The sequence below is a fragment of the Sphaeramia orbicularis genome, chromosome 3, assembly GCF_902148855.1.
Source record: "Sphaeramia orbicularis chromosome 3, fSphaOr1.1, whole genome shotgun sequence".
NCBI classification, from domain to species: Eukaryota; Metazoa; Chordata; class Actinopteri; order Kurtiformes; family Apogonidae; genus Sphaeramia; species Sphaeramia orbicularis.
This window is the reverse complement of record NC_043959.1, coordinates 18,958,290-19,014,442: the sequence shown is the minus strand read 5'-3', so window position 1 is coordinate 19,014,442 and position 56,153 is coordinate 18,958,290. Positions and strand designations below refer to the sequence as shown.

Genomic DNA, 56,153 nt, shown 5'->3' with positions numbered 1-56,153 from the left:
CATCTCCTTCCTGTACAGAAAAAATGTGCTCCTCCAAATGTGTTGATTTCTATTTATCATGTTGATTACAATCAATAAATCCTCATAAATACTTGTCCCAAAGCTGAATAAACAAGCTAAAACCCTTCTTGGATTCAGTGGAGACTGTGTCAACACAAAACTGACAAAAGCCCTGTTTTTTTAAGTTAAAAGGAAAGTTGGTATTACATGTTCTTTTTTGTTTTTACCCCCCAAATTTTAAGTACTGCAATTTCTACTCCTTATATTTCAGGAACAGTCTGGCTCAGTTCAGTACAGTCAGGGATGGTTTTAGGTGTCATATCATCTGCTGGTGTAGGTCCACCTGGGTTCCATCAAATACCAGGAGATTTTCAACCATTTCCTCCTTCTAAGAGATGCAACAGGGATGACCACAGCCTGGGGGAGATTGTCGAGAAGAGGAGATTCAAAAATTTGAAAGAGCTTCACAATGGGCCTGATTTACTAAGATTGCAAATAACAGGCGCAAATTTGCTTGCTCACGCTAAAAATGCATGTGCTATTGATCTGCGGGTCGTGGGTGATCAACTAAGATTGCCTGTGCAAATGACAGCATGTCAAAGTCTTGGATACCGCCCTATTTAATTGAGGATTTTGCATGTGTTACTGGTTGTTGTCATGGAGACAGTATGCTGGAAAAACTGTTCTGGGATAGCCAGCACTAACGGCAACAGTGCGCTGGAATGATCCAGATGCAAGGAAATGTAACGTTGAAGGAGTTTAGTCATAGAAGGTACTGATGACTTGTCCTTGCGACTGGACCCAAATCATCCCCGAGTTCATCTAGAAGTTCTAAAGTGGTGTTGCTGGGTAGGACATACGTCTATGTTATTTTTTCTTCTGTCATTCCATAAATGTTGACGTGATCAGAACAGATTGGTTCTCTGTGTTGCCTTTGGTTGGGCCTATGTCGCCTCCTCACCACAACAACTGCAGCTAGCTTCCTGTGAAGCAGTGCCAGTTAAAAACTGCCTTTCAGACATGCTAAATGTAGACGCAAAATCAGCCACCACAATCAGTTTCAGGTTTGGTAAATCACATTTTGCGTGCCAAATAAATATCTGCATCTACTAGGGCTGCTCGATTATAGGAGAAAAAAAATCACAATTATTTTAGCAATAATTGAAATCACGATTATTAAAAACGATTATTTTTTAACCTTAAAGTTGTTTATTTTTTTCTTGCAAAGCAATGTAAAATATACTCTTTAAACATAAATAAAGCTTTTAACCACTAAAACAAAGTATGTTCACTTTTGTATGAAACAAAAAAATCTTTGAATGCAAATAAGTATACTGTAAATTCAAGTATGTTTCCTTTTGTAAATAAATAGTGCACTGGAATTAAACTGCTATAGACTTGCCATAGAACTGTAGCAATAATAAAAAAAAAACCTCACGTAAAGTGCAAATTATAAATTTAAGTATGTTCAATGTAGTATGAAACATAGTAAATTCAGTAGCGTGCCGTAAGGTTTCAGTTAAGGCCTTATGTATACATCAGCCATCTAGAAGACGCACGTTAGGGTTATACGGGTTAGGGTTAGGTTAATACGGGAGTTGCAGCGTAAAGAGATTCGGAGACTGAAGATTGCATTGCGGACGAAGTTGTTTTTATGCGTTTTAGTTTTTCATAAGATTATGATAAAGGTCGCGGTGGTTAAACTTTAGATGGTTACAAAGGTTTGTTGTGTTAGCGGTCGGTGCGGACACAACTACGAAACACTTTTTGCACGTGATGTGTTTTTGCTCTTCGTCTTCTTCATCAAACCCAAAGTGATTCCATACAATTGAACTGGACTTGCCTTTTTTGTTTACCAAGCACTTCTGCTGTGATTCTCCTGCCATTTTTCCAGACCACTAGGTCCAACTTTCCTCTTGGGGTGGACCTGCCGGCTAGCAGGCAGCAGTAGCTTAGAGGGGGGCGGGGCAGAGCAGCTCATGGTAGCTTGCGTGCGCGTGAATTAAAACGACTCAAAATTAATAATCGTTTTTTCTCGATTACATAATTTTTGTAATCGTTGCGTGTAATAATCGAAATCGTAATTGAATTTCAATTAATTGCACAGCCCTAGCATCTACTCCTCCCTGTAATTTTGCACGTTCTGGCAAAAAGGCCCATTCATCAAGGCAAACACACTAAATGGGTTGCGTGAGTTATTTTGCCCATTTGAGAGACGCAACCCTTGGTGCATCCTATTAGCAGATAAGCTTCAACATGTTTTTGCATGCGCAGTCAAGTTTGCGCACTTTTTTATCAGGCCCAAAGAGTGGACTGACACCAGAGGCAGAACATCCAGAACCACCAGGAACATACAAGTCCAGGACATGGACTACAGGAGTCATATTCCTAGAGTCCAGACACTGCTAAACAAAGTACATTTTACATTTCACTTGTAGTCTGGGTGAAGAGTTTAGAGGCTCAGAATCCAGGTTTCTTCAAGTCCAGTGTTAAGTCTCCACAGTCAGGGATGATTTGGGGTGTCATGTCATCTACTGGTGTTGGTCCGCTGGGGTTTTTAAATCCAAGGTCAACACAGCACTCAACCTGGAGATTTTAGAGACGTCATGCTTCTTTCTGCTCAAAGTTCTATGGAGATGACCTTTTCCAGCAGGACTTTACACCTGTCCACAGTGTCAAAACCACTCAGAACTGGTACATTTCAGAAAAAAAGAAACTGAACTTCTACTTTTACTCAAGTAGAAATACTGATGCTTGTGCAGAAACAGATCTACAGCAGGAAAATGCATCATAACAGCAAACACTGACTACACTGCAGCACATGGAATATGGAAGATGGAATATTTTCTCAGCTATTTTTACTAAAATAAAAGTTATGAAAACTCAAGAGTTGTAGGTCAGGTCTTCACTTCAAAGACCAAAAACACAAATGGTTCTCACAAACGATTGTCACAGAAGAGAAAACATACTAATGCAGAGTTTCTCGAGGGGGAGGTCTTCTGAAGCGATGCCAAACTCGGACAAAGACGACCCAGTGTGGATGTTTACAGCATTGGCAAGTCTAAGTGTGTGTCGGGGGATCATAAGACAACGATAGCAATGTATTCAACAGTGTAAATACCGAGTTTGAGACAGAAAAAGAGTTTAAAGCAATCCAAACAGTGTTAAAGACATCCTGAGGTCCTGTTGGACAGCTGAGACACAGTTTTCCTGTTGATGTGTGTCTCATACTAACTCAAACCAATTAAGTCAAACACTGAATAAAGGGAGTTCAACACATACCACACTGAGAGGCAAATCTTAGCCTGAGTTAAACACAAAATAACAGCAGCCAACAAAATGACATCACTCCTGTCAGTTTGGGTTGTTTGTAAGTGTGGTTTGTAGAGTGTATATATATATATATATATATATATATATATACACATATGGCAGCTGAACTTGTATTTATTCTTAGATACAGCAATTACCATTATGTACATCCCTCTGGCTGAGACTGGGTGGTCCAACGCACCATCATATTGACAAAGCAAAGAGAAAGATCACATATGAGTATGAAAACGTTGGGCCTGGTGGGTCTAATCTGTGTACCGCTGATGCATTAAAACAGCTTTCTGTAGAGTTCAGCTCATCATCACAAAACAAAGCAGATACTGGATCTAATGTTTGACAGAGGTGACATTTGACAGACATGACACTGGACAGAGGTGTTATTATTCACAAGATGTGCCGCTGTTGACGGATGATGTGACATTGTTTAATAGATGATGTGATGTTGTTTGACAGCATGATGAGATGCTGTTTGACAGATGATGTGAGGTTTAATAGATGATGTGACACTATTTAATAGATGATGTGATGCTGTTTAATAGATGATGTGACGTTGTTTAATAGATGATGTGACGTGTTTGACAGATGTGATGCTGTTTGACAAATAATGTGACATGTAATAGATGATGTGACGTTTAATATATGATGTGATGCTGTTGGCAAATGATGTGAGCTGTTTGACAGATGATGTGACATTGTTTATAGATGATGTGATGTTCAATATATGATGTGACACTGTTTAATAGATGATGTGACGTTGTTTAATAGATAATGTGAAGCTGACAGATGATGTGACGATGTTTGACAAATGATGTGACACTTTTTGACAGAAGATGTGATGTTTAAAAGATGATGTGACATTGTTTGACAGATGATATGACGCTGTTTGACAAATGATGTGACACTATTTGACAGATGATGTGACGCTGTTTGACAGATGATGTGACACTGTTTGACAGATGATGTGATGTTTGTTTGAGAGATGATGTGACACTGTTGACAGATGATGTGACGCTGTGTGACAGGTGTGAAGTTTTTCCATGGATGTGAGTCTCACCATGCTGCTGTTGAGGTTCTTCTCCACTTTACAGAAGGTGTGTGGAGGTGTCTCTCCTTTGCTCGGGATGATGATGCAGATGTCGGTCACGGCCAGAGCAGCGTGCGGTTGGCTCTCTGGCGCCCGGCGGTATGTGACGTAGATCCTCTGGGACGAGTTGCCGCTGATGTTGGCAGGACGTCCTGAGGGCGTGGTCTGTATGAGGTGACAGCCCTGCTTCAGACGCTCCTTCCACTCATACAGAACTCTGAAAGACAGGCAAAAAAACTGCAGTTAGTGACAAAATTTGTACATTTGCTATGGTTTAATTCAAGCACTAAAAACTTTCACATAATTTAGACTCATTACACATAAAGTGAAATATTTCAAAGCCGTTTTGATGGTTGTAGCACATGAAAACTCAAATTCAAATCTCAAAATATAAGAATATTTCAGAAGATGAGACATATGTTCATTTATGAACTCAGGACTTGGTCAGAGTTCCTTTTGTTCAAATTACTGTATAAATGGACATGAAGGTGATCAGTCTGTGGACCTGCTGAGGTGTTATGGAAGCCCAGGTTAATTTGATAATGGCCTTCAGCTCATGTGGATTAGTGGGTCTAGTGTCTCTCATCCTCTTGACAAGACCACATACATTCTCTATTGGGTTCATGTGAGTAGAGTTGGATGGACCATCAACTCATCTGTACGCTGGTGGTTGTTGATGCTCTGATTTCAGCCTCAGTCCACACTTTGTGAAGCTCCACCAAGTTCTTGAATCATCTGTTCTTGGAAATCTCCTCCAGGCTGTGGCCATCATTGTTATTTGTCCACCTTTTCCTTCCAGTCGAGTACAAATCTGTTTCGATCCAGACTCTGAACATCCAGCCCATTCAGCTGTGATCTTGTGAGGCTTATCCTCATTAAAAGTTAGTTGTCTTCACCATGACTGTGGGAGTGTAAACTCAAGCACATAGAGATTCCTGGTATTTAAGATGCAGAAATAGTTATTTACTTAAACTTGAAATGAAACATTTTTAATCCCCTGCAAAGGTTGAAGAAATTTTCTAAAATATGTGTAAACAGACAAATACAACAATAAAACATACAACATAACCAGTTGTGTTGGATGTTGATCTACTGTACTGTAGCTCTACATCTATAAAGCAGTATGGTTTAATATTTACTCCAATAAGGTCATCTCAGTGTTACTTATAAATGTTAAATTTTTCCATTTTTTGTTTAAAGTGTTGTCTCTGTGTCTTTGGATTGTTCACATCAGGCCAAATCCTGATGAAAACCTTAGTCAAATAAGGACTTTTATCTTCTTTCATTACAACATCTGCAGTGTTTCCAACATAAATCATCATGCAGGCATTTAGAATGTCATAACCCAAAATGAATTAAATAGTTACATGATCACGTTAGCACTGCAGTGTTATTTTTGTACAGTTCCAAAATATGTAGTTCGTCAGTCTTCATAGTCCCACATAGAGTGAATTAACCCACTTTTTAGGTATAAAGAAGCAGGTTAAATGAAATAATCTGATATTTTTACATGTACTTTTTCTGTTTTTTTTTTTTAGTTGTGGGCTGTAATTATCGAAACTGAAACATAAAACCTTTTATTTTATATGTAATGAGTGTAGATTATGTTTATTTTTGACTTCCACATGTACACACACTTCCCATTAGTGTGTGTAAAGTGCAGTTGTGTGATTTGTGGCGCTGAAGCTGCTGATCCGGTGTGAGCAGAGTGTCGGTGTCAGTGCCTGATAAGCAGAGCGGTGTGCAGAGTCAGACACCACTATCGGCCTCTCAGCCCTGTCACCGCTGCCTCTGCCAGCCGGAGGTGTGAAAGCCCTGAACAAACACCGCCGAGGTCCGTTGGCTCAAAAGACTCGACCGAGGAGTCAAACAGATCTGCACAACGTTTCACCTTTCTGCTGCAAATCCACAGTGAGCAACAGCTGCGAGACAGGGCGACTGCTGACTGAACCACTACACTAAACCTTTTAGAAAAGACATCAGAAGGATCCACCGAAACCAATACTCAGCCCTCTCACTGGAAAGAGCAGCAGTGACAACAAGCAAGGCAGAGATTTATTATGTAGAGAGCAGAGTGTTAATGACGACAGCATTACATCGACTGTTCATTACTGTACTGAGTCAAATCAGTAACATATAGCTGAATGGACGAGTACTAATGCTGTTTGTGATTTTTAGACACAGCAATGGTAATAATAGTCCAACAGGAATAAGGCAATACCAGACTGATCTTCACATATCATCACCTTGAAGATACAACTGACAAATTTGCTAAAAACTAAATATTATTAACTAGGGATGCAATTATCAATTAATCCATTAATCATTAGTTGGTTGACCTCATCGATTGATTAACGATTAATTGATACGTGGCGATTTTCCTGAGAACCTGAATTTCTTCGATAGGGTCTATAAGAATAAAAGCTAAATATTGTTTATATACTTCATGAAAAAAAGCATGTCATTTTCCTTAATGACTGATTTATTGAACCATTGGATACAGTACAGACAATGACATTTATGGAGTAAAACTACAGAAATTCAACAGAGAAATTCAATAAAATACATGGATCTGAAGAGGGGCAGTTTAGAAGAAATGGGCATTTCTGACTTTGCATCACTACCTGACACGATGCAGCGAGATTTCAGCGGTGATAACGTAACCCTAACCCAGTGGTTCCCAACCTTTTTGGCTCGTGACCCCATTTTAATATCACACATTTCTGGTGACCCCAGGCATTCAAAACGGAGACATTTTTTTTGCTAAAATAAATTTGTTTTGATCATGTAATAGTTTGCTCTACTATGTTGCAAATAAACATTAATTTTAGATGACATTTAGTCTGTATAACATATATTATTATGGACGGAGGCAGAAAAGCCAGGTGTAGATTACTGCACAAAGTGAGAATTTGATTTTCCTTGGTCAGGATATGAACAGTCAGTTCAGCTTGGATTTACAAGGCTGAAAATTAATACTGAACAAACAAGACCTCAAACTATGAATTATGAGAGAGCTGCAGCATCTGAAACCGACCACAATGAACATTTGACAGATAAACAGAACCACAGTGCTTCAGTTTCAGACTCACAGTTTGTCATGTCTTTTATGGATTTGGATCATCTCTCTCACTCACCATATATTTTTTATTAGTAGGTTTCTATTTTTTTTTTTATCAATTACTAGAAATTTCAGGTGACCCCAAGGTTGAAAAACACTGCCCTAACCCATGATCCAGTTCGATGACCAGTTATCCCAGCCGTGGCGTCACAGCGCGGACAAACCGGCAGCCTTCAGACAGGTGTGGACAGAGTGACTCCCCCCGTTAATCAACTTCAGCGACGAAGCCGAGTTTGGGCAGTGACGCCCCTTACTGTCGACACCACAAATCCCGTTGTGGAAAAGGGCAATTAATCGACAGTTAATAATTTAATCGAGCAAATTCTTATCGACAATTAATTGATAGCCGATTGTTTACATCCCTATTGTTAACTTTATTAGAGACTGGATAAGTGGAAAAGTCTGGACAATCTCATTAAACACCTAATTCAGAGTCGTTAATCAATAAATATCCTTACATCATAGGCTATTCTGCAGTTCTCATTTAACAGCAGAAAACAACCAAACATGTGTTCTGAAGTCACAATGACCTTTGGCTGAAAACACAATCCTTCATCCTTGAGCCACCTAAGTGAACATTAGTAGATGAAATGTCAAGAAACTCCCTCCGGGCGTTAAGGAAATATTTTCTTCCTGAGAATGGATGGATGCAAGGTTAAAGAAGCTTGATCTTTCACCTCTGGTTACCATCAGTTCATCTTTGCACCTACAAGGATATTTGTGTCAAGTTTAATGAAATTCTGTCAAACTGTTCATGGGGAGCTGCAAAAATTAGACCAAGAACAACTCCAGCAACCAGGTGATTATTTTAGGTGTGGTTTTGTTGTTTGGTTGTAATTTTCCCTCAGAGTCAACAGTTCCTCCTGAGAAGCCCGAGATAAATTACATAGAAATAACTTAATCTCCTACAAACATGTTAAAAACCTGTAATTTACAGAAGGAGCTACATGCTTCACAAATTGTACAGAAATAGGCTTAAAACCAGATTGAAAACTGCACAAGTTATACACAGACGATAACCCAGCCAAGTTTAGATAGAGAAGCTAAAATTGAGAGGAACACATTTAAAGGAAAGTTCGGGTGATAAAGATAGGCTGAAAAACATTTCTACATCCACATCTCAGCTTTGAGGAAAACACATGAAAGTTATTACTACAAGAAAACAATCACTGTTATCATTTCATTTTTTCCACAAAGTTCTCAAAATAATAGAAACTGTCAAACAGAACTGAACAGCTCACATACAGGAGGGAAAACTGAACTGTCAAGAAAAATAATGACTTAGGTACTCATTGAGCTGCTGGAGATCGTAAACATTCAACCATAATTCCTGATTTTATCACTGTCACTGTTTCTGTTTAGTACGTGGATGATCAACTCAAAGCCAACGTGCGGTAAATTTAATTTATTGCAGTCAATGGTGCAGAACTCATTATCAGAGTGAAAAGACAACTTTGGTTTGATTCGTTAGTGTCTGTCAGCAGCTGTGTCTCTAGGGAAATAAAAGGTCCAATCACCTTATTACAGTTACTCAGACACTTCTTCATCTTCTATTTAAAGGCAGACAGTTTCCAGCTGTAACATCCAAAAGTTTGGACTGTGTCATTAAAATGAACTACGACTCAGTTAAATCAGGACTTCTTTCACCTTGGTTTTACTACTGGAACTGTTGGGTAGAACAACCCATAGAGCAGGGATTAAAGCAAAAATTTTTCATCTGACTGAAAATTTTCTTCTGGTCAATATCATTGGCCACTATTAAAAATGATGCACTACAATACTACTATAGCGTACACGTTTATATAGTCAAATTTGGCAATACTGTAAAACACACTGAATGGGAGAGTGTACAGGTGTAGAAGATTAGTAACATGGATAGAAAAAATGTCATGAGTGGTATTGGTGGAGGGTCTGGGGGTCCTCCCCCAGAAAATTTTTAAAGCTTCAGGTCAATTTTGGTGCTCTCTGGTTAGTTTTAAAGGGTATGAAAACCTTTGAAGCAAGTGAGAATACTTAGAAGAAAACCTTACTGCAAAAAATGAGTGAAAAACTTTTTATTTAACAATTTAGGAACTCCTAAAACATAACTCCAACTCCAACAGCACATGAATTTTGGGGAAAATGTCTGTGTAAATGTAACCCTAACCAACTAATCTTTTATTTTTTCTGCTTTTTGGCACTGAAACCAAAAGTTCCAAGCTTGGTCATTCCGGATCTATTTTTACATCTATTTTTCACGCATCTCTCAATAGTTACCACTTCAGCACCTTCCTCTACAAACGTGTCCATGATGTCGTATATGCTAGCCAAAATAATCTGTACGTCGTCAGACCTGCGTCCACAACCCCCTCCCACCAATATAGAGACGATTTCTCACTCGTGCGACTATTTCTGGGATCGGGCCAGATGTGCCTCTAATCGTGTGTCGTGCTTCGTGCAGTGTACATGGGGTAAAGAGAAGCGATTAGCACCCCACGACCACCTCACGACCAGCAATCGTGTGTTCGCAAGGAAAACGGAGCTGTTTGAAATCCTGCTCGCTCCTCGTGAGTGTATCGTACTGTCAAAGCAGTGCCACGAGCCGATGTGCCTCAAATTCTCACACTGTGCATGCGCGAACACAGATGCGTACAGTAGCGTACAAGCTAACAGTAGCTGGCTGTTGTCCTAGTGCAGTTTAGCTTTTGCAGCTTACCTCTAGTTCCTGCTGTAGGATGACAGCCCATACTGTCCACGTCTGGCCAACCAATACCTGCACCAAACACATCGTTGTCTTTTCTTCTTTTTTGATTCCCCGCAGATAATGGCACATATTACCAAAGCAGCTCGTTGGTTTTTGTTTAGCACTACCATTTCGTGGCTCATGCCAATACACAATCGTCTATATGCACTTTTACGGATTCCTTGGTATTTTAACGTTGTATTTCCGGATACAACACTCGAACGTGTGGTGTGTCCTGTGGTGTATGGTCCTACAGTGTGAGCAGTCAGGTCGCATACGAGCGTCGGTCCGTGCAGTGTGAGAACAGGAATCGTGAGCCTGACTGTACGACTGATTCGCACAGTTTGAGATGGAGCTTAAGGCTGCGGCGCGCACAGCCGCACGCACGGGAAGGGCACATACACACAAACACACACACTAGTCATATACCGGCAAGGGGAGATAAGCTATGAACCCAAACATGAAGGTACATGTAGATCAGTTCTGTCTTCTTCCCTTTTCGCTGTGGTTCTTTCATAATGAAAGCTACTTGTTAGCACTAAACTAAAGTTAGCGTCTGGAGGCTGAACTTCGGTAAAGCTGAACTTGTCCATGTGTTTCTGAGGCACAGAATGAGCAGCGTTTCCTTCCAAAGATAAATAGTCATCAATCTCTCCTCCCGACATAAAAATAAAGAAGTCATCTTATTATCATCACTGTTAAACCTATCAGCCCCCTGTGCGTGGCGTGCCTGTGTTAAACACCTGCAGACCCAGGACAGCAGACCCAGGACAGCATCGCGGTGCTGACTGGACTCCGCGAAACACGTGGGGAAGTTACTTCAATATGACTTTTTTCCCCCTTCAATTTTTCCATTTGACGGAAATCCGTCGTGGTGACGGAGAACTTTAATCCCTGCCATAGAGGACCAGATTAGTTTTAAAGCCGTTCTATATACAGGGTTCATACACAATTTTCAAGGTCAAATTCAAGCACTTTTTAAGCACTTTTAAGGGTCATTTTCAAATTTTTCCAGCACATCACCTCATTGGTAAAATCCATATCTACAGGAATACATATACTCATGGTTATTTTTTTCACTTTTTATCACAGTGATGTCCATTGTATTATGCTATAAACATCCAAAATTATGTTTCATAATAGCAAATAGTTTAGAAATTACAAGAACACAAAGTTTTATCCAAATAATGAAACCACTTGGCGTTTTTCAGACACACTTGCACTGAGCAAAAGGAGTTGACCTGAGAATACCCGCTAGTTCTCTTTTTTGACATCAAGTTTTATTTTTACACCCACCAAGGAACAGCGAAGGTTATGTTTTCATCAGGGTTTATTTGTTTGTTTGTCTGTCTGTTAACAAGATAACTCAAAAAGTTATGGACAGATTTGGATGAAATTTTCAGGAAATGTTGATACTGGTACAAGGAATGATTAAATTTTGGTGGTGATCGGGGGGGGGGGGCTGATCAGCCTTTGTGGAGGGCTGCGCTTTCCAAGTGCTTTTCTACTTCAAACTGTATCACCTCTCTGTAAGTAGCTTTGGTCTGAGTTCATATTAAAAATCAATAAATAGATAAATCACATCACAGTTTTATAGTTTCAAGCACTTAAACTAAAATTCAAGCACTTTTCAGACCTTGAAAACACAACATTGAAATTAAAGCATTTTCAAGGATTTCAAGCACCCGTATGAACCCTGTATATAGTATCCATTTTCCAAACTCTGACCACTAGGGGTCAGTCTGGCACCAGAACACACTTAGAACCAAAACCACCAACGAATCAACCCAATGTATCCACAGACTGGATCAGCCACTGAATAAAGTATATCTCATCGTTTAAACACATCTGTATTATGGTATCAGCAAGTTTTGTTCTTCAAACTAAAACACAGATTCTTATTTTAACAGTTGCTCAAAATAACACTGTCTCTTATCATCTTCACGTGCTGCATCAGCTGATAGTTTACATTATAGCTCTGTTAGCTTAGCTCTGTTTTTAGACTGAAAACAGCCACAGTAAAACCACTTATCACCTGTTTTCTGTTGGGTTTGTGTTGTCAGTAGCTGAAGTAAAGATCTGTTTGAATCCAACAAACAAGGTCAGAGCTCTCACAGTTTAGTCTGAACCATGGATCAACACACAGCAACTTAGCAATGATAATAACATCCCATAATAACTTCATACCTTCATAAGCCTCAGAATCAAACTCATCCGTGTAGCAGAAACACTGACATTTAACCATCAAACTCCATTCTTTACATTTACAGCTGAGTCCAGTGGAAACAACAACAGCATTTCAGCTTTTATCACTGACTCACTTTCACCCATGATATAAGTTGTTTCTTCATGGTTCTCACACCATTTTGTCACTTTCTGATGCTTTGAGCCCTGTGGCATTAGTTTTCATCACCATGGGAGACCGGCAGATTCACTCACCACTCCCTCTAGTGGTCACGTAAATCACTCGGTCCCTCACTGGAAATGAATTCACTTCATATCTGTACAATCCAATACACTGCCATCTTTACATTCTGATGAAAACTTTAGGTGATTTTTCACATATGCGATAATGGTAAACTTTATTTTGAACATATATAGATATATATAAAATCTAATAAAATATAAAGGCGAACAAAAGGTAAAAAGAAATTACAAATTTAAATGGAACACGACAGAATTTTGAAGGCAATACGTTAACCAAAAAAAACTGTCACACAATGTACAACTATTTCATTGTGGCTCTTTAACAACACTTTATGTCCGAAGCTGAGCTTACATTGTCCTACCCCAGTTTTATATGACTTGGCTAATTAGCTAATGTGTACAGTCCATAAAAAAGAATGGGTCAGTTAGCAAACTATTGAACAAATTATAACATACCATCAATAACTATTATTGTACTCCCGTCTCTGGATTAGAGCTGCACAATATATTGTTTGAGCATCGTCATCAGAAAGTACATGTGCATAATAGTCACATCACAGATTCTGCAATGGAGGTAAATGAACTCAACATGTTCTGATCTAATTCAACCTGGGTACCTGACACACACTGCGCAGTGATCTACCAATCACAATCGTTCTTAATCAGTTTGCCAAAGCAGACCACACCCCTGCACATGGAATGAGTCGCTGGAAACAACATTGAAAAATGAGCAATGAACAAGAGAAAATCACCAAAAACAAAGACTTGGTGCCAAAAAGAAAAGCAACGTCAGTTATCTGGAATTATTTCAGCTACAAGAAGGATGAAACTGAAACACGTGTTCTGTGTCGACAGTTTCTTGCACCTGTTGGCACAACGAGAGGAAACACAACTAATATGTTTGACCATTTACATCGGCACCACACAGCTATTATATCCTCCTAAGTATTTTTTCATATCGCAATATATTTCGCAATGTCACTTTTTTCCAATATCGTGCATCCCTACTCTGGATATATGTATATATGTAAGTATGAATCCTCAATAAAGACCTTTAATACTTCTGCAGATCAATCAAACAACATTGAAAACAGCTGGATCTAGACTCTGGTACTCACCCCAGGTCAGTCAGCGGTGGTTTGTCTCGACCCTCGTCTGTAGCAGAGGAAGATCTGCGGCGCCATGAGGCCGCCGTTGTTCAGGTCAGCTGACAGGCCGGTGGGCGTGGTCTCGATGCAGGTGAATCCGGGCGGTACCTCTTCACCCAGCGAGCGGATCACCACGGCAACATCCGTGATGGGAGCCTTGGGCCGGGCCGTCTTGTGGCAGACGTCGTCGAAGTGGATCTCCTGGTCCAACGGCTTGGACGGATCCGTCAGACCAGCCACCACAAAGTAGTCGGCTACACGAGGGCCTTTGTCCTCCATCATCTCCCATCCCCCCTGAACACCTACAAAGTCACAGAGGACAGAAGGGAGAGAGACACAGAGATGTGAAGAGAGAGAGAGAGAGAGAGAGAGAGAGAGAGAGAGAGGAGGGAGGCAGATTAATTTTCATGGTGGTAGCAGGTACAGATGGTTCCGGCGCCCTTGCTTTGGCAGTAAAATAAAAAATCTGACAGTCATAAATCTGTGTGAGGAAGGCCAGAAGAGGACAAATGAGAGGAGAGGCTTCAGTTAGGACTCCGACAGCTGTTTACGGTTCACACCCAGAGCCCGGTGGTCGACTGGAGGTTCAAGGACGAGCCGACACAACATGTGGCTCCTAAAAACGCTGAATACCACCAGTTATTCTAAAATCTAAGTCATTCCAGCAATGCCTGGCTGACTGCAGAAGGCCTGAGTCTGCATTTTAACAAGGCTGGGCACAGTTTTTCTTCACACTTGACTTTTTGTCTCAATTACAGGTCTGTCTCACGTAAAAACCAACTGGATATTAAGAAACACATTACGCAGGGCGATAAAAGCCAAACGGTATAATCCATAATCTATCTAAAGAGGGGCATGTCCCGACTGCAAACCACCACATTAGGGAGACATTACAGCCAACTGTAAAAGTAATAATGACGACAAAGCCTTTTCATTAAGAAGTCCCTGATTTGTTGTTATTACTTGGAAATCTTCTGGATCAGGATCATCTCCACTGAATAACAGACCACTAAGCAGTTAAAATGTAAATGAATATGCTGTTAATGTACCTGTTTGCATGTTATGTAAACTATTAATACCCCCATTACATTCTTAAAACGGTCAGAGTATAATATACATCTACAAACGTGTTGGTGTCCATGTGATTGTTAATGTTATGGTAGTTGTGTTTCTGGGGGCTTTTGGTTGTGCATCTTTACTGTAACCTGAACAAACGTCAGATGATTGTTGTGAACAGACAAGAGGCCAAAAGACACAAACAGCAATAAAAACCCAAACCGAGACCAGTACACTGAGTGTGGACCTGTACACATGTCCAAATAGTGAAAACTGAATATCCACGAGATACATGTCTGAATGAGAAAATGAAACTACTACTACTACTACTACAAACAGTGACAACGGCTGTGGATTAATTTAGCAACTGTCAAGTGCCTTGACATTAACATAGCAGTTGTTAACTTTAGTTAAACCTAACTTTAATTACTGGATTAATGAGTCTCAAATGGCTGGTGAAAGGTCCCTAAAGACATGTGGATCTGGTCCTAGATCTATTACTGTATATAGATTAAAAATCCTGGGACAGAATCATGTACACAAAGTTATATAATAACCATTTCACTTATAATGATCAGTCGACAGTGTTTTCATACCCAAGGCTGATGCTGCTACACTCTGAAGTTATTTTATCTGCAAGAAAATTTACATAAAATTACACCCACATTCTCATGAAGTAAACTGATGTTCCCTTAAGTATTGTTTCAATGGGTTGAAAAGTCAGAAAAAAGATGGTTTTGCAGTTTTAAACAAAGAACATTGCATATCTGCAGCCGGACAATCAGGCCATAAACGCAAGTAACAAAGACTGTCACAGTTAAAATTCTAATTCTGAGATACTGTGAATTTCTTATTAAAACATGTACGTAGGAACATAACAGTGTACTGAAATAGATCAACAAACCACCACTGCGACAGTTCAGAGTAAATGGACCAGATTATCCTGAATAAAACTGAGTCTCAGGCTGACAGACCCATGACAGATTTATTAGAATCCTCTCTTGATATTGATCAGCTTGGAGAGATCATTCACTCAGTGTGGTTTCTACTGTATTTATGTCTTTATGTCACTGCCAACCTGATTTAAGACTCAAAGGAGTTTCTTTTAGATGTTTTATTAACAACAAAATACTGTTGAAACAAAGGTTCCCAAGCCATTTTTTCTTATGTTCATTTTCTTGCCTTCATTCATTCACTCATTCATTTAAAACTGTTGGTCTGTGATAAAACCTTGGTGTAGTTTCTTGACGTGACTGACAAGAGTGACGCTACATGACGCAAACCAGATGTTTTCCATGTCGTCTATGTCACCTGCAACCAATAATAACTGTCATTCATTTTCCATTTACCCTGAGGACTCCCATTACAACAGGCCTACATTTCTTTGTTGTTTTTGCAAAAAGTGTCAGAAAATGTCTTTTTTGCCAATTCCTTTGGACTGTTTTTCAGGAAGAACTTAACTTTCAATACGCAGCCATTAATTATCATTATTATATGTAATAAATACTTAAAACAATGTGTTACAGCAAAAAGTAAAACAAAAAACTGACTTGAATTGTTTAACATATCTATTATGCAAAACAACAGTTAATGTTCAGAATGAAACTTTATGAGACTGTAGAAATAAACTTCCAACTATTTTACATCTGCTCAAACATTTTAGTTTGTGTGGATCATTTGTGTCCATGTTCTTCTTATTATTTTTACTCCTTTCTAGTCATGTTTACCCTGTGTGATAGTCTGTGTTCACTTTCTGTCTAGTTGTAGACAGAGCCCCTCATTTCACTGACAAAAACATCCATCATCTGATTCAAACACAGACACTGCATCTGTATATGCACTGGATAGATCTGCATAGATTTACATATATCTATACATAAATATACATATTTATATAATATTTACAGCTAAAATACAACTATCAATGAACTGCAGGGTGTTTGCTCTTTATCCAAATAAAATCTCCAGACTTTTTCAAAACTGCTGTTTTTACCCCCGAGACCTTGACTTTCTGTACTTGAATACTGGCGTTCCTACTTTTTGCGTTGAGATTGTACCTGTCGTGTGTAGTAGAAAAGTTCATTTTAATAAATGTATGAATGCAGAGTTTGCAATAAATTATGTTTTACTGACAGAAACATTTTCAAAACACATGAAAATCACAAAAGTGCATGGATATCACACAAACAAGTTTCACTAGAATCATTCTAGTACTGCCCAGATAGTGAAATCATATCAAGTGTTTTTATTTGCTTTCCTCATGTATTTCTTATCTTACAAGATTATATGCCTTTGAGCATACACTAAAATTCGACTATGAGAGGAACTTTTTTCCACTTTCACACTAAATTCCAGACTTGGACAAAGACCAAAGACCTGTACAATCACCCTGGAACTATACAAACTGGAAAATACACATAAAATGGTGAGGAAAAAAGGTGAAAAAACCCCCAGCAAAACGTAACAAAAACACGGCAAAACACACTAGTAGAACACTCCAAAACAGCATTATCACTATTATATACAATTAGTCACAAGAATTCACCTCTAAAACACAGCTAAAAGTAATAAAAATCTTCCAGCTTTCTCTCAGTGACTGTACTGTGCTGCTCTCAGCTCTGCCCACTTCCACTCCTCCCCCTCAGCCAATGCAGACCTCTGCCCGAACATGTAATATGGGTCTATCCGTACTAATCTGCATTACATTTTGGTGTCCCCGTTACACGGTAACATGTATTTTGTGCATGTTACAGCGTAATGGGGACACTAAAATGTAATGCAGATTGGTACGGATAGACCCATATAGCAATAAAAAGCTCCGAACTAGAGGATGACTGATATGGGTTTTTCTAAGGCTGATCACCGATTTTAAAAAATTTGGTCAGCCTATGGTCGATATCTACAGACGATATTTAAGGCCAATATTTAAGCCTTTTTTTCAAAGCACATTGACCATAAAATACAATTGAAACATTCAGATAGTTAAGATTTTTGTGCAGCAATATACATGAAATTATTAATACACATACACATAGTACTCTTAACATTTGTTGAACTTCAAGTGCTGCCCACACAGGTGCCTGATCAAATATCTTACAACATTTTTAATACTGATCAAATATCGGCTTTCAAAAAAAAAATTATGGCCGATGGCCAATATTAAAAAAAGTCAATATATACTGGCCGGCCGATATATGGTCTATCCCTACTCTGAACCCCGGCTGTTTGAAGCCATTTGAATTTTGCCAATATTGAGAACAGTTCAGGAGTTACGGTAAACTGAATGCCATAAAACATCATCAGAGACGCACATTTTCCTAAAAGGGTTAATTTTTCAGTGAACTGTTTAGTCTCTATGAAATGTAGAATAATACCTTTAAATACAAACAGCAGCTCAATATTTGATGCTTAGACTTTTCATTGCAGTTTAAACATAACAGAAATGTGGATAAATGTGATAAGGGACGGGTTTGAACGTCTTCTAAGTTCATCTCAGTTTTCGGACTCGTCTTTCACACCCATCTCTGCAGACAGCGGGTGTGGTGGTGGTGGTGGTGTTGGAATCTCAGTTTGCCTCGGTGACCAGATTCATCAGTCCACCTCCTGACACTCTCTGATACAAATGTGTCTCTGAGGGTTAAAGGAAACTCTGTCCTCGCCAACTCTGCGACTCCTCTGCTGCTCAGTCATGCACAACAGATACAACAGGACGGCTTTGAGACAGATGAAGTCAGGACCTGGAAGTGCTTGTACCTGCTGTGCAGGTACACAAACTGATGTAAAGACAACACACACCACTGTTCGGCCTTAACCAGATGGATGTATGTATGGAAACTGACGGATGGGTGGATGGACATGTGAACATTAAGAGTCAACTTCAGCAAAAAAACTGCCTCAGATTTTTGGCTCATTACATCCAGATTCTGTAATCCAAGAGTTTCTCCTCAATTTCCTCCTGAATAATTAAAGTGGACAAGGTCTGCCATTCCAAACATATGCAGTAATAGGGTGTGTGGATGGAGGTTTTAATTAGCAGGGTGTGTTAGCCAGGCTTAATGTGTTGGCTCAGAAGAAACAGGAAGAGCGCTGCCAACACTGAAAAAAATCCAGCTGCCATCACGGATGTAAATCACCACGGGCACCATTTATACTTTCCACTGATACTAATGATTATCATTATAAATGTTAAATCATCATTCTGCTTTTTGGTAAAAGCTGCAGTTATTTGCAGCTTGAAATTATTTAGTATTTGTTATTTAAAAGAAGCACAAAATAAAAATGATGTAGAGGATGCAACAAGATGAAAGTCATGTAAAAGAAAGAAGAAGACGAATAAAGAGGAAGATGTCATGAATAATTCAGACGATTGTCTTCACCAGCGGCTGGAGTGGATGAATCACATCACTACGATGCAAGAAAAAATGCCCAAGTGTTTGAGCGCTCATAAATATCTGAGTTTCACTTTCACAGACAACATCAGCTCAATAATCAGTCCTCTGATCCATCCTTGGACACTTTTCCTGAGAGTGGATCCCGTGTGTCCCAGTCCACCTCTGAATGCGTCCAGAGAGACGGGATCTGAAGGAGCCTGCAATGCATCCTGGGAGTGTTCACACCTGGGTTTACAGCTGAACATATGTGATGGGATTTACTGAAATGAACATGGTCTGTATTGTGTTCAGGTAATAAGACTCATGGTGAGGACTTTTATATAAACAGCCATTTCATTATTCTGTTGTCTTTGTCCTCGTCCATATGTACAAGAGTGTTATCGATTTATTGTTGAAATCATGTTGTCTCTGCGACGAGAGGTGGCAATATGCAGTTTTTCAGCTTGTTAGAATAGAATAGAATAGAATAGAATAGAATAGAATAGAATAGAATTTACTTTATTACAGAGCAAGTTACAGAACAATGAAAATCAGTTGAGCAGCTCTATTTCGTTTTAGCACCAAACACTTAAGGTGCAAAAAGACTGTATAAAAATATCACTATATAAAAACTGTATAAAAATATCACTATATAAAGATTGTACAAAAATATTACTATACTCCGGGGGCTGTGGCGCCTTCTCTCACTGAGGTCCGCTCCTTTCTGGTGGGTGGGGGTCCCAGTTGGCCCTCTCCCACTGGTTGGGATGCGGCGCTGGTGCCTGGTTGCCGGGGTCGGCGGCTGCCTCCTGGTGCGGACGGCTCCCTGAGACAGCGCCTCCTCTTTTACTTTTACTTTTATATTTTTGTTCTGGTCTACCCGTGCTCAGCCAGTCTTCTTAAGTATGTGTGAGCTTGTGGGTTTGCATGTATATGTGTGTGTGTGCGTGTGTGTGTATGTGTGTGTGCGGGTGAGTGGGTGGGTGTGGGTGGGTGTGGGTGGGGGGGCGGTACTGATTTTTAAACTGATATCTAAAGCACTTTGTGCTACAGTTTTTAATGTATGAAAAGTGCTATATAAATAAAGATTATTATTATTATTATTATTATTATTATTATATAAAGACTGTATAAAAAGACTGTACAAAAATGTCACTATATAACGACTGTATAAAAAGACTGTATAAAAAAATCACTACATAAAGATTGCATAAAAACACTGTACAAAAATATCACTATATAAAGACTGTACAAAAATATCACACAAATTGTACCAAAAAATATTGACAATATGTAAAACTACATATAAATACTAAAATATACAAAAAGCCAACTCTATACTATAGATGGAAAAAGTATGTACAACATATAATTGATATATAAAGGTAATCTGTATTATAAAAGCCAAGTGGCCTCTGTGTGTGTATGTGTGTCTCGAGATTCACACTAGATCTGTACAGAGCTGACTGCTGCAGTTTGTCATACTTATGTATTTTTAGTCAAGGAACAGACTAGTGAAAACAGCAAGTTGATAGGGCCATTTTTTGGGAGATATTAGTAATTTTGGAATACAGTAGCCTTACAATCTTGTTGCTATACCCAGAATGCTTTGGCAGTGACTACTGGACAAATGCGGTACAGCATGGATGAATACACAACAGCATATAAACTACCACATCTAGAACCTGTGGATCCACACAGGTCAACGCACTAGAAAAGGATATATTCAAGGTAAAATTGAAAACAATGTGCGTTAGTCGTATAAGTATCGGGCCATTTCCAGTTGACCTATGACGTCACAGACCACAGCAATATTCAATGGCAAGCTAGCAAGTTAACAACCCAGATGCTGCTCAACTTCTGTGTCAGGATTTGGGTCAGAACACCTGGACCCATTCCAGTCCAACTGGTCTGTTTACATGCAGGAGTAGATGTAACTTCGTAAATGTAACATAAACCCACTCTATGTGAACTAGATCTGCATTTAATGACCAAACAGATTCCCAAGTTCCAAACTCATCAAAGACATGAGTAGAGTTTTAGGATTTTACAAGGCACCATTAACTAGAAGTTGATTTGTTTGACTGAATCTCACATTTTTCATCAAAATTCATGACATGAACAGACAAATTCAAGCTGTGTTGATGAGAAAAACACAACAACACAGTAACACCCAGCAAATCTGAGAAAATGCTAAATAGGACTAAGCCATATCTGTTCTCACTTTCAAGCTGCTTTTAGGTCTAAAGACGTCTGCTGTTTTGAATTTTATACACAACATTTACAGGCATTAAGGTGTTTATTTACACGACTGCAGCTAAAGCCTTCTATTTGCAGTGACACAGAGCCAGACCAAACAAAATGGGATTGTTTCTTCCTCTGGTTCCAGATATTGACAGATGGTGAGAAAATGCTGCTTCACTCTGTTCTGGCTCTTACACTCACATTACAAACACATCTCATCACTTCTTCACCAGTGTCATCTGGTGAGACCTGATAAGGACTGACGTGGATCCAGGTCGGTGTTTTTCAGTCGCTGGTTCATCATCATATCCTTGTATCAGCGTTAATAGAACTGGTTCAATAACTGGTTCAGCTGAGGCGCTCTGGGAAGGACACATCTGCACATGTGCACCTGAGTCCAGCATCGCAGATGGACTTCAGCTTCCTGTCCAACACACTGAGCAGACCCACAAACGTCCCCAGACTCACACATTACAACAAACAGGATGTGGGACGCTCACTTCCCTCCCACTAATGTTTACATGGGAGATTAAAGAGAGTAAAACTGCAAGAAATCATCTACTCATCAGTTAGAAATAGGGATGCAAATTATTGATTAATCCATTAATCATTAGTTGATTAACCTTATTGATCGATTAATGATTAATTGATAAGCAGTGATTTTCCTGAGAACCTGAATTTTTCTTTCAATAGGGTCTATAAGAATAAAAGCTAAATATTATTTATATATTTCATGAAAAAAGCATGTCATATTCCTTAATGACTGATTTATTGAACCATTGGATACAGTACAGACAATGACATTTATGGAGTAGAACTAAAGACATTCAACAGAGAAATTCAATAAAATAAATGGATCTTAAGAGGGGCAGTTTAGAAGAAATGGGCATTTCTGACTTTTTGAAGCCTAGTTTGGGCAGAGGCGCCCCTACTATCGACACCACAAATTCCACCGTGGCAAAGGGCAGATAACCGACAATTAATAATTTAATCGCGCAAATTTGTATCGACAGTTATTACATAGTCAATTAATTGTTTCCATCCCTAGTTGAAAATAACAGGCAACTGATTCTGATACCCAGTCCACACTAGAGTAGATATTTCACAAAATGGTCATGTTATCTGGTTATTCTGTGACAAAGGAAGCAGATAAAAGATCCAGATGTTGAATATACATTTGATATGTTTGCTGGAATTCTCAATAATTGGCCCAAAGAGGAGTCAGTGCAAATAAATGAGGAGTTATTCAGCTGAAGAAACTAAATAAATTAATCAGAGAGACAGAGAAAAATGTAGGTGTGGTCCAATCAGCAATTTAGTATATTCTGAAAAAGAGTCCACAACTGAGCTCAGCAACAACAAAAAGCCTGTGTAGAAGCCAATAACATAATGACTGATATCATAATAAATTTGCTATTTTTAAAATGTAATAGGCCAATAACGTGGTAAGTGGCCAGTAACGTAATAAAAGTCCTGAACTGATACTGTAATAACTTTTGGCCAATAATGTAATAACTTATCGGTCGTTACTACGTTATTGGCTTGAAAGAGCCAAGGACGACAACTAAAGTGGAAAAGAGGAGGAAGAAGAACCCCTGTCCAACATCCATCCAATTCAGAACACACCTGAGGAGGTCGACGAGTCACTGTCAAGGTCTACGATCAATAGACACCTTCATGAATGTAAATACATAAGATTAACAACAAGGTCCAAACCACTGGGAAAACTCAACAACAGGAAGGACACATTAGAATCTGACAGAAAACATCTAAAAGAGCCTGATCAGGTCTGGACAAAAGATGAACTGGTACCAGAATGATAGAGAAGGAAAGTTTGGTTTATTCGACAGGGAACACGTACAGAAAACTCCAAACACAGACTAGAGATGCTCTGGACCAGATTACAGCATTCTCGCAAATTTCCATCTGTAGTCTCTCTAGCAGACAAGAAGAAAATTAAAATGAAAGAAAAAGAAAAACAACACATTTAAAAGACATCACATACACTCAAGGGAAGAGACAATGCTGGCTTGTTTTTCTTAAAATCAATTTTTTTTTGTCTTGGTAGAGAAATCTCTAAAATTTGCAACACAAACAAATAAAATAAGGAAATACTTCAATGCGAGGAAGAACAGATCAGTTATTTTAAGTGAATTTGCCACTTCTTCAGTTTTACTGGTTTTAGTTTGTTTTCATGAACTATAAGACCCCTGACTGAGACAACAGCTTGTGGACATCTGTAAAATCCACCACCATAAAACAACATCAGATCCCCCAACGTTATTACATAGTTTACATAAAAGGAAATATGATATCATGCAATGAATAATGGAGGCAGGGGTAGAATTGCGGCGGGGTGTCGGCCAGTATCTGGTTACCAGCAGATGACTGGTGCTTTATGGTCCCGAAAGGATTTTGCATGAGAAAAAAGACTCATCGGAGAAAATCCAGGCGTGAGGAATGTTGAGTCTAGTAAATTCAATAAGTTCAGTTAATTCCTCACTGATCTGTAACAGAAATAAAAGAAAGGTGTCATCCTAATTCGTGCTGCGTCACCTCCCGTGGGACGACAGAGACACATGACCGAGGCCAAAGAATGACATTCATTCTGACCATGCTGTCAGCCGCTAAAAATACCACCTGACCCCCACCCCCAACACACATTACATAACAATTATGTACAGTATATGGACGGATCTGTATATGTGGGACAACGCTGAACTGTAATTACCATCAGACTGTGGCCGTTCTCTGCTGCCCTATATTCCACCAACACAAAGGAAACACTTCTGACAGAAGAAAATATGAAATTATAGTTTTCGGAGTCTCCCTTTGTAGTACACCAAATGTGGATGTGGTTGCCTTCCTTGGGATTTCTTCGATCTGACTGAAATACTTCTAAACAGAGATGGTTTGGATTTCCACAACCTGCAGGATTTCATTAACCCTTTTAAGATGATAGGTGTTTCCAGCGCAGACTGATCTCAATAAATAGCGCTGTATGTCACGCCAGTTCTTATGGCATTTGGCGCGCTATACCTACGCATTTTCGACCTTCCACATGTTATTCAACGCCATTTGATCGCGTGTCAATTTACACCAAGAACTCCAGTTCACATAACCCTAACCCAGTGGTTCCAACCTTTTTTTGGCTCATGACTCCATTTCAACATCACAAATTTGTGGCAACCCCAGACATTCAAAACAGAGACTTTTTTTTTTGGCTAAAATTAATTTGTTTTTGATCATGTAATAGTTTGCTATACTGTGTTGCAAATAAACATTAATTTTAGATGACATTTAGTCTATATAATGTATATTATTATGGACAGAGACAGAAAAGCCAGGTGTAGATTACTGCACAAAGTGAGAATTTTATTTTCCTTGGTCAGGATATGTACAGTCAGTCCAGCTTGGATTTACAAGACTGACAATTAATACTGAACAAACAAGAACTCAAACTATGAATTATGAAAGAGCTGCAGCATCTGAAACTGACCACAATGAACATTTGAAAGATAAACAGTACCACAGTGCTTCAATTTCAGACTCACAGTTTGTCTGTTATGGATTGTGATTGTCTCTGTCAACTCGCCATATATTTTTATTGGTAAGTTTTTTTCTTATTTTTATCAATTACTACAAATTTCAGGCGACCCCATTTGCATTCCAGGTGACCGCATGTAGGGTCCCGACCCCAAGGTTGAAAAACACTGATCTTGACAAACAAAAATGCTTGAGCACATGTGAAACAGTTGAAAGTTTATTTCGATAATCTCAGAAAATTTCATTATGCACATTTACAGTTGTTTTTCACAGTAAATAAGATAAAAAAAATTTAAGTCTATTTTTTGTTGAAGCATTTCTTCCATATAATAATGATAATTAATGGTCAGATATTGAAAGTTAAGTTCTTCCTGACGAAAGGTGCTAAAATTGGCAAAAAAGACATTTTCTGACACTTTTCTTGCACAAAAAACAAAGAAATCTAGGTGGCCTGTTCTAATAGGAGTCGTTTTATGTAGTGGAAGCTCGACTGCACCGTTACTGCTGATACTGATTATTATTAATTATATGAAGTACTTTGTCATGTCTCTACTTAAGACTTTCTATGTGAAACGAAGGATACAAAAGTGGAGATCTGCGTAAAGATTATGTACATTTAACTAATGTCACTGAGTTTTATTAACTGCCAATAAAATTTTATCTATCAAGGCTTGGACGAAAGCTCCATCTTTAATGGCTTAGACTTCCATTACTTTCATCCTCTTCACCCTCATCCTCTATAAAAAATATGGAGATTTCAGCTCATTTTATCTGGTTTCGGAGTCGACCAGGTGGATATAAATAAATCTGTTGATCGTGTACAGATGATGTCAGAGAACATACTCTAAAAACTAGTGGTTGTGTTGTATAAGTTGGTTAAATTCATTAAAAATGCTCATTATTGCTAGTTGTTTAACATTTTGTAGAGTTATTTTCTAATTTCTATCATTTCAAATAAAAAAAATGAATTTAAGAAAATGACCCTGTTTGTAAGTTATGACAAAACTTTGTTTCCAGGTCCATTTCTGTCCATTTGTCTATATTCAGTCTACTCTAGTACTGTGTCCCTGAGTCCATAAAATACATCCATTTGTCATTCTGACACTTTCCATGAAGACAAACAGCAGAGGAAATGGGTGAAGCTGATATGTAATGTTATGAGTCTTACACAATTTAGAAAATACCTTGTTTGGAGTTCACTCATTTTAGTGTATTAGCTAACAAACTGCATCTGTCACACCGGATCTTTGTGGATTTCCCTCATTACTTCACATCTTCACACTTAACAGAGAAAAGATTTATGAAAACACACAGCTGAGCATGTGAAGCAATGCACTGCTGTAAACCAACCAGAAAAGTGTCTTAAAAACAGTATTTAAGGCACTGAAGTTTTCAACAGAACATTTTATATGAGGCAGCCATGGCTCAGGAGGTAGAGCAGGTCATCCAATGACCAGAGGGTTGGTGGTTCAAATCCCGTTCTGTCCTAGTCATGTGCTGCTGTTGTTTATAAATATATATATATATATATATATATATATAGTGTATTGATAATTTCTTCCCTTCTACTTTAATTATACTTGCACAGAGCAACTGTATCACAATAATCTCCCCTCTTATAATAAAGTATTCAGATTACTGATTCTGATCCTGATGAATCACCATCTACTGCAGGTAAAACACTGACATTGGATACTGTTGTTGACTGTTTGGACCACAGCTCTGTGACACCAGCTTTAACAACTGGACTGGAATGATCCCCCTAACAGGGAACAACACAACCCAGAACCCCCTGGTGCAGATACACTGAGCTCTGCAGGACTGTGGGGCCCTTCCCTCTGCTCTTACAGCAGTGGAGACCCAGTAACGTGCTTCGAGTTTTATAAAACCCAGTTGGAATCAGCTGTTGTCACGCTGAGAGTTTCACTGTGATTCATGCTTGGGCAGATGATTAAACGCTACACCGCACTACGATGGACACTTTATTAAAACTTCATGGATCCAATACATGGTCCATAATAAACCCTCTTAGAACAGCCATTGCATCAGTGACTGTTTACAGAGGACTTCTACAACTGCGGTTCACATACACAGTAGAGCTATAAAAGTCCAAGGACCAACCAGGCGGTGAACTTCAGTTGGGATCATGTTGTGTGTTGATCTTTTGGACCCTGCAGAGTCCTGTAAACACTGAAACTGTGAAGGTTTTCCACCGAGTTTGTAATCATATTATAGACCAGGGGTGTCAAACGTGGCTTGTGGGCCAAAACCAGCCAGCCAAAGGGATGAATTTGGGATGAATCTGTGAAATGCGAAGATTACACTGAAAATATTAACAATCAAGGGTGTCACATACAGACCAATGTGATCCTAAATAAAATAAAAGCATAATAACCTATAAATAATGACTCCAAATTTTCTTCTTAGTTTAATGTGGAAAAAAATAACATTACACTATGAAAATATTTACATATACAAACTATCCTTTAACAATAAAATGTGAATAACCTGAACAAATATGAACAATCTGAAATGTCTAAAGAAAATTAAGTGCAATTTTTGCCAATATTCTGCCTGTTATTAAATGTTTTGTGTATTTGTAGATCCACTGTGATCTGTAAACTGTGTTAATAAGTTGGCATGTAAAATTGTAGAAACTGTTCTTATTTTAGCTCCAAATTTTAACAATATTATGCCTGATACTAAATGTCTGTGTAACATTGTGTGCAATGGGCATGCAAATGATAAGCTGAGGCTTAATGTTGTTAAAATTGCGTTTATTTTTATGAAAATTTCTTTTTTTTTTTTTCAGGTCTTTTTTGTGAAAGGTTTGTAAATGTAAATATTTTCATAATTTAACAGTTTTAATTGCACCAAAACAAAGAAAAAACTTGTAGTTGTCATCATCTGTAGGTTATTATTTTACTGGTCCGACCCACTGGAGATCAAACTGGGTTGAACCTGAACTAAAATGAGTTTGACAGCCCTGTTCTAGACCGACTCACCAGGCGGTGAGTGTTACATCTCCCTGATTGACGTGGTTACATGAAGTCTTTTTGATCTGATTGAACTGTGATTAGCAGAATACGAGGGTCCCGACAAGCATAGCTACCGATTCAACTGGTGCAAATATATGACTGATTACAGCAACGTGAGGATTAAAACCAGAAAACAAAGCTGTGTTGTGAAATTTACACAGTGCAACAATACATCTGATTTGCAAATTCAGTTGATTTGCTAAAACAGGTGTGAATGTGAAAGCTGCTGAGAAAGCACCAGAGTGTATTACTGCCCCTCTGTTGCACATTCAGGATCATCTGGCATAGATCAGAACTGGATTCCCTCCCATCTGAAGATGCAGAGCTGTGACTCACCCTGGGCCTGACGCACAACAATAAAAGCCTGCATCACAGCTAAAGCGATTTCATCCAAATGTGTTCATTTACTGGCTGCCCTACTTCTCCCAGAAGAATGACCTGGACGACAACCATTTCCCTGGTTTTGAGGAAAACACCCAGAAACACGACAAAACTGATTCCTCCCAATGTAAAAAAAAAAAAGGTCTGAAGTTTTTCTAAGCGGTCACTGGAGTTCTCCACAGAGACTCAGACAATACTTATGTTACAGAGTCAATCATGACGTAGCCTTTATTCAGACTGAAACGTGTCAGTGTTGTTTTGTTTGTAACGTGGCAAATGACATGTTGAGAAAGTAGAAATCAGGATATGATGAATGAGAAAGGATGGATGTGGTTAAATTATGCCCCGTCCACACTAATATGGATTTTTTTTATCTCTGATTGTTACTTTCGTCCATATTTTTGTCACAAAAACTGAGATTTGAAGCCTCTTTCTAAAGTGTATATTTCTTAAACTGTGGTTTGTTTGTATCCGTGTTCGGATTCAGTCCATTTTGTTCATGTCTATTATGTGTTTGTGTGATGAAGCTACACCTGAAACATCAAATCCAGGTGAATAAATCAGTGTATGACCTGTAGCAGATGGAGGGCAGCACCGATACCTTTGGGAAACGGACCAGATTGGACTGTCGTTACGGACAAATCCACATCATGTAAAGAACACACTTCCAAAACCACAACCAACACTTAAGGAAGTACAAGTTTATGACTGAACTACACCTTCATGACATATTAAAGCCTCTGAGTCTGATACGTCCAGTATTATCCACGGTGTCCACAGGAGGGACCACAACAACATTGGACAGGACCAGATGTCCAACACGTTTGGAGACAGTTTTGCATTGTCATAGGGATGGAATTTTGAATAAATATTTGCTTTGAAGAATATCCATGTTAGTGTGGATGAAGCATGAATCTAAAGGGATTACATGATGAACTGAAAGACAATAGTGTGACTGCGTTTTGTGATTGTAGTTTGAAACCATTTGCTTTGTTATTAGGAAACGTGAGGATAACAGTTCAAAATGTAAAGTCAAGCATATAGGGCTGCAACTAAGAATCATTTTAATAATCAATTAATCTGTAGATTATTTTAATAACTAATCGATTCATTGGATAAACATAAAAGGCTCAGTTCTCAAACATCCGTATTTAGCCCAAGGCAATATAGGCTGCAGACAAGTCACTAATGATTACATCTCCACACAATGACTTCGGATATAGTTAACAAGCACTAGCGCGCTATCTAGACTTGTTATGGCTAGAGCAGGGTTTTTCAACCTTGGGGTCGGGACCCCACGTGGGGTCACCTGGAATTCAAATTGGGTCACCTGAAATTTGTAGTAACTGATAAAAAAAAAACAAAAAAAAATTACTAATAAAAAATATATGGTGAGTTGAGAGAGACAATCCCAATCCATAACAGACAAACTGTGAGTCTGAAACTAAAGCACTGTGGTACTGTTTATCTTTCAAATGTTCATTGTGGTCAGTTTCAGATGCTGCAGCTCTATCATAATTCATAGTTGAAGTTATTGTTTGTTCAGTATTAATTGTCAGCCTTGTAAATCCAAGCTGGACTGACTGTACATATCCTGACCAAGGAAAATAAAAATGCTCCCTTTGTGCAGTAATCTACACCTGGCTTTACCGCCTCCGTCCATAATAATATACATTATATAGACTAAATGTAGTCCAAAAATAATGTTTATTTGCAACATAGTATAGCAAACTATTACATAATCAAATACAAATGAATTTTAGCGAAAAAAAAAAAGTCTCCCTTTTGAATGTCTGGGGTCGCCAGAAATTTGTGATGTTAAAATGGGGTCATGAGCCGAAAAAGGTTGGGAACTACTGGGCTAGAGACTAGCAAGCTATAGTCTTCAACCAGCTCCAGTTATCGGCTATCAGACTAGTGTTGCATGTATTAGTTTCCGGTCAGACGATAGGTAACGTTAGTCTGTTGGCTTGATAAACAGAGATGGATGAAAACATTATAATAATGACAATAGTGTTTAACTAGCTAGTGGTCTAAAGTAATCATGGCACATAGGCTATTTTAAGCTAGGTTTACATTATGTTCCCAGTGGCCACGGCAGCCCCGTTTGGCCGAAACATAATGTACCGTGGGATTTAGGCTTTTTTTTCTCCATATTCAAGTTTTGTTACATAAACAGCACACTACATTTCGGCCAAACGGGGCTGCCATGGCCACCGGGAACAGAATGGAAACCTAGCTTTAATAATTTGGCCTGGCATCCGAAGCCTCAGCCATGCTGCTCTGTTACACTACACAGTGTGCACATGCCTCAATACTAACATGCTCAAGACCCAATAAATCGACAGCTGAATTTGTTGCCAACTCTTTTAAGAATCGATTTGAATCAACTGAATCGATTCGTTGTTGCAGCACTACAAGCACATAATCTTAAACTCTGCTCAGTGTCACTGAATCTAAACTATGCCCAGACACAGGCTGGACCTTGACACCACAGAATTATAGAATTTCTCAGACTGACGCTGTGATTGGAACCTGATTAACTGTGAAGCTCAGGTCATATCTCACAGCCTCTACGTTGAACAAACATGGTGCAGTTGAAAGTAGATAAGAAGAAGAAACTCTGTGGAAAAGCACCGGAAACTTTAAACCGGACTGCATGAAGGGCCCGGTGCCAACGCTGTAGACAAAGCTTCCCACTAAAACCACAGCAGGCGCATGAGGAGGAGCCCGATGAGACGTCCTGACCCAACGGGCCTTCGGACCCTTCCTCCAGGGGTCGGTTTAAGAGAACGTGACAGCAGAATGACTTCCAGCTGTCTAGAGCTCAACAGGACCTGGGCCCGTGGTTCGAGGCCCCCGCAGCCCCCATGGCCCCTGTGGTCCCTGCATGGTCCCGTCACAGCTGTGTAGACACGCAGCCCAGACGCAGCCTCAGCAGGCCGGATCGACACGTGGAGGAGCAGAGAAGGAATGTGCTCCACAACATAAACACAGGCCAGTAGGAAGCTTTAGTGGCCAAGCATCTGCTTCGAGTTAGACCAGAGGGGTGGGCGTTTGTTTCAACACCATCAGGTCATGAAACACGAAGACAGAAAGACGACTGTGAGAAAAAGTTTGGCTTTTTATGCAAAACAGGATCTCCGCAAAATGACTCACTGAACTCTAACACACATGGATGCACATGAATGAGTTAGCACACACAAATACCTCAAATAATCACAAACACAGATGAGACAAGTGTCCACAGCAAATGTTCACAGAGTAGAATGAAAGAGGACGTCACCACAGAGCATCAGTCAAAGTTGAAACAGTGGAAGAAAGAGAAAGTATTTCTTTTAGCTTCATCCATTTGTTCCTGCACAGATGAAACCACTCAAACCATTGACCAAAATGATTAAATAACACTATGATGCAATAATTATCACAGACACAAATTAAGTTTCTCTTACAAAAACAGTCAATTTACACATCACTGTATCACCTTTTTATTTATTTTTCATTATCCAACAGCAGTGTTCATTTTTTTTTACTTTCCTTTCTTTTTTGAACTGGAAGACATGGATTTTCCTAAGACGTTAGCAATAAAGTGTTTTTCAAAAAAATCTTCAATTTTCATAACAACATTTCAAAAAGCTGTAGCTTGGAAGTGGTTAGAGATGAAGTCATACCATGAATGAGAAAAATATTGGGTATGACACAAAGTCTATGATGGGAGTAAATTTTGTCAACTAATTTGCATATTGTGACGTCACATGGCGGCGGCCATATTGGATTGTGTAACTTTTAGTGAAATTGAACTTTGAACATATTTACATAGACTTTTTCTTTGTGTTTTTGTTTTTTCGTCATTCTATCCTTAAAATAAATGAACTTAAACATTAGAATCAAATGCAGTAAGTTTTAGTATCTTTTTAGCAGAGCAGAAAAATCTGTCCTTATCTATTCAAACTATAACTAAATTTTACTTACTTCCTTAAAAAACCAGCTCAGGCCCACGCATTTAAACTGGATTTTCTTCTTCACTTTGAATAGAAACATGCCCTGAAATGGTGTTAGGATTGAAGGGGCACCTCCCACCATCTATTGGTGGGAGGTGCTAACAAGATTTGGAACTCTATCTGGAGTTATGGTCCGTTTCATTCAGTTACGTTGCTTCTTGCAATATTGCGACTTTGGCGCTTAAAAGGTTAATTTACAGATATATTAACCTTTGTCAATTAAGCTGCAGAAAGATGTTTATTCCTGAATAAATCACTTTGTTAGTATTAGTTCTGAGTGATCTCATATTCTCTGATGAATCACAGATCATGTCATTAAATAAATACTAGTGTGTTGACCTGTGGGGATCCACGGGTTCTAGATGTGGTAGTTTTTATGCTGTTGTGTATTCGTGCATACTGTTCCGCTTTTGTTCTGGGCATAGCAACATGACTGTAAGTCTATTGTATTCCAAAATTACTAATGTCTCCCAAAATAAAAAAAAAACAAATAAATTCAACAAAAACATGGCACTACACCCTAGTAGAACACTCCAGAACAGCACTATCACTATGATATAAAAACTAGCGCATTGACCCATGGGGAGCCACAGGTTCTAGATCAGGGGTCGGCAACCCTGGTCCTACAGAGCCACTATCCTGCATGTTTTAGATGTTTCCTTCTTCCAACACACCTGATGGTTATTACCGGGCTTCTGCAGAGCGTGATGATAGGCTTATCGTTTGAATCAGGTGTGTTGGAAGAGGGATACATCTAAAACAGTGGTTCTTAACCTTGTTGGCGGTACTGAACCCCATTAGTTTCATATGCGCATTCACCGAACCCTTCTTTATTAAAAAATACAATATGATTTAAATTCAAGACACAGGCATATGTTTTACTGGTGCACAAAATGAACCCTGCATTAACATCACTGTGCTCAAAGAACAAAACCAATACACTGTTTGAACTTACAACAAATTACATACCTTTTCACAAAGACATGACCTTTTTTAATACAACCACACTGAAATGGTTTTAATTTTTAACCTTATGTATTCCAATAATGAACTTATTGTATTTATGCTATTTATCATTTTTAACATTTTAACACACACCCATCACCTAATTTCCATCAGGCTACAATAATAATGAATATTTACTGTAAATCAGTATGACTTCTGCTGTTGTGTATATGTATGTGTAGGCCGTCAGGTCAACCCGGTTTTCGTTTCATCTCGCTCCGAACTTTCCGAACCACGCAATTTTGACATAAAAAAAGATAATTGCATGTAGTGTATCAAAAAAAAAAGTTCTCGTTATACTCCTTCAGCATTTTTGTGATCGTTGTTTTATTACGGCACTAGCTCGGCTTTAGCTTAATACGATTTCTCCATCCGTGACGGTGCGTCGGTCGTCACATGATTGTAACTGACCACTGCGGTGACCGAAAAATGTAAACAAACGCTACACATGGCTGCCTCCGTGGTTAACAGGAAGTAGCAAAAGTCATAACAACGATGTGGAAAATACTCAAATAATTCATCGTCAGACGAGTGGAAGAGATTATAAACACTTCCGGATGTGTTGTAGTGCTATAAGCAACAACAATACACGGCGTATATTGGATGTCAATCGGAGAAAGAGTCTCCGAAGCAGTTTGTTTACATACACAGACCTAGCCCGACACACACCCGACTAATGAGTCGAGTGTGTGTCTTGACCTCCGCCGAACCCCTGAGACTGACTCACCGAACCCCTAGGGTTCGATCGAACCCACGTTAAGAACCACTGATCTAAAACATGCAGGATAGTGGCTCTGTAGGACCAGGGTTGCCGACCCCTGTTCTAGATCCTGGACTTCATCATTGTCAGTACCAAGGGTGGGTTGCAAAAAAGAGGAGGGGGGTGATGTTAAAATTGACATCCCAACCCTGAGGGGCAACATCCCAGTCCCCCAGCACCGATATCTGTTGTGTATTCAAGCATGCTGTACCACATTTGTCCAGCAGTCACCGCCAAAACGTTCTGGGCATGGCAATGTGATTGTAAGGTTACTGCATTCCAAAAGTATTAATATTTCCCAAAGTATTGGTCCTATCAACTTGCTGTTTTCGCTGCTGTCTTTGCTGACCAAAAATATATATTTATGCCAAACTGCAGGAATCAGCTCTTTACAGATTTTGTGTGAATCCTGAGACACACACACATACACACACACACACACACACAGAGGCCACTTGGCTCTTATAATATAGATGTGGTCTTTGACAACTCATATCATTGTACAAAGTGTAGATACAGTATTCTATGAATAAGGTTTCAAATTAAAATTGTCAAATATGGCAAATGTTTAGGGTTCATATTATGAGGGCAAAATCTTAGAGAAGGTACGGGGGGGGGGCTGGTGGACAGTATGTATATATGTTTGTGTTCATGTACATGCTGCATGTATATGTATACATGTGTATAAGAATTGTGGGGGTGCTGTGGGGGATTTTTGGGCTGCCTTTTTAAGTTATGGGTTCCTTTGGTTATTTTTTTCTTTTTGTTTTGTTTTGTTTTGTTTTTTTTGGGGGGGGGGGGTCACTTTTTTGTTTGTTTTTTGTTAGTTTTTTTTTTCCTCTGTTTGTAAATGACTGAAAATATGACAAAACCAATAAAAACTTAAATGACAAAAAAAAGATACAGTATTCTACAGACAGTAGTGCATTATGGTCTGTTAGTAGTATTTATGTAAATTGGAAGGTGAGTTTATATGCTTTTTAATCTGCAGGAGTTTGTGAGATTCCTTCCTTATACTGAGGATTAATGTCACCGGTATTCTGTGACTGCAGACTCCAGATACTTTGCCAAAGCAGTGGTGTAAAACACACATATTTTATGTTATCAAACCATTTTCAGATTACTATGAAACTGTGGTGAGACAGATTAGACTGTGGCCGTTGCAGGCAGTAAATAATGTTAAACACTGCTGATCCTGCTACACATGTAGAGTTTTCACACAATTACAGCACTCATACAGTCATAAAACCAGATACTTACGGCTTTGACTTGTTGGACTCTTCATGACATTTCCATTTTCTTGTGTTTTTTACAAATAGTTTAAAACCACAAATAACCATCTGGCTTCTTCCACTTTCCCTTAGGACCAAAAATTAGCCTTTAAACTGGAACAAAACAAGGATTTGACATTTATTGTGTAACTAATTAGCATTGACTTAGATTCATTTTTTTCCTGTTTTGATTTTTGGCCATGTCTCACTGCTTTAAACTAATATTTACTTTATAAATGAGCAGATTTGTTTTGTGTTCCTTCACAGAAATACATTTTATCTGGTAATCTGACAAAACAACATGCAAAATGAGAAAGTATTACACACTGCAGCACTGTTTTTTCAACAGAGTTCAGAGGCTTTTTCCTTCTTATTTTGGCAAAATGTGTAATTACTGTTGTTGACAGATATAATAAGTCTGCTACTAAAACACAGGAGGATGTGGGTGGTGTATAGTTCTCATTATTAAGCCTAGAACATATAAATGGAGTTTTCTACCTCTAACCCAGACCAACAATTACATCTAATCTAATATAAACCTGGCACCTGAAAGGCTTAAATAAATACTGCAGACTACACAGTCATTCTGAATAAATAAAGTGTGTTTTATTCTATTTGAGGACTCGTTTAATTTGTTTTTAACTGGCACAATAATTATATTTGTTTCAAAATTCTCAGTGTGTTAAAGATCGTGTCTTATTAGGGTTGTTTGGCTACTCAAATTCAAACTATGAGAGAACATAACTTTAATTAGTCAGTCATCTCATGGGGTTTTAACGCTTATATAAAAGGAAATACATCTGGGAAGTGAGTTTCTTAAACCTCACAAGCCTTAAATATTATCCTTCTCACTTCCACTCGCCTCCAGAATAGAGGATTTTGCAGATTCTCATACTCGGAACAAAATACTCAGATGTCTCAGAGCGCTGGAAAATGCACAAGAAATATATTTAACTAGCATCACGGCTTCACAACGACAGGGATAAGAGATGTTTTCTCACTAAAGACACAGAAGCAGAGGTTTAGTCAGAGTTATGGTCCATTTTTATTCATCTGGTGTGACCACAACAAACAATAAAAGATCATAAAACAGCCTCAAGTAAGTTTGTGCTCCAGGTCTTGACCTAAATTTCAGAGTGTGTTTTAAAATGCGCCTCGTGTTTGAGGTGAAGACTGATGTATTTGTCGCGGATAATTAGACACAAACTGTGATAGGTGAGGATGCAGCTCAGCAGTGACAGACTTCACCTGCCGGCAGCTGATCCCATTAACATCATCAACTGATTACACCGAATAAGAGCCAGAAAAAACACAAACTGAAGATGCAGGCTGGCGACTAAAACCAAGAGCTGCCTGCTTCATTTGTGGTTGTCTTTAACTTGTCTAGACGACACAGAGTGACAGATGTTACTCCATTAATTCCGTTAGATACTGAAAATACTTAAAAGCTTAAATCTAATGGTTTGCTGTTTTCATGTCTCAAAAATAAACCTTTCTGGGCACAAAAAGTCAGATATCCACTGAATTCAGGCGACTTCTCTTCTGAACAGGTGAGTTTAATTCTCAGGCTTATGAAGGTATAAAATTATTATGGGATGTTATCTTTGCTAAGTTGCCATTTGTTGATCCACTGTTCAGACTAAACTGTGACAGTTCTGACCTTGTTTGTTGGATTTAAAAAAGATCTTTAGTTCAGCTATTGACAACGCAAACTGGACAGAAAATAGAGGTGATTTGTGGTTTTACTGCAGCTGTTTTCAGTCTAAAACAGAGCTAACCTAACAGACCTAAGCTAACAGAGCTAAGCTAATAGAGTTATAATGTAAACCATCAGCTGATGCAGCACATGAAGATTATAACAATGGTCAGAATACAAAACCTCCTGTCTGAAAAAAAAAAAATCACTTCTTTCAGGAAACAAAAACAACATTTAGTTTTATTATAGTATGGTCTCTGTTAAAGATATCCAAGAATATTCTACTGTTCTCAGACTCTCTTTCTATATTACGTGTTAACAATATATACTAGGTATTTATACCTCCCAAAGTGCAGTCCATTTAATGTGAAAACTCAAAATCTAAAAATCTGTAGATAGGACGTTTTGTTTTTTGGCCATCGATAAGACTGTTATTTTGAGCGACTGTTAAAATAAGTATCTATGGGCCTGATTTAATAAAGGTTTGCATGTGTAAAAATGTGCACAAACTTGACTGCACACGCTAAAACACTTTGAAACTTATCTGCTAACAGGACGCACTGAGGGTTGTGTCTCTCAAATGGGCAAAATAGGTCACACAACCCATTTAGTGTGTTTGCCTTGATGAATATGCAATATAGACGTTTCTACCAGAACGCGCAAAACTAATGGGAGGAATAGATGCAAATATTTATTTAGCGTGCACAATGTGATTGACCAAACCCGAAACTCATTGCAGTGGCTGATTTTGCGTCTATATTTAGCACGTCTGAAAGGCAGGTTTTAACTGGCACAGGTTCACCCTGAACTGGCTGCAGTTGTTGTGGTGAGGCGGCAGCATAGGCCCAACCAAAGGCAATGCAGAGACCCAATCTGTTCTGCTCATTTCTGGAATGACGAAATAAAAAATAATTGAGACGTATGGCCTACCCACAATGCCATTTTAGAACTTCTAGATGAACTCGGGGATGCAATACCTTCCATAACTAAACTCCTCCATAGTTACATTTGCTTGCATCTGGATCCTTCTAGTCACTGTTGTCATTAGTGCTGGTGTATCCCAGAGCAGTTTTTCTGGCGTACTGTCTCCATGACGACAACAAGTAGCGCACACAAAATCCTGCTTTAAATAGGGCGGTCTCCAAGACTTTGCACCTGTCGTCATTTGTGCAGGAAATCACCCATGACATGCAAATCAATAGCACATGCATTTTTTAGCGCGAGCAAACCAATTTGAAGGTAATATAAACCCTAAAATAAATAGTTGGAAGAAAAAAACTTGATGATACCACAATACAGATGTGTGGAAACAATGAGCTTTATACTTCCTTCAGCGACTGATACAGTCTGTGGATATATAGGGTTGATTTGTTGGTGGTTTTGGTTTTAAATGTGTTCTGGTACCAGACTGGCCCCTACTGGTCAGGATTTGGAAAATTGATAAGACACAAGATTTTATGCACACCACGAGGTCTAATTTCTGTGTCAATGTACATCCTCATTTGAGTATGAAAGTAACTAAACTTGAGGCTATACTTCAGTACACCCAACAGGAATGGAAGGAGCTACTGGGATCTGGTTCGATCACGCTCTAAGAGACTCGTAGATTGATGCACTGATGCAAAGCCCCATGGGAATTAAACCCACGTCTGCAGTAAACCTGATCTCACCACCCTGCCTTCACTCTCAGCCTGATCTCTTAATTCCCACGTTGGCAGGAAACTGTTCTTAACCTGTTCGTCTTCTAATCAGATCACAGACGGTTGAATAGAAACACATACGTTTTTCTAGTTTCTCGACTTTCTATGTGATAAAATGGCGTCCTCAGTCTCTCCTAAGCACCTATTTGGTTGAGGCAGCAGGGGAGAATCCTTCAGCGTTGAGCCCCACAGACCACACAGCAGCACAATAATAATCTGACAATTACAGCCTTCACTGTGGAGGCTTCACCCTGAGAACTGTAAATCTACTCGGCTCAGAGTTTCTGCAGCCACACAGTGGAACCACACAGCGACTTAAAGGTAATGTAGAGTGACAAATATGCTGAGGTCACAAGTTTACATTAATGTTGGATCAATGCATTCAAGCACATTTCAGTACACTCTACATTTACAGTTATACTTCAGAGTAGTAGTTGGGTTTATAATGACGATGGGATATTACAGAACAATATTAGTGGGGATTATTTTAACACAGAGAGAGTCACAAGATCACAGACAGAAAACCAAGCTTCTGTGATGTGATCCAACAGTTTGTGGACTTATGTGTTTGGCATTTTGGCCACAGTCGTCTAGCCTTTTGGCTTTTACTTTGCCGTTTGTGCAGATTACTATATATTATCATGATAAAAATGCTCATGTCAGTCTGTTGTCAATAATTATCAAGATAGATGTCAATATTTCTTTTGAGCCTAAAGGCTGAAAGTTGGAAAAAACATGATAACTTGGTGTAAAATGATAAATTATGATCAAAATGTGACAAAAGAAGTCTAGAGAGTGTTTAAATCTGGCAATAAATCAGATTTATTACCTCCGCCGGTTATGTTTTCATTGGGGTTTGTTTGTTTGTTTGTCTGTCTGTTAGCAAGATAATTCAAAAAGTTATGGACAGATTTTGATGAAATTTTCAGGAAATGTTGATACTGGCACAAGGAACAAATGATTAAATTTTGGTGGTGATCGTTGGGGGGGGCTGATCTGCCTTGGCGAAGGTCTCCGCTCTCTGAGTGCTTTTCTAGTTGTAATTTTTTTCTTGAATTGCCTATTCATGATTATTCTTGTCCTCAACTGTGTCAGCAGCAACACATGGTTAACTGTCATTCCTGTGTCTGGTGAATTAGCTCGACTTTTTCAGTGTTCTTCAGATGAAGCCAATGAGAAAACTGAGACATATGTCAAGTCCAATGAACAAAAAGTATAGTGTTGAGATGTGACGGTATTCAGTCCATGACCAACTACACACACAGGTTTGGATATGTGGACTAGTCTGTGTGTTACAGCTAAAGAAGTGAGTGATCACATACAATAAAACAGTCATTACAGTCAAATATGATGACAGAATGATGCAAGATTCAAAGACAGAACAGACATGAGTGAACACAGCAACATGTGTTAACAGTTGGACATGGACTCAGATACCATAAAACATTTTACAGCTATCTATAACATTCACACATTTGCACAGTTAGTTTAGCAAAGTATTAGTGAAAAAGCAGACAAATGCAGCTACGATGCAAATCTCTGTCAAATATTGCAAAAGGGTAGATGTTAAAGAGTTAAAATCATCCCAATACTTTAGTCCAGGGTCACCAACCCTGGTCCTGGAGATCTACTATCCTGCATGTTTTAGATGTTTCCCTCTTCCAGCACACCTGACGGTCGTTATCAGGCTTCTGCAGAGTTTGATGATAGGCTTATGATTTGAATCAGGTGTGTTGGAAGAAGGATACTTCTAAAACATGCAGGATAGGAGATCTGGAGGACCAGGGTTGCTGACCCCTGCTTTAGTCCATATAGTCTCTACCTGTGATGGGCTCATATCAACTCATCTCTATTTGTTTGTAAAGACTTAAAACCCTCTCAGCAGCCGTATTTCAAGTCTAAAAGTCTGTTTGAATCTGAACACCGGTCCATCTATGAGGCATCAGTCAATCCTCATGAATCTATTATCTGTGACTGACCAAAGATTCATTTACCTCATTCACTGATACGGCAGACATCCCAAAAAGGAGGACGTGAAATGTGGTTTAGTTCTGACAGGTGACTTTTCCAGAAGCTATGAATCACAATTAGCATGTTCTTTCCCATTCATTCTGTTTAAAACCAGATGCCAGATGACATTTACAGATAACACTGAGTTTAGAACCAATTAATATGTGTGACATGTTCCTGGGCATGCCTTTGTTACTCTGAATCAGCCAAACAACTTCTTCAAACTGATATAAAATCTTCTATTCGTTGAAGAATTCATAACATCAGTAGTTCCATCTCCACAGCCCTAATGTTCAATTCATAAAGTGAATAACTGACCCATCAGAATAAAAATACCTCAAGTAACGACATATCAGAAGATAATTTTCTGATCATTTTTCACTGAAATAAATCTGTTCTTTCTGCTCATGTTTGTTTCCTGTAGAGTAGACTTGAACCGATTACAATTTTTTGGGCCGATTCCGATTTCCAGGTTAGGGTTAACGTCTGCCCATATGTGGAGCACAGGATGAACCCCTTCCTCCACTGAATGGACCAGATTAACACCATTTATACATTCACTACTTCTACAGGCTTTTGGCTGATTCCAGGTCCTGCCTCACAAGTAGAAAGGAACATCAGAGGATGAATAAAAACAAACACAGAAGTACACGAAGGATCTGTATCCTATTTGTGTGGTAATTAATTAATTTTGTCATGTAATGAAGGGGTCAAATTATCATACATTATGGGATTTTTGGAATTATTGTTCATACATCGTACAGAGGGTAAAATTATTGTACAAATATGAAAATTATCGTAGGTCTGGTTCTGGGGGGGGGGGGGGGGGGGGGTTAATGCCCCCTAAAACAAATGTCCTGCCCCCTCAAATGAAAGTTTCCAAAGGTAGGGAAAAGGAAAATGAGGTGCACAACAGCGGGAGGAATTAGCAAAGCATCTTTAGTGTCACTTTCCCTTTGTATGGTCAATTTCAGACTGACTGGCCGGTCGCAGGTCATGGCTGATCACGTGAAAATCGGCCAGTTTCCAAGCATGGCCAATTAATCGGTGCAAGTCTAGTAAAATATTAGTATAATAGCTTATAAATAATATGAAGTCCAAATGTTTTTCTTTGTTTTAGTACAAAAAAAGGAAAATTACAGCATGAAAATGTTCATATGTACAAACTGTCCTTAAAAAAAAAAAAAAATTTGAGTAACCTGAACATCCCTAAACCTGAAATTTCTTCAGAAAAATAAGTGAAATTTTAACCATATTCTGCCTTAGTTTATCATTTACACATGTGTATTACAACTAACAGATCACAGTGGATCTACAAATACATAAAACATTTAGTAACAGGCATCTGGAACTGAAAAATATAGCATTTAACTTTATGATCAATACAACTTGTCAAGCCTCAGTGAGTGTTACGGTATTCTGTATAATCTTTGCGCTTTGTAAATTCATCCTGTTGGTCAGATTTAACCCTTATACCCTATTTCATAACATAATAATAGTCATTTTCATCCATTGTAACCATGCTTTAAGTTGTACAATATGTTTCTTGTGAAGTGTTTTCTTTCGACACATGCATGTGTTGGATCACAGTCAGGATGTCAAGACCTCTGCCTCATTCTGAGAGGGAAAAACCCTGTTTTTACAACCGGACTTCCAGTAAAACCCCAAGGCCTTAACAGATTCTCACAACAGCCAAAGTAAAAGTCAGCCTTCTTTAAGTCCAGACGTCCACTGACTGAATAAACCGTCCAGATCCAACCTGCAGCTCTGTGCAGTGGATCTGTGGTCCAACATGCTTCCTTTGCTCTGGGGTTAAAGGTCACCGCCCGGGACCCTTGGTCTGGTCATGGGTGGACAGCAGACAGTCTCCAGCTGTCCAGATGCCCTCTGATGTTTTACTGACCGCTGTAAATCCTTTTTGTGAGACTGAACACGTTACATATGTGTATGTGCTCAGTCAGTCTAATGATGTAACAGTGCAACAGCAGAGTGAAGACTGAGACGCAAACCAGAAAAACATCTGGTCAAACCTCTTATTTAATTTAACCCTCTGGTATCCCACCTATAGAGGTCCCGCGCAAACAGGACCCACCCATAGAGGTCCCACCCGTAGAGGTTCCACCTATAGAGGTCCTTCTAACCACTGAAAGCGCGTAATCTGCGCAGCACTGCAGTAAAGTCAGAATATTTTTCATACAATTTACTTTTAACCTTTTCAAAAAATGTTGTATTTTTTCAATTTACAGCATAAACAAAAATACCAAATACTCAATAATTGTTTCATTTTTTAACCCTTTAAATTCCATGTTTGAAATGTAAACAACCCATATTTTTTGATGACAGAAACAAAAATTTGGGGGGGGGGGGTGTTTCAATATACTACATAAAAATTGGATTAGTTATTCTCAGATTTTTGCAGCCTGGCAAATGTCAATGGTTAATATGCATTATTATTTTTTGTGCGAGGACAAAATGTGTCAAAGCACAATTTTTCTCATTTGGTCGAAGGGTGTTAGTTTAGTAATTTCCCAGTGTTTACAATGTGCTGATTTTAGTGACTGGGTTAGAATTTTAAAAAATCATGCAAAAATGAACAACTTTTGAATTCTGATCAAAAAACAATTGTGAAAATAATATGACCTTTCATAGCATAACGTGCAAAGTGTGCATAATATGCTCACTCAGATACCAGAGAGTTAAAGGCCCACAGAGTTAGAACAATTTATCATCAGAACAAAAAACACATAATATGAAGCAATTCTGTATTAAAACTTCTAAAATCAACTAGATCTGTGTTCTCTATTTAGTTGTTAGTTGTTTTACACATTTAGATATTTATTTAGATTATATCCAATGAAACGTGATGTATTCAGTGTAAAGGCTGAGGATATCGTGCAAGGAAACAAGTAAAGCAAAGAACATGGTGGTGACCCAATTTTACAAACTCTGTAAAGGCTATTCATAGGCTTTGGGGATGATTCTACAGCATCAATAAATCAGCTTTTGTTGTTCAAAAGTCCTCACTTTGTGTTAATATAAATATGGTATTTTAATTAGAATATCAAATTTTCGTGTCGGATATTAATTTTTTCATAGAAACTCTCTTCTACACTTCCACTGTGTATATAAAAATTACACTGGGCATAAATTCACATTTTTGCTTTTATATTTATTGTTACTATAATTTCTTTATGCTGTTACTTATTGCATATTTACCTTCTATAAACTGCAGCTTAATCCGTCTGATTACAGACTGAAATGTTCCAATTAAACCTGCACACATCGCCATGAAAGAAAAATATCACAGGTAGGTATAGGTATTTATTCTATTTATTTAGAGTCTGGAGTTGATCAGCTCTAAATGTAGTGTCATGTTTAGTGTCAAATAAATTGATTTGATTTGACTTCAACTGAACTGGACAGAACAGACAAAAGACAAATGAAACATTAAATGTGAAGGTATTGACCACTTCATAAAAGCTTTATTCTATATCAAGGGAACCCATAAAGATGTGGTTTTGCAGATGCAGTGTGAGCTACTGTTAGTTAGCCAACACGCTAACCTTTTTTTCTTGTTTGTTAAAGACTTCTTACTTTATTGATCAGCTTCATCTGCTTCCTCTGTTCTTTGTCATCCCATGTAAAGTGGCAGAATTACAACTGGATCTGTTTTGTGGGCTCACACACAACAGACTGGATACTGAGGAAGGAACAGAAGTGAACCTAAAACAGGAAATGACAACACAACTTAACCACTGGATTTTATTTGCCGATTCAATCTATGATTCAAGCTCTATTCTCAATGAACAGGCGGATCTCAATAAATAGCGCTGTATGTCACTACAGTTCTTATGGCATTTGGTGTGCTATACCGACGCATTTTCGACCTTTATTGTGTTTATGTTATTCCGCGCCATTTGATCGCATGTCAATTTACACCCATATCTCCGGTTCACATAACCCTAACCCTCAGTGCGTGGTATTTGACCGTGACACATCGATTCAGGTTGGACAGGGGGCTAATGATAGTGTGAACATTAGTGTTGTAGTCAAGACCGGCTAGACCACGACACTGCCGAGACCAGAGGGTATCAAGACCAAGACACACTAAGGCGAGACCAAGACCAAGCCTTGTCGACACCAAGTCCAAGACCAAAAAAAGACTAGAGCTAGAATCGACATGATTACTCATATCAATTGTAAAGCAAAAGGCATTGGTGTAAAGTATCATGACTAGTTAAATCAAATTCATGTTATGTTTTCTATGATACTGTCCTTATGTCTTTCTTTTTAAATCACCCAGATTTGTCTTAGTTACTCATTACACGTACAGAAAATGTATACAATGTAACATGTTTTTAAAACAGATCCATCTTACTGGTTGCATTTGAAGAGGACATGTAATAAATAATGATACTATTCTGTGATGATGCAGCTTTTGTACAAATCCCATGAAGACCGCTATGTCTGAGACCAAAGAGAGTTGAGACAAAGACAAGACCGAAACTAAATGAGTCCATGACAAGACCGAGACCACAAAAAATTGGTGTCAAGACCGTTCTCCATAACTACATCACTAGTGAACATACACGCAGAAAGCTTAAAATGCGTAACGTAGTGGTGCCACTACCGACTAACTAATCTTTCGACTAATTTTTCGATAGGTCGACTAATCTAAACGACTAATTTTTTAAAAAGTTTGGTATTTTGTTGCGTCCATTTTATTTAGAATCCTAAGAGCTGGAGGGGTGGAGGACTCATTAACATGGTCCAATACATCCACTAATTCGACTAATCATGGCAGCACTAGCGTATAGACAACACGCCAATTAAAATTTGTATATGTCAGGGTAGAGACTGCGATCTGGTAGGATCGGCGATTCTACCAGTAGAGACTCCGATCGTAGTCTCTACCAGTAGAAACTCCGATCAGAGTCTCTACTGGTAGAAACTCCAATCCAAACCCTAACCCTAACCCTAACCCTTCTACTGGCAGGATCGGAGTGAGTGTCATGATATCACGTTACAATGAAAGATGCTCTGAAAAGGACACACTGACTGATGGATTGACCGACTCTTCACGCTTCTGTTGCTGTTCTCTGCAAAATAACTACGACTACATACACTGCACGGTCCAAAAGTAATAATGTCTATACGTACTATCCCCATTGAAGACATTATAGTAAAAAACTTTGGGTTTCAGTGTATATCCTGTGACTTTTTCTTGAGTGGAATTCCAACCGCTTGGCCTTGTGCCCTTAAAACATGAATAGACACGGTGAAAAGACAAAAAAACAAACACGCTGTCCATCACAATAACACAAGCAGACCCTGGGATTGTCAGAGCGGCTGAAAAGCATCCAGATCTGCAGGCCGACAGCTGAGGTTACCGTTCTGGTATGCGGAGGTTTTCTGAAATGACAGGCCTGAGTGTGTTTGTGTCACACGTATGATCTGATCAGACATGCCTGCGCCGGGTGACCATCGCTGTGTTGACACGGACAATAATTCAACACAATTAAAGTGTGTTTCTGTCCTTTAAAATAAGATTGTACACTCTGACAGTCAGAATGACCGATGTACAGGAGATTCAACTGAAAATACAGACTCATTTCAACCCTCTGGTGTCACACATGTAGAGGTCCTTAATAATCACAGAAAGAACATATTCTGCGAAATGTCAAAGTAATTAGAATTTTTTTTTTTTTTTTTTCAGTTTGTTTTTAACTTTTTTTGTCTTTCATCAACTTGAACCATAAACAAAAATACCAAATACTCAATAACTGTAATGTGTTTTAACCCTCTTAATGCCATGTTTGTAATGTAAACAAATCATATTTTTAAGTTAAAAAACTTTTTTCCCCCTAATATACTACATAAAAATTCTCACGTCTCACATCTCACGTGGCTTTTGAAACCAGGTGAGATGTTTGAAGGTATTATTTTTATTCTGTTGTTTTTATTTGGTAGTGGTTTATTGTTCTTATTTATCTATTTATTTTATTTATTTTGTTGTTTTTAAATTGTATGGCCTTTTATGTTTTTCTAATCTATTCTTGTATTTTATTCTTTCATTTGGGTTTTATTTATTCTTCTGTACAGCACTTTTCTTTTTTGTACAATTCTATGTCTTTAAATCTCTTCTGTATTTTATTCTTATATTTTGGTTTTAATTATTCCTCTGAACAGCACTTTGGTCCACTGCAGTTGTTTTAAAGTGCTTTACAAATAAAGTTGGATTGGATTGGATAAAAATTGGATTTTTTTTGGCAGCCTCGCCTATGTCAATGATAACCAGTTATCATTGGTTAATACGCATTATTATAGATCAAATGTTAAATGCTCACTTGGTAGAAGAGTGTTAGTGTAGGAATTTAATATTTTTTACAATGTGCTGTTTTTAGTGGATGGGTCAGAATTTTACAAATCCTGCAAAAATAAAAAAATAAAAAACTTTTGAATTATGAAACAAATTGTGAAAAATAATACGATCTCTTATAACATGAAGTGTAAAGTGTGCATAATATGCTCACCCAGATACTGGAAGGTTAAAACAGGAGAAGGAAAGGAAGAGCTTTTCTCATCAAAATCTGTTTCACATAAAATAACAAATTTGCATCTGCATAAACACCCAAAAGTGCTCGGTTTATTGTCATACATGAGGTAAGACAACAAAACATAATCACATTTAAGAAGCAGGAATCATAGAGTCAGTTCTTCTAAAAACAAATAGTACAAACTGATTAATTGATTATGAAACTAGTTCACAACTAATCAAACAATCACTGATGCTCAAATGAATATTATGTCATACATGTCCCTGAAAACGATAACAAAAGGTGGTATAATGATGCTGTGAAGTAGTGTGGGATGATGGGAGTTATTTTCACCGCTATTAGGATGGATGTAATTAACTCTGAGAGGTGCTCATGGCTAATATTAGGCTCTAAAGTGGAATTAATAAGACAATAAGAGCTAGAATCACCTACTTCTGTATAGTCAGATTGATGTCGAGTTGATTGATTACTTTGTGTGAAGGAATTTACACTGAGCTTTTATGAACATGTACATGATCAGTGAATTAAATATAGGACAATACATGATTTACACTGAAAAATCCAAAATACAGAGGATAATATTACAATAAATGGTGAATAATCAACTTAGGAAAAGTAAAATGAAGAGGAAATCTGATTATTATTGTGATCACGACAATCTACAAAATGCAGAGTATAATATTATAAAAACAAATGGTGGTAAATCACTTAGGAGAGATTAAATGTAGAGGAAAAATTCATTTGGAAATTGCCATTTTACACATTCTGATAGAGTTGAGTTACAAGTAATGAAGATAGAGTAGTAGATTTAACTTGGGTCACCTGGACATTATTAAATTTTTTTACTTAAACTTTATTTAAACGTCAGGTTAGAACTGCAGGTGAAAATCAGGTACCCTGGACACAGTGAAAGTGCTTTAATTTTACATAATGAATAGGATTAAGGTAACTGAAAACATGCAATGGATTAACATGATTCTTTTAAGCAGCTTTATACAATGCATTTCTGTTATGGTTAAAAATAAAAATATAATTTTAAAGTAACATGAATATTTTTAATGGCTTTATACAATCAATTAGTAGCCTGTTACAGTAATTGGAAAATATCATTTTCAGACCACATGATTATTTTGAACAGTGTGACGTGAACAAGACACTTTAGTTTAACATGTAATAATTAACTGAGGAAGAGGAAAATTATGTCGGTAGGACACATTTGTCTCATGTGGGACCGATGTACACATTAAAATCTACTTTTTCCACTGTAATAACAGGTCTTTAAGGAGAAGAATCTTTATTTGTCTGTATAATTGTACATGCAGACATGCAACACACACTGAAACTGACCCTCTGCAGTTAACCCATCACTAACTGAACGTGCAGGAACAGAACACACACTGCCACGACAGGCAAGCAGTGGAGTGCCTTGCTCAAGGGCACATCAGATGACAATTTGTGTACAGATCTGGGGACACGCTGAGTCAACCACTCATATCGTACCACACACTCAGACCTACAGAATCCAGGACTCACCGAGATTTGTGGATCAACTGCACATAAACTGCATGAGCATCCACTGTGTTGAGTAAAAGCAATCTCATGTGACAACCCAAATACAACCTACAGAGCAGGGGTGTCAAACATAAGGCCCCCGGGCAAAAACCGGCCCACCTCAGCTTCCAGTGTGGGATGATTTTGTAAAGTGAAAAAATTACACAGAAGTAGAGCTGCACAATATATCGTTTAAGCGTCGTCATCACGATGTACGTGTGTGTAATAGTCACATCACAGGTCCTGCGATGTAGGAGGTAAATGAACTCAATGTGTTCTCATCTACTTTCAAAGGTAGCTGACACACACTGCACACGGAGATCCATCAATTACAATCATTCTTAATCAGTTTGGAGTGAGTCACGAAAAATGAGCAACGAATAAGAGAAAATCACTGTCAACGAAGACTTGGTGCCAAAAAGAAAAGCAACGTCAGTTATCTGGAATTATTTCAGCTACAAGAAGGATGAAACTGAAACACGTGTTCTGTGGCGACAGTGCCTTACACCTGTTGACACAACGAGAGGAAACACAACTAATTTATTTGACCATTTACATCGGCACCACACAGCTATTATATCCTCCTGAGTATTTTTTCATATCACAATATATCGCAGGGTAAAAAAAAAAATCGCAATGTCAGTTTTTTTCCAATATCATGCAGCCCTACACAGAAGACATTAACAATCAAACTTATTTTACTTCCAAACTTCTAATAATATTATATATGCTCATTATTAAATGTTTTGCCTTTGTAGCTCCACTGTGATCTGTAAGTTGTACTGTACATGTGTAAATGATAAGTTGAGCTATAATATTGTTATTTAGTTCGTTAGTTAGTGTAGTTTTATTTCAAGCACATAGAATCAGATTACAAAAAACCATACAACATGGTCAAATAAAAATTTTCAGCGCTCGAAAAGGAGTGGGAAGAAGTATAACTTATAGACTCCCACCCCTTTTTATAAACTGATAATTAAATTAATTCCGCTTCCTTTGCTTTAACACTCTTTTTTTCTGTACACAAAGCATCCATACAAACCATTCACATACATTTTTTTAGTCACCTCACACACAAAATCTGTTTTGCATAATCAACATTTTTTAATATAAGCTATAATATTTATATGCGCTTTCATTATTTACTATAAATACAATCATTAAGAAATGTGATAATATCTCCTAATCATGATGGTCTGGATTAATTAATTACAAATAGGACACACAGTATAATATCTTAAGCATTTTAAGCATTCTTCTATACGTTATTATTGAGAAACTTCAGGTTTTTCATATTATTGATTGATTGATTGATATCTTTATTTCGATCATGCAAATGACAATTTAAAGACAGAAATGCAAATAAATGACAATCAAGAGAATGAGAGCAAAACAATAACTTAAAACTGCAACGTCTTGAGCCTCAAAATTTAAGTGAGCGAAAAGGAGTAGGAAGAAGTATAAACTAAACAAATCCTACCCCTTCAAACCTTTCCATGCTTACTGATAAACAACAGCACCTAATTTATCATCCATTACATTCACTTCTTTCATGAAATTATAGTTTGCAAATGTACATTTTTCATAATTCTATTTTACTTTTTTGCACCAAAAGAGTTTTGAATTTAGAGTTATTATTTCATAGGCCATTATTTTAGTTGTTTTACTTGTTATTTTACTTACTTGTGTAGCACCTGAACTAAAATGAGTTTCTCAGCCCTGCTCCAGAGGGTCAGTGCTCTGCAGAAATGAACCCAAACACTGATGTGACTGTGATTTATGCTTTCTTCTACAAGTTATTATTGAGAAACTTCAGGTTTTTCAGATTATTGATTGATTGATATCTTTAGTTCAATCATGTAAATGACAATTTAAAAACAGAAATGCAAATAAATGATAATCAAGACAATGAGAACAAAACAAAACAATAAAACTGCAACGTCTTAAGCATCAAAATTCACATGAGCGAATAGGAAGAAGTATAAACTTAACAAATCCTATCCCTTCAAACCTTTCCATGCTTAGTGATAAACAACAGTACCTAATTTATCAGCAATTATATTCACTTTCATCGAGAAATTATAGTTTGTAAATGTACATTTTTCATAATTCTATTTTACTTTTTTGCACTAATAAAAGTTTTAAATTTGGAGTTATTATTTTATAGGCAATTATTTTAATTGTTTTACTTGTTATTTTACTTACTTGTGTGGCACCTGAACTAAAATGAGTTTCTCAGCCTTGCTCTAGAGAGTCAGTGCTCTGCAGAAATGAACCAAAACACTGATGTGACTATGATTTATGTATTCTTCTATAAGTTATTATTGAGAAACTTCAGGTTTATCAGATTATTCGTTAATTGATTGATTGATTGATTGATTGATTTCTTTCTTTCTTTCTTTCTTTCTTTCGATCATGTAAATAACTATTTTAAAAAAGAAATGCAAATAAATGATCAAGAGAATGACAACAAAACAAAACAATAAAACTGCAACGTCTTAAGCGTCAAAATTCACATGAGCGAAAAGGAGTAGGAAGAACTATAAACTTAACAAATCCTACCCCTTCAAACCTTTCCATGCTTACTGATAAACAACAGCACCTAATTTATCATCAATTATATTCACTTTTTTCATGAAATTATAGTTTGCAAATGTACATTTTTCATAATTCTATTTTACTTTTTTGCACCAAAAAAAAAAAAGTTTTGAATTTGGAGTGATTATTTCATAGGCCATTATTTTAGTTGTTTACTTACTTGTGTGGCACCTGAACTAAACTGAGTTTGTCAGCCCTGCTCCAGAGGGTCGGTGCTCTGCAGAAATGAACCCAAACACTGATGTGACAGTGATTAAAACAGGTTGAACACTGGTCAGATCATCAGTGGAGGCTCCAGGATCCAGGTCCAGGATCCAGGTCCAGGATCCAGGTCCAGGATGCAGGACCAGGTGTGGAGCCTTTCACCTGAGACCCAGGAGCGCGGACTGAAGGGCTTTAAATATCCAGGCTGGGGGGGGGGGGTGTTTACTGGGGGGGCACGGACGGGCCAGTGTTTGGGGTTATTTTTAGCTCTAAACCACCGCAGGCTCCTCTCTTAAACACCCATTTCTTTCCAGCGGAGGACCGGGGGTTAACGTTTTCCATCACTGAACACAGGTGACTGAAATCCCCCCATAAACAACCTGTGGCACCGGCGGACCGCGGAGGACGGCACCGGTGCTGGAAGACGGTACCTAACGGGAGACAACCCCACACCAGGACGGCGTGGACAGTGCACTAACCCGGGGACAGGACCTAGCATAGCGGCTGTAGCTCGTCGTAGCAGCTGTTCGGTAAATCCCTCACCGGTCTGGTCACGATACGGTTCATCATTCCGTACTCACCCGCTTTTAAACGTCAAATCAGTCCGCACACACGTAACTTCTACCGGCGGCGGTGCATTCCAGCTCTGGCGGGGTGAAGAAGGGCCGGGTCCCGGGCGGCGGGTGTTGTTTTGTGGGGTTTTTTCCTCCTCTGTGACTCGGCGTAGTCGTTAGCCACCAGTCGCGCGACGCTTCTCCTGTCAGTCACCGCGGAGCCGAGCAGAGCCGGCTGTCCGCTCCGCCGCCATCTTGGTTGTGATGGGTATCCGCCCGCGTGCACCGGCTCGCGCCACTGGCATGCGTGTACGGAGACAAATGAGTGAGCGTAAAAATATAGAAATACAATAAAATAAAACGAAATTAAATAAAATAAAACGCGGTGACATGAAATGAAATAAAACAAAATGAAATAAATTAAGATAAGATAAAACTAAATAAAATGAAATGAAATGAAATAAGATAAAATAAAATAAATGAAATAAATCAGACACAATGAAATAAAATTAAATTAAATAAGATAAACTAAATAAAATAAAATAAAATGAAACAAAATGAAATGAGACAAAATAAAACAAAATAAAATAAAACAAAATGAAATAAAATAAAATAAATAAAACAAAATGAAATAAAATAAAACAAAATTAAATAAGATAAAATAAAACAAAAGAAAACAAAAGAAAACAAAATGAAATAAAATAAAATAAAATAAAACAAAATTAAATTAAATAAAATAAACTGAAATAAATTAAAATGAAATAAAACAAAATGAAATAAAATAAAATAAACTGAAATAAATTAAAATAAAATAAAAATATAATAAATAAAAAAGAAAACAAAAATATATAAACGAAATAAACAAAGTTACATAAAATAAAAAATTTAATGAAATTACATTGTATTAAATTAAAAGTTAAAGAAGAAAAGGCGCTGTAATATGGACATTTATGGGCAAATATGAGGACACAACATTTCACAAAACACTATATATATATATATATATATATATATATATATATATATATATATATGTATATATATATATATATATATATATATATATGTGTGTGTGTGTGTGTGTGTGTATATATATGTGTGTGTGTGTGTATATATATATGTGTATATATATATATACATATATATATATATGTGTGTGTGTGTGTGTATATATATATATATATATATATATTTTTTTTTTTTTTTTTTTAAAGAAAGAAAACAACATTGATACAACAATGATAATGTACCTCTGTAAAGGGTCTCCAACCTTTGCTTCCAAGAGCCAGTTTGACAGAATGAAAGTGACAAACTTAAAGCATCCCTGATTTAACAAACATCATTCTAAATTCCACATCATTGAAAACCAACAACATGGACTGTGTGATATCACTGGGTAGTGAAACCTTTTGTAGGAGGCAGTTGCGGTTCATATGTAGCTGGAGGCAAGAAACCTCACACTTCTTTCCAGCAGCGTAGGGGTTGCACCCTTTCAGAGTTAGCAATGCCAGAAGGTGTTTCCTGTTTGCTAGCACCTCCCACTGATCATTGTCGGAGTTAATTTTTTAATCTCAAAACTACAAATAACTCCTTTAACTACAGTATATTATTCCAATTTATGTCTGAAGGTGTCTTTGTCCACATGTAACCGCAAACATATGTCCTTTATATGTTATACTGTTTAATATGTATAAATGTAAGGTTTACTATAACATCAAGACAGAAGTTAACCATCACTCACAGAAGAGAAAGGAGTTTTATCACAGTCACAAATGTCATGATTCACTCAATAAAAACAAATGTCCCAGTTCTCGAGCTACACATGAATGCAGCATGCAGATGTGGATCAGGAACCTTAAACTAAAGCGGAATACACACATAAAGATAATTGGGCTGTTCTTGCCCTAATTTTCCCTCCTTCCTGACCAAGGATTGCAAACACCAGATTATTTCATGCTTTATAAGATTATCCTATTAGATTATCCTGTGGTCTGAGGTGTGTTAAGAGTGAATTTGTCCCGATAATCGGCTCAGAAACAGGTCAGGACCAACAATTGTAAAAATTAAACTTGTTCAATATTTACAACCACAAATCTTTGTGTGTGAGGAAAGCCGATAACTCCCAGGTCATGACTCCATGAATTGTGACATGGAACAGAATGTAGCCAGTCAAGAAACGAGCTGACTAAGGAGCAAGGAAGCAGGTGTAAATAAAAACAAGCATGGCCGACCTGAAACATAGGCCGTTTCTCAATACCAAGAACACAGAGTACGGTCTTGTGAACTCGGCGAGTACAGTCTTGGTAAGAACGGTCTCAGAAAACGTACTTCCTAAGAACGTAAATCTATCTGTAATTGAATGGCTCCATACTTGTGAACTTTCCTCCCTTTCTCTGCTGTATTTCTGTCATCTGCTCCCTAAAGTATTTCCCTCAAATCACCACAGTGTCACTCAATTTGATTTCAATACATTTGCACTAGTATTGACATGTCATTTATACATTTTGGATATTTTTCAAAACTGTAATACATTTCATCGGTTCAATTGGGCACAGCCAACTGGGTCCAGGTTGAGCCTTTGGGCTAATGACCGCCTGGCTCCCGCTCAAACCAGTGGGCTCACAGCTGGGCCGGCACGAACTGCATCTTGGGAATTATTTCCCAGCCAAGTCTACACAAGTCACCAACCAGTGCATTCTTGGTTTAAGCTATCTGACAAAAACAACATCCGGGTATTCCATGCGTTCTTGGTTTATGCGAACTGCAATTGGAACAGTACTTGGGCCACGACTGATGGTGTTTCACGAGAACACGAGAACACGAGAATGGAAGAGGAGACAAGAACGCATATTGAGAAACGGCCATAAAGTTCGCTGGACCTCAGAAATGGAGGACCAGCTGGTGGAGCTGTAAGAAGCCTGAGAATGTCTATTCAACATCGTGCATTTTGTGTTTTCCTGTTGTTGCTATGTTTCTTCTACTTTGTTTTTGTTAAATCACGTTTGATCACGTGACAGTTCTGGCTTGGAGGACTAGATTCTAGATTGTGGTGGGACAGAATCATTATGTGTGTGCTGTGTTGAGATTATCGGAGTACACCACACACAGTATCGTCAAAACTGTTCAAAGCCTGATGTTTTATCTTCATGTGTGGGGTCTGGGGTCTGTAACAGATAAAAAATGTCTTCAGTTTTAGAAAATCCTTATGTGTGTACCCCACTTAAGAGGGAGAAGAACACAGCGTTGTGTTCCTTGAGGAGATGGAGGATGATGGGTAGTGTCATTAGAGAACAGTGGAGACATCATTAGGGAAGAAATGGGTGTCATTTTTATCTTCCAGGCGCTAAAGTGAAATTCTGGTTCACATCCAAGGACTAAAAATACAGCTTTAGGATTTTTACAAGTTGTGCCACAATTGGAAGTGTAATTTGTGCATCTGCTGACATGCAGACGATGCACAATAAGGACTGTTGTCATACTGAAACTCTCATCTTTTCTTACATTTTTACATTTATTTATAACTCTAGTTTGGCCAACACAGTAGAAACTTCATTCTTAGTGGAGTTACTGCTCTGGTCAGTGTCCTTGACCAACATCCAGGTTTAGATCTGGACTTATTCTCTGGAATACCCACTGCTCCTGGCATTTTACTGTATGTCGGATGCAGGCATTAAATATCCAAACTGGGATTTACATGTCAGCAGTGAACCCATAGGGGATTTTGTTGGGTTTTATTATGTAGTCACCAATTATCTCTCTCCATGAAGGGAAGTTTA

The 56,153-nt window shown here is 38.1% G+C and overlaps 1 protein-coding gene across 1 annotated transcript; it reads right to left on the bottom strand.

The window, feature by feature from the left end:
• Positions 1 to 4,383: 4,383 nt before the first annotated feature.
• On the bottom strand, positions 4,384 to 52,628 carry LOC115437842 (C-myc promoter-binding protein-like). The gene is made up of 3 exons (XM_030161199.1): positions 52,405 to 52,628; positions 13,806 to 14,137; positions 4,384 to 4,634 (listed from the first exon to the last, which is right to left on the bottom strand). The coding sequence occupies exon 2, from the start codon at positions 14,115 to 14,117 to the stop codon at positions 13,812 to 13,814; it is 306 nt and encodes a 101-aa protein (XP_030017059.1). The 5' UTR covers positions 14,118 to 14,137; positions 52,405 to 52,628; the 3' UTR covers positions 4,384 to 4,634; positions 13,806 to 13,811.
• Between the last annotated feature and the right edge of the window lie 3,525 nt (positions 52,629 to 56,153).

Bases quoted from the DNA above. Each gene is read 5' to 3' on its own strand.
- LOC115437842 (XM_030161199.1), bottom strand. From the start codon at position 14,117: ATGATGGAGGACAAAGGCCCTCGTGTAGCCGACTACTTTGTGGTGGCT.